Source organism: Tyto alba, unplaced genomic scaffold (assembly GCF_018691265.1).
Source record: "Tyto alba isolate M040663 unplaced genomic scaffold, T.alba_DEE_v4.0 Super-Scaffold_26, whole genome shotgun sequence".
Lineage (NCBI taxonomy): Eukaryota > Metazoa > Chordata > Aves > Strigiformes > Tytonidae > Tyto > Tyto alba.
Genome location: NW_024881300.1, coordinates 6,584,537 through 6,656,625, shown reverse-complemented (window position 1 = coordinate 6,656,625; position 72,089 = coordinate 6,584,537).

Sequence of the window (72,089 nt, the reverse complement as noted above, 5' to 3'; positions counted from 1 at the left end):
CATTCATAATGAAACATACATCCAATTTTTCCTCTGATTTTAAGTTAAACTAGTTTCAACTTCTAGCTGTTTTCTCTTGTTACCCTTTCTTTTTATTAAAGTAGCCCTTCTGAATGTGAAATCTTCTCCCTAGGAAGATAATTATACATCCTGATCAAGTCACTAGTTAACCTTTTCTTCAGAATAAGCAGAATAGACTTTGTTTCTCAGGGAACACTTTTTCTAGATCTTGAATCATTCTTTTGGCTTTTCTCTTAAGCTTCTCCAATTTTACTATATTCTTCACAGAAAATTCTGAAATATCTTTTTGTCAGCTTTGAAGTAGTAAAGTTCAGCCCATTTTCAGCTGCTGCAGTCATTCCTTTCTTGCCTTCAGCTTGTAAAAAATTACAACCACTCCATCCTTAATTTTTGTAAAAAAAGTTTTAAAAGACCTCCTTTACATAAATTCCAATAGCTCTTCATTTGTATTATTTATTTTTTTTTTAATCTTGGAGTTCAGCTATCCCATCACAAAGTTATCAACCTACTTTAGTGCACTTTGATGAATTTCCCAGAATAGACTGTTTCCAAAATTAAACTACATAGTGTAAGTGTCAGGAGTTCCTGCTTTCATGCTGCTGCATTATGGAATAGTCCTCTGGAATTACAGCTGGACAAACTTTGCTCACAAGTTTTAATTCTGTCAATGCTACAGATGACTAAGGCTGTTTACTTTCAGATGTAAAATTGATTGAAAACTTTTTTTTTTTTTTAATTTCTTTTGCCTCACTTTTTGTGACTTATGGAGATACCATCTAATAAAATGGAAATTAATTAATGGTTAACAGCTCTCTAAACTACACTGCATTAGTGTAAGATGCTGTAGGGAATCTGAATTGAATGTAAGAATTATATTCAGAAAAGATTCCATCTGGCAACAGTTGCATCTGCCCATGTTCATTGTAAAGGACTGGGAATAGTAACATTTGTATACCAAATTATTTAATATCTAGTATGATGTTAATTTCCAAGCAAAAAAATGGTTGAAGAACACTGAAACAGAAAGGAAAGGGAAAGATACTTCTGGATTTAAAAAAAAAAAAACAAAACAAAACAAAAAAAACCAACCAAACAAAAAAAAAACAACAACAAAAAAAAACCTCTTGTTTATTTTCTATGGAATAATGAAATTGATTTTGCTTGTAAAGCTACGACTATATGCCAGGCCTTTAGGGCACAGTGTGAGTAAAGGCTTACGTCTTCTGGTTTTGCTCTACTCCAACTTTATTCTGAAATATGCAGTCAAGACCTCCCTCCCATTGTTCTCCATCTATTGTATATAACTTCCACTTCTCAGATTTGCATGAGCAGAAGAATTGTTTAAAACATATATACCACCAGTTCTGGATAGTCCTTTTCAACTGTCGTCTGTTCTTGCCATCACAGTTTAAGGCATGAGAAAAGAGCACTGAAAGGTGCTCTGTATGAACTACATGATCTATTTAGTTAATTGATTTATTCCTGCCCTTACGAACGAACAGCTGTCACAATGGAATATGTTAACATGGTTTACATTGCTCAGATTTAAACAAACCAAGCCAGTACACCACCACTGCTACAGTAATCTCCAGAGCCCCGGGAACAGACACAAACTGAAAGCCTGAAGCTCAAGGCTGAACCACGAAGTAGTCATAGTTGTTTAGATCAGCAGCAAAAGAAGAGGTCTGGTCAAAATTTCAACTTTCAACCAACTACGTACACTGAACTTTGACAAAAGAATTATGATAAAAACTTTGAAAAAGTGTGGCAAAACCCATTCTTTCCCTTCTTTTTTTTTTTTTTTTTCCCTAACTGCTTACAAACAGAGCCAGCTGTCAGCGAGAGGCCAAAGCAAAGCCGCGCTGAATGCGTCAAAGCCCAAGATCTGTCAGATCCCGTCAATGCTGCCCCGAGCTTTGGCTGAGGTAGGCAGCTGCACTCTGCCCTCCGCAGAGCTTTGTGGCAGCATTTACATTTCAGTCCCTCCTAGTACAAGGAGCACCAACAGGTTCCCCACGCTCTAGGTCAAAATTGCACAAATGTGGAATTTTAAAATATATTCTTCAAAGCTAACTTTGGGAGTATTTGAGCTGACATCCTCTTACTGCATTGGTATTAGGGAGGACAGAAAATGGCTCCACATAAACACTCAAGGTAGACTTTGTCACATTGTTAATGTTCTGCCATTAATCCTGATGTTTGGTTCTACAATCAACCTTCTGTTTGGTGATGGCTGTCTTTGAAAGTTGCTCCTAGTCTTTGAAAATGCTAATTGTCAAGCCAACATTTACAGAGGAAGTTGTAAAATGAGAGGTTATTATCTACTGCCCTTGCTCTGATGATAGAAAGAGGCCACAAAGAATAGTTTTCTATTAAAAGCTTCATACCTCTTTGTGGATGGTGGCATGTACAGACAGATTAAAGAGCTAGTCCGAAAAAGAGCATGAGATGGACAAGCGCAACAGAGGCTCCACAGTCTGCACTTCATCTAGCTGGGAAGATATCCAGTCTTGATTTCAAATGATGGAGAATCAGCATTTGAAAAAAACACTTTAAATTGTCTAGTGGTTAATTAATCTTAACGTTAGGCTTGTATATTATTTTTGATTCAAGTTTTTTTAACTTCTTTATGTGCTGTCACTTCACTAAAGGATGTTTTTATCATTTGTTTCCTTTTTCCTCCTGTGATTAAATTGTCCACTTTTAGCACTTTCTCAGGGGATCTAAATACACAGAATTCCTTAAGTCTCACTATAGATTTGTTTTCAAGATCTTGGACTAATTTTTATGTCTTTTTCTGAGTTTTGCTCTTTTGTTCAATAGAAAAACTATAAAAAAAACACATAAAATATATGCTTTATTAATACTTCATATATAGGTAATAATATTTCTTTCTTATACACCAAGAACTGGTCTTGTTTTCATGCTTTTCTGGATGTTCATGTCAATTCTTTTCCAAGTCCCTTTAAATAGCCTAACAAGTACCTATTTTCACTATTCAATTTCTTCAATGAAGAAGGTGTAATTGTGACACTGAATCTTGCAGAGCTGTTGTGCACAGAGAACCACAATTGTCACAACAGCTATAGCCAGGACAGGTCTGATTCTTGTATTTAGCCCAGCATGTAGAGAGTTCCAGTTCACATTTACTGCAAATAATTCCCTTATCGTTTGTTGCCATTAAGACATACAATGTATTTGATACATAACCGGGCTAGCTGCAATCAACTGCAGCAAATGCAGAAACTCTAAACTGAGCAGATGAAGGGGAATCAACCCATGTCAAGACTGAATTAGGTAAGCAGGCCCCAAAGTTTGTGTGACAAAACCAATCAGCGAGCAGAAACAGCACAAACAAAATCTGCAGATATATGGTTAAGAGGACCACTTTTATCTAACATATGCCTCAGTACATGATATTGTGATTGTTGGTGTGGTTATAACAACTATACATAAGAAGTACAACAGCATATATGAACGCAGACCAAAGAAAGAAAGTGTCAACGTTTAGAAGGGTAAAGTGCAAAATAAAAAGCACAAGTGTTGAAGACAGACTTACAGTGGCAGAAGAAAAACCAGGAAGACTTTACTGGGAATTTAGCAGAGGAAGAGGTAGTCAATTTTCTCTAAACTGGCACTCCAGTTAAGGCAATTGATACTAAAGTGTGCATACAGGCACACTCCTGCAAAGTAGCCACTTCTCTGTGAGAAACTGGAGAGCTTTGCTGCTGTCAGGACTGAAAGCACTGAGTTCTTATTTTGTCTTTTCATCTCAAAGGTGGAATCTTAATCACAGTCATAATGATTTATCAGGTATGCAGAAGACAGAGATAGGCCTAAGTCACTAAGTTTTATTTACATAAGGTGCTAATGCAAAAAAGTCACATGGTTTCAGTACATTTTCTCCATACCACAGCTTTCCCCTCTCTGGAATGTTTTTAGTGCTTTAGTCGAGCTGTAATCGCGGTGAAGTTAGGTGTGCTATGTCCACTCCTGGTTTTCCACCATCCCTACAGCACTAGTCCCATTTGTTTAGCTGTGTTTTGATCTCCTAATTCACACCCCAGTGTGCAATGTCTCCGCCACCGAAAAATTCCTACCCTCTTTTCTCTGGCTCCTAAGAGGTGCCAAAGCAAACAGTTAGCGATCACACCACAAACTTCTGTTAATGTTCCAGGAAAAGAGATCCAGCAGTTCCTGCAGGCTACTAGGAAGGTAATGGTGCAAACATGAGGATGCTAAAAGGATTAGCAGGATGTGTATGTACCACCTTTCTGGAGGCAAGGAGCTAACAGAAGTTGCAAAAACAACTACAGAGTGAAAACCAGTGAATTCATGTATTGAAATGGAATTTTATGTTTATACCAATCACATACCAAAAGTATTATGATAACTATCTGTACTTTACTCTTATCAGTAGTTTTAATTTACACTAAGGATATACATTAAGGATTAAGAATCTACCCACATACAAAAGTACAGCAAAGCTCCCATCGAGTTCAGTGGTCTGAGGCTGAGCCCCATAACAAGGTATTTTAGACAACACACATGAAACTACATGAAACCTCCTAAATGTCTGTGTTATACATGCTATATTTTTTTTTTTTTGCATTGCAGGTCCTAATTAGGGCTGTGTGATACTAAATATAGTCAGAAATAACATTCTCAAAGTGAAGAAATGCAGAATCATTTAAACACAGGATTTCTTAACAAATTCCTTGATTTCACCTTTTTGAATTTTACACTGAGTTTTGTCAGTTTAAAAATTTACTCTAGAGCACTCCTAAAAGGAAGGGGAGAAGGGAAGTAAAAAAAATCCCAGACCTTACAGGCATTTTACCACAGAGACACTGAAAAATAAAGACCATTAGCAAAAAAGTATAATTAAATTAAAATGCCAGCTTGCCAAAGAAGCTCAGTAAATGGGAAATATATCAAACTGTGATAATACAAATGGGCTATTTCTCAAGGTGTGAGAAAGTCAATGGAATAAACTCTGATAATTTGCTGACTTTTTATGTACAAGGTAGAGTAATGACTTAAAAGTAAATTGCACAGTAACAAACACAACAATATATTATGTACCACTGTTACTCTTCATATTAACATCAGTATTTTAGGTAGTGTGCTTTGAGCAAATATTAAATATAAAAAAATGGGGGGGGGGGGGTGGCTGAGGCAATCTGGCCTGATGCTTGTAAATAATGCTACAATTTCTTGTAATTATGTCGTTTTATATTTTGATGTCTGCACTTTCCCAGAAGTCATTGCGGCTCATTTATTTCAAACATGTTTTAATTTCTATTTGCCCATTAACGACAGCAAGGGCTTTTTCTGCCTAAACCCTGTCTTTCCATAGGAGTATAGTCTTTTCAGAATATTCAAAATTACTTTTGGCATGCAAGTTCATTTTGCTAATTCCTCTTTTAGTGTGCAAATAACCTTTGAAAACTCGACTCTAGGTGTTTATGTGTCAGGCCAGTGCCAAGCCTTGCCCCTCGCCAAGCGCGGATCCCTGCGGCTCTGCTGCCCTCTGCTGCAAACACAGCCGGGGGTGGCGCGGGGCGGGGGGCACCCAAACCTCTCCCCTGCCAGCTCGTCACTTTGAGAGCATCTCTCCTGTTTTACATGAAAGTCCGCTTTCCTACTGTCTACGTTAAGTCTGAACACCAAAAAGCAGTGTTGGAAGTAAGAGTGATGAGAAGATGCTATTCTATTCATAGGAAAATATTTAAATTAAAACAAATAAAATCCTCCCTTTTCCTTTGCTGTGACTGAAATACAACTATGGGGGTGTCATCTGACACTGGGTGAGCTTGAAAAAACAAATCTTCCAAGAAATAGATTTATTTATTTTAACATATCTCTAATAATTTCATTGAGAAAAGTTGAAATAAGTACCTTCCTGGCTAATTGTACCGTTTCCCAAGGATATAAACTGCTTTCTAGGGCCCCCTGCATGTAGGACAGGGTCAGAGGAAAACAATGCCAGCATTGCCGGGGCAGTTCGAAACACCAAAGCCTGCTGCAGAGCCAAGACGCTTCCTCCTGGGGGTCCCCGTGCCCTTCAGGGCTGTTGGGTCAGGGTCGCTGTGTGCCCTGTCTGAAATTCACTGGTCACCAAGGCAGAGAGGATGGTAGAAATTAATAATTGCAAATTATTTTTAAAAGGAAGTACTGATACCTTAAAAAGATATATTTTTTTTTTCATAAACCTGCTGTGTATTTTAATGAATTTAATTTTCATTACATAGCATGCAATTAAGCAAGCAGAGTCAAATCTTCTCACAGATAAACTTGCATTCAAAATGTTAAAAGAATCTAATGTGACCTTTAAAGGGCTAGATTTTAAGCAGTCAAACGTTTGCTTTCCACAAGCTAGCATGCACTTTATATGTATTATCTACCTGATTTTTATCCTGATAGACCATAACAGCTTCTAAAGAGCCATTATAGATTATTGTGTAAATCCTTCTTTGTTCATGGACTATTGACCCAACAGTGCATTATGTCCCTAAAGAAGTCTTGATAGTCCATCATTTTAATCCAGCTGCAAGGTTAGTGCATGATGTACGGAAAATCTTTACATAATTTTCAATGAAATTAAATAAGAATTTGTCTGCACAGATAAAATTCAATATCAGCAATATTGCAGGGTATACTTGAATATGGAATATTAGATCCTGTTATGGATTACACATCTGTGTGTTTCTTATTAAAATTACATCCAGACTGTGTAATGAGAATAGTTGGAAGTGGATAAAACTATTATCTGAGCTTCAGAGCTAAGGTAACTACAGAGATTTTATTTTTAAACAGCATTTTAATAAAGAACATGTTCATTTCAGATATTAGTAAGCAATTTGAATGGAATTTGGGATATAGAAAACACTTCTGAAAAAAGCAGAAATCATACTCTCAATTACTCACAGCTTATGCCTAAACGCAACACTGCCCTCTAAACAGAAATTGTATGCTGCGATGTAACCCAAAACGCAAAACTTCTTAAAAGTGCTTAGTTCTACGAACTACACGCAATGGACAGAGAAGTGACACTTTCTGTCTCGTCACGCAGGGCAGATGCTGTGTGACAGATGGCTCTCAGGTGGCAAGAGGGTTGCAGCGGTGCGCAGCCCGCCAGCGGCTGTGTCACGGGTTGTCTCGAGCACCACCCAAAATCCCTCCTTTGCATACATAGCCCTGCTAAGGCAGTGTCTCGAGTTTTATGCTACAGTTGCTAAAAAAAATTAAACTCTTTAGAGATTTGTACTTCTCTTATCTATACACATGTTTATCTTTCTCACTGAAACTATTTGGAGCTTTTGTTTAACTTCAGAATTGTCCAGAAATGAAATAAAATCATTATCGTGAGTGAACTGACATCATGCTGCTATATTGTCATTTTAATTCCTTGCCCATTTCCCAGTCAAAATATGTTCTAGTTAGTAATTTTCAAATCTCCTGAAAGAATTTATTTTTTGTGCAATACAGACATCACAGAAATCCTGATTTGCTGAATTCAAAAAGCACTTTGCTGCAGACAGTTACATTTGACGTATAATAAAATATCTGGATCAAAATTTCCACCAGTTTGAGAGAGCGCTCCTCTCAAAACTACTGCTTCTAAAAGAGCAATAACGTTGCCAAATCACTGCATAAAAGACAGTTTCCTGGCAGCGTGTAACTAGATGTCTAATGGTTTTACAGTAATGCTGGACAATAGTTTTATAGAAAGTAACCCCTGGGGTATAATTGCAGTATTAGCTATTGCTCCAGATGAAGACAAGAGTGTGAGAGAAGTTGTTTTCACCCGGTAAGAAAGGGTACAGGAAAATGACGGAGCTCCTGGCCTCAGAAGAAAACCGGGAAGAAAGGCTATGACCCCATCCTTCCTCTCTTCATTCATGGTATTACCATGACAGGACTCTGTTTCCTCAGGGAACACCCTGCCCCATCCATCTCCCCATACTTCAACTATCCCTCCAGTACACTAGCCCCTCCAGGCAGAGCAATCCAAGAGCCGTCAGCAAAGAGCAACCTGAGCAGCCAGGGTGTAATGGGGACGCTGAGCACTGGGGAACAAGGGGTTCCCCATGAATTCATTCCTCTCCTTACAAGCCAGAGCCACTTCTGTACCTCTTCACCACGGGGACGGCTTTATCTTGTGGACCACACGCTACAATAATTGTGGATGAATCTTCAGGCACTGTGTTCCATGCCCCTTGGACCGTTCACTTCACCAGTGTTTAGAGCAGTACCAAACACAATGATCTCTGCTTGCAATACATGAACCCAGCGGGTCAGTAGGAAACATTCCCTTTAAGCCTTACATGGGCAGCATAAGACCTTATGTAAGACACAGGTATATTCTCCTTTACTGCCTACAGAAGCAGACCATTAATATTTTACAGATTTCTCATCCTCCACATTCGTGTAATTTATCAATGCCCAACAGGTCCTCTTCCAGCTATACATTAAAACTATTTTCAAAATATTTCATTGTCAGCCCATGGCACCTTCATTATTTATTAAGATAAGGGACATGATGAACAGGAACAGTAGGTAGCTTGTTTGCTCAAATGTACTTTATGAATTCTTTGAATGCACAGATCTGCTAGGAATATATAGCCTGGAGGTATCCAAGAGTCATAGGTATGATTCATGCAAATAATAAAAATATTGTATGTTTGATGTAGTACCAGCATCACTGAAAGTTCTGCTGTTGATACAAGCAAGACCTTTGAACCCTGTGACTTTACTTCATGTGTACAGGAATATAAACCAGATACCTAATTGTATTTAGTACAGAGTCTATGTTATGGCTTTTTACAGTATGATGAGTGAACACTATGAACAGGTGAAAGGAATCCATAGTTCATTCTCTATTCATTATTATATTTTTTAAAGAAGAATGGTAAAGTTCCCCCTTATGCCCCACAAAAGGATTCCTTTAATTGTCATTGTCTTCTACACAGTTTTTTTTAAATTCCCTTTTTTTAACCAACAACAAAGACACTATCATAAAAAACAACACTGCAAGAATCATTGTTTGTCCTCTGATTACATGATCTGTTGTTAATTCAGAGAATTACAGTACTTTTTTATGTTGACTAAAGAGACTCACAAAGTCCACAAATAAACAAAGAAATCGACACATGAGCAAGGCAAATTCCAGGCGGAATTTTGAAATGTGGTTAGAAAGCATCAGAAATTACTTAGATCACTCTCTCACCCATCTCACTCTCACAGTAATATAGAAACCCCATTCAGCAATTAACTCAGAGAGGGTAATAGGGAAAAGCAGCTTTTAAGAAACAAATCTGGACCTGAGCACCGAAGTTTGTAGAAATATGCCATATCACTCTCTTTTTCAAGTGTACTAGGATATTTGTCAGAATAGAAAGTGCAAATCCAAGCAAAACAGCACCTGCAAGTACAGATAGGTATGACACACATTTCTGCCTCCTCAGCCCCAGCCCTACACAACTCTCATCCAGCCCTGGAGTAACAAACCAACTGTGCAGATCTTGCATTGGGAAATGTCTTTGATTTTACACCAGACAGCAATACACTTAAAATAAACACAAGACACAAAAACAAACACCACAAACCACATTCCCCCTTGATTAATACCTTCTACAAGTCAGATTAGCAGTGTAGGTACAAACAACCAAATGGCCTTATGGCATGTCCTTTACCTGTTAAAGGCAAACTGTTACACGGAATCTCATGTCCGACTATAGCACCTCAATAACTGTTAAGTAGCCCTTGAGCCCACTGGGCTTTATGCCCAGGCCAGAGCAGATGAGATTTGTTCCAACCCTGAAGTACAGAAGCCTTTCCGCAGAATCTGTACAGAGATGAGTACATTCAACTTGGAAGACCCCCAAGTCAAGATGGAAACAACCACTCTATAGGTCCCCAGATAACACGGACAAGCAGTTTGTAACAACCCTTTTGGAAAATCAGAACTGTAATTTCCTACTCAAAATTTTCTTCAACGCTCTTAAATGTATTATTCTCTCATTAAATTGTTTCAGTTATGGTGAAAATTATTTCCTATCTATGGACGACTTGTGAACTGTCAGCAGACAAACACTTTTTGCATATTTGATTCTTAAACTGCATAATCAATCACATAGTATAATTTGTTTCCTGGTTGGACTAACTGATATTATAAATTGTTCTACTTCTCCTCTAGATAAATATTGTTTTGCAGGGAAGCAACTTAACTAGAAATCTATATCTGGTAGAAGGAAGAAAGCTGTATTTACAATCAACTCATAAGCAAAACTATATTGATTTTTTTTTAATCAAAAACTCAATAAAATGGACATTAACACAATAGTGTTTTAAGTCGTATTACAATTTATTAATGATTCCTGTCATTATTCACCACCTCTAAGCATCTGTATGCATAGAAAATCACCTCTTTGATAAGGTAAGGAAAGACTATCACATATACTTAGTTTAATCAAGCCAGCTGGTATTTAATTTTGTATAAATTTCAGTTAAAGGAAATTTAATTTTCTCTCACAAAGATAACTTTTATACTAAAATGTAATCATATGTCCATTACATATGACATTCAATTTTATGTTTAATAGAGTTTGTCAGATTGAAAATTGCAGTTTAAGACATAATCCTTCATAGGGCCTGTCACATACACAAATCTGCCATTTCATTTTTATTAAGTTACCCAATAATTTTTTAACAGACAGTTATCTCTAGAAGAGATCTCACAAAGTTTCAGAAGAAAAGTTGAATTTGCTTTGGTCAGTCTACGTTCAGAAAAGCTCACTTCAGCAGGGGACAAAAATAAATCTACAGCCTGGAACATGATGATTTTGTGGTCATGAATATTAAATTGTAGAAATATTCACCCTTGAAGGTGTAAAAACATTGTTTGGTCTTAAATCACATTCAGTCTCATAACATCAATAATTTTAATGTATTTTTTCATTAACCCCAACAAGTATTATGAACACAATATTATAAGATAATAGCTCACAGATTTCAAAATTATCCACTGTGGAGGTCTTAGCAACTGAAGGCATGATGGAGTACAACAAAACATAGCACATATAAAAGAGATTTTTAAAGGAACAGCTAAGGGAACAACTTATTTAAAAGAAGCTGAGCAGCTACCTCCCACCTATAACTTTCTGATGTTGCTAGAAAATGAGGTGGAAATTAGTTAAGATTTCACTTCAGTTTTCCTGAAGTGCTCAGCTGGATTTACCTGAGAGCAGGACTTGATATTTAGATTTTGAGGTCAATAGATTTTGTCAAATGTTTTTGGAAAATACTCTGCTAAATAAGGATGCAGTAGTGACTGCGTACAGAAGAATTTAATATGTTATGACTATATGCTCTTTTACCAGTGTTTTGATTTTCCTTTTGTTTGCTTCTTTCATGTTGTTTCTATGGGCTTGTTTCTTTAAAATCCAGATATGCACCTTTACATATTGTCACCCATTTGGATGGGTAAATGAAGACCAGGTTTTTGAGCCAGTTTCCCAGCTGGTGTATGTCAGAATGCCACTGAAGTCAACAGAATTAGAAGTACACTTACACAGTGCTGTAATACTCCAATCAATGTTCATTTAACACAGAAACCTCCCAAAGACCCAATGCCAAAGACTATATATTTCCATGAGTTGCACTTAAAGCAAAATCTACCTCGATAAAAACCAAACAAATAAACAACCATAAATTGCTTTTATTAATTTATATCTCGGCCTTTTAGGTCAGCAGAAGTATCTGCAGCACTGGAGTCCAGAGGTAGGGAGAGGAGGAGGAGGTTGTGGCTCTTTTCTCTAGTGATGAATGGAAGTCTGACTACAGCAGTGATGTACACTATCTCAGTTGCTGCAGGGGTTAGATCACATTAAAAGAGGAATGTGCAATTGAACTGACAGAAAGCGAATGATTAGCACTGGACATCAGTCATTTGTTTCAAGACTGTAATATGGTAGGAAACTCTGGGCACTGGTATTCATCTGCAGGATTTCACACTGGTCGATAGATATGTTCTAAGATAATAGAAGTTGTTTTTGTTGATATAAAAATACGTGATTTTTTTTTTTTTTTTTACCAGCAATAATTAGTCAGAAAATTTGAAAATGTCAAAAAACCTGCATCAGTTTTTGGCCCAGCGACTGACTACAAGTACAGGATTATTCCTAAATCTTCTTGTGGATTGCCCACTCTAGCTAACAGTATCCCAAGGGCGAACACTTCAGACACTTTACCACAACTGATGTATAACACTGTCAGAAGCTTCTTGCTGATAATCAACCAAAACTTTACCTTTTTAATATCTTCTTATAACTTCTAACTATACTCACTGAGCAGTTACTCTCCTGCCTTGGTGTTAACACGTTTCATATACATGTAGATGGTTATCATACCCTCACTTTATCACTACTTAGGCAAGCTCTACATTTTCAGCTTTTTTTGTCTTTTATCTTCAAATCCATTCCCCTAGTCTTCAGATTTTATATCACTACTTAGACACTAAAGGGGAAATCCGATGTGCTAAGTTTTGGTATACTTGAAAAGAGTGGAAAGGTATTTGTCTGCTTAATTCTCCACTTCATTCCTAAGCATGCTCTTATTTTGCTTTTATGAAGTCTGGGTAAAATATTCAGACTGTGTTTGTAAGTGACATTTTTTCTTTATGAATTGTGCATAAGCAGATATATATTTTATTGTGCAGTTTGATTTATAATTTGTATTTTTTTCAGTTTATATTAAAACATAGATGAAGTTTATGAGCGGGAGTTGTGTTAAACTGAAAATATTGAATATTTGATACTATGTATATTATTTGTACACTCGGTCCCTTAGACACAGAACATAGAATTATGTTGGTCTTCATTTTCACAAGAACAGGGTGTAAGAGACTTGTATAAAATGTGCATTTCTTCATAATTGTGAACAGTATGTGGATGCAAAAACTGAACTGCTGCACACAAAGCAGTGTTGTTTAGATGCTTCAGTGACAACGTTACAGCCATTAATATTACAATAGCTGCCATGGAGAAAGGTCCTGAACTGTGAATCCTCAACAGGGCTCCAGCCAGACGTTGGGATGCACAGACTGCGTGTGATGCTCTGGAGGTCTCCAAAGTAATTTTTCACCTGTCCACATGGCACCGTTCTTGAATTTATCAGTCTGGACCTCTCTTGAGCAAAAACGTGGTTAAGGATCCTGTTTGGCCTTGCTAACCAGTGCTCTGGAAAAGGCTGCTGGGGTCAGGGCTCTGGCCAGGGTTCAGTAGAGCTCTTTAACAGGTCTCTCCTGTTCCCACATGAGGGGGTTGTAGGACCTGTTTTAACGGGACACTCTCACACAAAAAGCAGAAAAAGCAGCAACAGAGCAGCATATGCTTTTGGTGAGCACTATCCCTGATGAGAGAGAGGCCAGAGAATTACCTTAATCTTGGAAGTAGCTCCTTCATTTTAGTGAGCTACATTGGAGTAAAAAGGAAGTCGACTTTTCATTTTTTTAATAAAGTTCAAATCTATTCCTAAACTTCTCATGCATGTCCATTTGAAATAAGCTTTGTATGAGTAAATCTTCATGGAAGACAACAGACTATGCAGAACTAAATCTGAGAAATTCAGATTGAGTTTTTAATATCTTCAGATCATTGGAAGAATCTATTTATAACCACATGTGTTTCAAATTGCCCTGTTTAAGTATTTAATGGCAAAGCATCTGGACAACCTGATCAAAATGTGTTAAAATTATTTGCATCAAGGTACTTTAAATTACTTCAATAGCCTCGTAGATGCTTGTCTACAAGTACATTCGCTAGAGTTTGTTTTATTTTAAAATTCATTTTATATAACATAAACTATTTTTCTTCACCATTTCTCCTTTATCAATCATTCCCCTGAAGAACAGTTCAAATGCTCTAACTACCAAGCTCAGATAAAATAAAACTCTATCTATTAGTCCCTGAAAAGACAAGGATGCTTTCAAAGAATCCAATGGTTTGGACAGACACACAAGTTAGTTGTATTACAGAAGTCAGCATTACTAATGAAAATTGCTGGTAGTTTAAGATAAAAGCAATACAACCAAGTGAAAAAAAAAAAAAAAACCAAAACAAAAACACCTTTCTTTTTAAGGTATTCAGTGATGCAAATAAAAATAATTTTATAGTATTTCAAAATGTAACTGGCCACTTTTTTTCAGAATAACATTGATCTGTATTGTTTCTTCTCATATGTTGGTATAAAGCAATTTACATTAGTATAAAGGTTTGCTACCGGACTATTACGTATGACTCTTGCTACAAAGAAATTGTGATAATCATACTGCTTAGTAAATCTAGACAACTTTTACTATAAAACCAACAAGATACAACCGACCAAACTTCAAAATCATTGAGGTAAATGCAACTTTCACAACACAGAAGCTTATATACACAAGTAGGTCTCAAAAGCTTGACTACTGTAATCTACATTTAATAGGTATTTTGAGATTTAAAGTAAAATAGCTTGCACTAGAGCAGAGTCAGTTTGGAGAGATCATTATAAAATCCCATTATCACTGCTACAAGTTGGACTATTTGTCATCACAGAAGAGATGACAAGCTCAGAAATACTACATTTGTTATTATCAGATGATAAATGATATTCCATTAAAGCTGCAATACATCATCTGTAAAGCTGCAAAGAAGATATCAAACCTATCAGCACTTGACTTATAATTTAATTTTCAAAAGCTGTCAACTAAAATTCCAAAGGCTAAGCATTTTCATTTTTAAAGTTCATCTTATTTATTTTCCTCATCTGTTAGTCTAATTTTTTTGATATGGCAAAAATAACTGATTATGTGCAAGGTATAATTCTTTTTCTCTTGATTAAGTAATACATCAGATGTCACTTATGTATTAAAAATATATGACAAATAATAAAGCAAAAGAGTAGTGATGAACATACCTTATTTGGCTTTCTTCTTTATTTGTAAATGCAACAGTAAAGGATAGGTCAGTCTAAAAATATTTTGAATATGTTGTTTTCCAACTAATATGGAGTCTGATGGTTTTGAAATTTATAATGTGAATTTTACTATGTAGAAATAGAAAATTAAATATAAACTTATTCAAACGGGTACTTGACAAGTATCTGGTTAACATCTAAACAATTTTGACATTCCAAATTCCAGAAAAATACTAAAAAAGCAATTTGGTCTGGGGATTGACCAGCTGGGGAGCAGCTCTGCTGAAGAGGCACTGGGGTCCCGCAGGACAGCCAGCTGAGCACCAGCCAGCCAGGGCCCTGGCAGCAACGATGGCCAACAGCATCCAAGCCTGTATGAGCAGGAGCCCGACAGTACATCGAGTGAACCGAGGCTCGCCAAGCAGGGGCACAGGTTGCACAGAGAGGTTGTGCAGTCTCCATCCTCAGGGGGTTTCAAACCCCAGCTAGAAAAAGCCCTGAGGAACCAGGTCTAAGTCCACAGCTGACTCAGCTCTGAGCCAGAGGTTGGACTGGAGACTTCCTGAGATCCCTTCCAACCTGAATTATCCCATGATCTTATTCCTGTAGCACAGAAATGCAACAACTAAAAGCAAGAAACAAGTCCTGTGTGATCGTTATAACTACCACTGCTCCAAAAAACAAAATAAAGAGAAAAAAAACAAAACCAACACAACCAGAAACTACTTCTAAAAAAAAAGCCTCTTAAAAAAAAATCAAAACTCCATGCTTGTGTCTTTGAACAATAATATTGTAGAGGAAACCCTGTATACAAGTTACTTTTAATTTCAAAAATATGTACAGTTTGAAATTACAGGACTGATGCAAGTATTGAAAGTGATACCCTGTAATTTGATTATTCATTTTATTTTATTTCAGTGTTACCTAGTTCTTCATATTTTTCAGAATATTTCTAAAGTCAGAGTCTATCACATATTATCTGAATATCTTTAGTGCCAGTTAGGCACTGTGTATAATGAAAATGTTTAAGCTATTGACATGCCAATTTTTGCTGTATGTTACTGCAACGTGTGATTAAACAAGTTTCGGACACCATTGCATCTGGCAATCCATTTTTAAAGTAATTGACTAAAAGCACTTTCTGACTTGATACATTGTGTTAAAGTTTGTGCTTCTTCATTTATTAATTTAACATTAACTTATAATAGCATCAAAGAACTCCAGGTATGGCATTTCCCAGCAATAAATGAAGGGCACCAACTGAATGCTGGGAAGCAATCCAAAGTAACTTGGTAGCTAAAAGATATAAATTTGCTATTTACTCTTTGATGTTTGTGCTCACCACCCGAGACTGCCCTATCCAGAGAAGAACAAATCCATAGCTTTATCAACAATTTCAGTTTGGCTTTAAAAACACTCAGGTCCTCAGGATTTTCCAGAGTTCAGCAATAAGCAGTTTAACAGCCCAAGTTAGGCACAGGGCAGTTTCTTTGCAATTAGAGCTGAGCATAATCTAACAGGTTTATTGTAAATGAGATTTTCTGTGCTATGTATCATAGAATTATATGATTAAGGATATGAAATACTTTCTTTGTCAAAGAGTAGAAGTGATGTTTTTTTTGGAAATACTCTTTCATGTTCACAATTCTGAAGCAAAAATTAAACCACCAACTCTTTTAACCACCGTAACGCAGATAGCTCCTGCAGTACCACTGTGTGCACAGGGCCCACTTGAGGTGATATATTCAACACCAATTTTTTTAAATTAAGAAAATCCACCTTTGACTAAAATTAGCAAGTGCTAATCTCTAGCACAGTTTTGTTCACCCTGTCTGGATCTGGCAGCAGTTAATCTGTTCTTCCTATTCCAACTTTGTGTGAGTTTCAGGCAGGGAATTTTGGTTCCCTGCACCAGATCCAGTTTAACTTCCTTTTCAATACTGCCACCTACAAGGGAAAACAATATCTACCAAGTTGCTTTGAAAATGTTGCCTTCAGCATTGTGTTACTCTGATCACATTCATCTCTGTCCTTTTTTTCAAATTTGATTTTAAATATTTACAACATCATGCATCTTCCCGTCCCGAAATTACTAACGAACTGTTACTGTCTGTGAAACCTGCTGGATGAGTGATGGCCAACTTAAAAGGGAGCATCAATGTTTTATTTGTCAAATATAAGCTGAAAATAGTCTGCAGATACCTTTTTTTTATTGATACTCTACTTTTTTTGGAAAGGTACCTTATGTACTTAACCAAAAAAAGACTCTATTGTGTATTATAAAATATTAAAAACCTTGAAGGAAAGAGATCAACACGTAGTAGTCACTAACTTGAGTTAAATGCAGAAGAACAGTATGAGAGGCAGATTAATGAAGAAACTAGTTTCAGGACAGTTTAATAAAATGAGTTTCAAAAATATTTGTGAACAGTGCTTCCACAGTTGCATATGAATTCTGAAAAAGACTAAGAAAAACCAAAATATCTTTCAACTTCATCACAGAAGAAAACCGCAAAATCAAATTTGAAACCACTTAATTTTTACATTCTTGATATTGCCATTTCTTATGCTTTCTCATTTTTTGCTGTGAGCACCAACAAAAATCTTGCAGTGACCGCTGTCTGCCAGAGGTCTTAATAGTACTGCTACTAATTGTAGCTGGAAGACGTATGGCAGTGATTTAAATCAGTGTACAGAGCCATAGACTGAGCTGTATACCAGTTCAATCTTTGCAAGATGACTGTAATTGTTGCCAGAACATGAGCAGCACAAAATATAGCTTGAATAAGTGACAAACAGAGGGATACAAGTAGTAGAACAGGATTAAATTAAAATGAACAAACGACTTCTCAGAGTACTGCTAGGGTAAAATATAAGGGAAAGGCATATAAATAGTAAGCTGAGAAGTATTTGAATGTGAAATAGGCCTTTCACCTTAAAGAAAGGAACAGAGATAGTAGCAAGGGAGATGTCTCAAACTGGAGTGTATACAGCAGAGGAATCAGTTCAGCTGTTCTGTTACTTCTTTTCAATTCCCAGATTCCAAAATACTAAAAAACCTATTAAATATAGTTGGATAATATTAACATAATTCAGTTATTATCAATATTACAAGAGAATACAGGTCCACTTTTACTCTCGAGTATATCCATACGTAACGTAAATGCTTTGCAATATGTATTATTTGCAATATTGCAGTATACAGTATGCATTCTGCATTTTTGCATATAAAGTATACAAAATATATATATATGTACAAAGCTGTCATATGCATCTTAGTGCCCCATGATCCCTCTGCTTCCCTGCCATATAGTGAGATGCAATGGAACTGACGAGTGACATCTAAAAAAAAAAGGCACTTTTTATTTTATTTTGGCCTGTAAATCATGAGTGCTCAGTATCTGAGCTGTTTAGATTAAGCATACTGTTTTCCCAGTTGGATGAATGTAAATCCTAGAGTCATATTTCTAGCATAAGTAATATTGTAAATTTGAATTCTACCTTTCCATGGGCATGTTTTAGTAGTTGCTTAAGGCTCACTGTTTACCCAAATGTTTCTGACAATAAATTAATTTGGTACAATACTTATAAGAAGCAGATGTTCAGCAAACTAACCCTCTTAAAATACTGAACAAATATTCATTTTCCCAATGCTCAACAATTCTTCTATGTGAACCCTAAACTGATCAGTAGTATCTTGCTTATGTAGGAGATTAAGGACTAAGTCCATGGCTTTTGTTTTCTTAAGCAGAGACGAAGTAAAAGAAATGGGGAAAAAAAATACCCAAAAAACCCAACAAACCAGCCAAAAAGATGGCAAACTCTCTCTTTAGGCAACAACTGTTCCCTTCTTATAGCAGTATTAGCCCAAAGTGTTGAGGAAACAAGATTGTGTAGCAGCCTAAGAGTCTCTGCAAAAGTGTTTTATCAGAGTGAAAAGAGCAAGGAGGCCAAGGTCTGCCTGAAGAAAGCTGTCAGAGTCTAATGGTGAAGAGTCATTTTTTAAATGTTGTGCATATTCTACACACACACACACACACACAGAGCTTTGATACTATTTCCCATTGTGGATTATACAACTACTATAACACTAGATGATAATAATGATTTTTAAAAATTTTTAAACAATTGTAAATAATTCACGCTTTTACAGTGCTTATCCATTCCACATCTGGATTCCAACATGGAGACTTTTTCAATCCCAATATTATTTTTACTGTTTTACAAAAACTTTTCTATTTTCCATAGCATTATTCTATCAGAACCAGAGCTCTATAGGCCTTCCCATCCTTTTCAGTTCCTATCAGTATCCTGTTCCAACTTCCTATATTAATAAAAAATGTGCTAATAATTACTATCTTTCTCGATTTCTGGATTCTTTTTTGTTTAACTTCACTAGCAGTCCTTGTTTGTACAAACATAACATATAGTCCCTCTTGTGTTAACATGTTTTTAAATTCCTTCTTCGACTTTTCTTTAGGGAAGAAAAACAAATAATCTGCTCTGTCATATATACTAGACAAAAGAATCTGGAGAATTTGGGAATTTACTTGTGTGCATTCAAAAATGCTTCTTTTCAGTTACTGAAAGAAGACTGGAAGATGCTTTTCAAAAAGATAATGGAGTCGTCAGTATCTCAGCCCCCTCCCCTTCTGCTACTCCTATGCAGATTACTGACTCATCCTTTAACATAAACTCTGTGTTTGCCTGCAGAGCTCTCATTACCTTTGACAACATTTTTGGTGCCAGAACATCTAATTTTCAACTTTAGAGTACACAGATAAGAAAAAGAGACAGTACTTGTTGCCGTTGAATTATGCAGAAACCAAATCCTATTGTTACTACCTTTTCTTGTCACATTGATGAGAAACAAAGTGGTGCTTTTTATAATGCATCTGTATAACACTGGGAGATTGTGGTCCATTACTTCAAATGGCACTTCATGTTTCTAGTGTAAAAATGGATGTAAAATATTTTTCTTGAGTGTTTAAAATTATGTATCAATGTTTTCAGCTCAGATCCCAGAACATTTTGTTGAAATCAAAGGAAAAGATACTGGTAGATTAAAACCAAAAGCAAATAAACAACAATCCCTTCTCCTTCCACCATACCATTTGCATATGAAGTGATAAAAGCATCCTAGTGCACCAGGGGAATTCAGATGCTTAAAGCTACTGATACCTCAGTGGATTAAATTCAGCATCCTTCTGAGCTGGAATAAAGGAGCTCCCAGCAGTCATTTTTCTGCACGAGCCTCTCTGGTGACTTGGATATTAATCGTGTGCAAATCCCTGAAGGTTTGGATATAGGTGGAAATCCTCCCAGTGGATCTTGGCACCCATATGGAATTTGTGGATGTATTTAGATTACACAGGTAGGGCATTTGGAAAGGAATTCAGAGGATTAATTTCCTTGAGGACTTTTTATAGAAGTATTATAACTTCTACTGAAGTAACAGGATGAGATAGTAATTAGAAAAAAAAGACTTATAATCTGGCTCCAGATATAGATTGGCTGATACAGTCTGGGGAGGAATGCTGCATTTATAAACAGTAGATACACAATGACAATTACACAAACATCCATTCTTACATGATTTTTCTTTTTTTAATTTTTTCCCCCTACACTCACAGACACAAATACAACCAAAGAAACAGCTACAGATTGGATGGCTTTGAGAACTTCATAGCTGTTATTTCAGCTCTTTTATTTGTTTCAGATGGTACAAAAGAAAGTGATAAGGTGTTTCCACCCTCAGCAACTGTGCTGCAAGGAGTCCCTTGGTGTGAATTTACTGTTCTGCAACTCCTGTAATCTGTTTTTGGTATTTTGATGCTAGTGTGTAAATTCTCTTGTACCTGATGCTCATTACATATCTTTTACATAAATCATTTGGTTTGATTTGAGATATGAATTCTTAATCTTTTGTTAAATCTCATTACATGGGTTTTAGCCTCTCCACCAGCCAGCCACAGAAGAGGTAAAAAATTACTCCAAAACTGAATCAAATTAAAGGTGAGACAAAAATTGGTGTGCCAACTTTGCATAGGTTTATTGTGTGTCTTCTACAGAGATAGCGTATTTTTCTGTCCTTTACCACATCTCTAGGATTTATTTTGGTAAAAAAATCCTATAGGGGCTCCCTCCCCACCTTTCCCCACCCCTGCCCCCCCTCCAATTCCTGTAAGATCTGGAACTTGGGCGTTTTTTCCACAAAAATGTGCACTGAAGAACTTCGAAAGGCTTTGTTTCTCAAGGATTAGCATTACTATGAAATACACTTAACATGAACTCTTGTTTGAGACCAGAAATACAATGATACCACCTATTCTCCATGTAAGTATTATCGCTCCCACCTGGATTTGCTCTCAGAAATTTAGTTTGAAATTAATATTATCATCCATTTCTAGGTGAGCTTCCAGTGCAAAAGTAAAAACCACCCAAACTCAAAGCAAATGCTCAGGGTATCAAGGAAAAGAATGAAACAAACTCTATTTACAGCAGCTAAACTAAAAACTTACTATCCTTAGTGATTATTATGAATGTAAGAAAAGAAATAAAGACTTCTGATTCAACATCAAATGAATGTTCAGAAAAATAGGTTAGAGTATATTAGAACTAGCCATACACACAAGTGTCTCATCAGTCCCTTCAGAAGGATGCATTGTTTACTTTTTTGCCAGACTTTTATATTAATTACTGATTTCCAGAAATATAACAATAAACACTTCCTTCTGAGCTTCAAATGTGAGTCATGAAGACCTCCAAATGCTTTCTCATGGAAGCTTTATTTTCTTTGATGCTGTTGCTTCTCTTGTTTTCTAGATTTTTTTTTTATACAGTTCAAATACAGCATGGCAGGGAGTATTTGAATCCACAGGTCTTTGTTATTAGAAAAAAGCTTGTGGCTGGAGATATAAGAAGACTGAACATTCAAATTAAAATCTATTTTTTAAGGGATTGTGATAGACTAATGACCCCCAGGTTTTCTCATTCCCATGAGCTGAATGACCCTATGACACTTTAGACATTTCTCTGCATGCACCACTTCAACAGAGCAAAAAAAATAATTTCTCAAGTACCACTGTTAAAGGTGTGCTCCTCACAGCAGCACACCGGCAGTGCAAGCCCCCAGCATGTTTTCCATCCACTCACTGGCAGATGCTTAATGTCATGACTAAACTCAGTCATACAGGAGTCTCTGTTGCATTGAAGTTTGGCTTATAATTCACTTCCAATTGTAGAAATGCTACCCATACTCAGGACAGGGAAGATGAATGGCTAATAACTTCCTTTAAGTGGGGTGATGTTGAATTGTAGAATAAACTTTTGGAGAAAGCAAGAAATAAACAGCAGCTTTTCAGTTATTCAGCAGTCCATTTTTATCACAGAGCAAATAGATCCCTATTGCACCTCAGTCCAGGCTTGGAGTGACACCCCTTTTCAGAAACAGGCTTGTACCTTCTCTGAGTCACACTAGTCCTGGAAGCTAAGTCACAGAGAAATGGCATCTACTCTTTCTGTTGGGTCCTTATAAATGGCAGGGTTAAAGATTAACAGCTTACCCGTACCTGAGAACCAATTACATATTTTAAAGTACAAAACTGACTACTCTCCTTGCAGTTGTCTGAGCAAGCCTAATCCCACATCATGTCGTCTTCTACTATATTTTCCACTCTGTTTTATTTTCTTTTTTGGGGATGGCAGGAAAAACAAAACCAAAAATCCTCCAAGACCCAGGCATACTTGCAAAGATTTTGGCTTCCCTGAAGAAAATGTTAACATTACTTGCCACACAAAGTAAGTATTGATAACTATTTGTCACTTCTAAAATATATAGCAAATACATAGCAGAGATTATCTAAAATACAAGGGTGAGACAGAAACTGTCACTGCATGTGTCAAACTGGAACTTTAATAAAGAGAATATTATAAAGTCTTAAACATTTCTGCAAAAATGATAAATTGGCACATAGAAAAAAATTGCTTAGCTGATTTTTTTTTTTTAATATCTTTAACTATATTTTAAAGCAAATTCAGAATTTTAATTAATTGGTTGAGAACCTTGCCTTTGGAAATAACTCCTCCCAACCTCCTTACTCCATGTATCCATCACACTCAGTCTGCGGACCTTCAAATCTTGCCACGAGCTTTTTATTCCCTTTATTAGTAGCAGACTCTTTGCAGGCTAAATGTTCAAAATACTAGGAGCTCCCTCCTTTCCAGTGACTAAAAGGTACAGGCCAGTGAGAACACTAAGCTAACATCTTCAAGACCACTTAGGCATTAATCTGCCTCTGTCGGTACCTCTGTACCCTGGCCTCTGCCTGAACATCTGACACAACCCTAAATATTAGCATTTGTTAATCTAACCTTGCCCAGGATTAAATCTGATTTAAACACCAGATGTCAGTGTTGTGCTTATGTTACACATAACTTGGTTTGGAAGATGGCTTGTTCTTCCCCCTGTGAAAATCGTATGACTAAACCAAAAGATTTTAGAATCTTATAACTACACTGTCACATAATACATTACATAATTCTGTCTTTAAAAAAGGACTAGCCCTGCTGTAGCAATTGTCACACCAATTTCAGCAGAAGCATTAGGGCTTTGGTGTGATATGAATCAAACACATATCCCACTTCTTCGAAAATACTAAATAAAGTAAGACTTTTAACTACTTTATGATTATATTCCTCTATTTCCACAAGGACAAGAGGTAAGCAATGAATTATTCTGACACTTGTTAAACTCCTGTGTGATACCACTAATTAACAACTGCTCTCGTCAGAGTGGATTTGCTCCACAGAACCACTCTAGCTCTGCAGAGCTGCTCGCCTTCTTTCAGTAGAGGTCTCTGTTGGGAAAAAAATTCTGCATGGAGCTACAAAAAGATAAGTTAAACAAAACCATGTCAGCCCGCTGAACAGATGATATCTCAAGTCCATGCCTATTGAAGCCACAAAACCCTGACAGAAGGAAAATGGAAATACTATGTCATGAGCCACATAATATACGTTTTAATTTTATAGCTTGAGAGCAATACTTAATGACCTGTCTTTTAAACAAGAGCCCATTCTTCTGTCATTTGAACTTTCACACTATTTTCTCAAATAAGAGAAAAAAAACCCAGCTCCCCCTGTTAGCTTCTATTAAGAGCCCAATTCAATATGGACTTAAATACACACAGAAATCAATGTTCATGTTACACAAATGTAGAAAGAGGTTTTGAATCGAGGTTTCAGAATTAAATAGACATTAACCAACATTGTCTATAGACAATCTATATAGTCTTGGTATTTTGTGGATATTAGGTCACAGTACACAGCATGGCACATGTTGGATTAATATAACTTGTCATTTTTGGCTTCTACCACAAGATGGAGTAATAAGATTTGAGCTGCCAGAAATGCTCGTTGATGTAGTAACTAAATTTATTTCTGTAGTGATTAGATCTGATTCAAAAGTATAAACTGATATAATGGACTTCCTTTGAACCTCATTACATAAGGAGATATTATCCACCAAATTGACAAAGAATGATGAAGATACTGACCACAGACTGTATTTTCCATAGTTGTATTATGAAGTTCAGTCAAAAATAATATTCAATTTTAATATCTGTAAAGGATGGTAGCATATTCAAATTGTTCTAGCCCAAGGGTGACTAACAGGTGACTCAACAAGAAAAAAAGAACTAAGACACTTGTTGCTGGATATTTGGTAAAACAAGAAAAAGAAAGGAAGGAACAACAGATTTCATTATATAACACACTGTAATCATTCCGGGGCATGTGGATGAATACTGTGTGAGCTGTGCATGGAACAAGTGTGTGATAAACACCCCTAGGAGTTATCACGCCACTCGGGAGGGAAAATTAGCTGTCTTCAACATTCACTCTCCTACCATCCAATGCTTTTTCACTGAAAAAGGAAGGGGCAAGAGAAGTCTTAACACAGACAAATATAACAGTTCCCTCAGGCACAGGCAGCATAGAGAGTAAGAGGAGAGTATTAATATCCCCTGTGATGCCAGCAGTTTTCCAAATCACATCCAATTAAAGCTTAGATCAAAAGCAGGTATTGCAGCAAGTGGAATTTACCCCTTGACTCTCTTCTCTTCCCACCCCTTCCATTGCCTTCGCTGTAATGCACAAGTGTTTCTAGCTCAGAGCAAACACAGCTAGATTGCATCAGCCACAGAAAGAATCTTTTCAACCTCTTTTTTTTCAAAACAAACAAAAACAGCCTCCTCCCAGGCAATTTCTGCTGCCTTTCATGTCATTCATACTCACCACGGATTATGTTGTACAGAACTCAAAGCCTAATTATGTTTCTCTCCCGTACACACAAACATCATCCTGGGAGCAAGTAAGTAGACCTATCTTGAGAGTTTTGGTAGAAATAAAAGTAACCATTTATCAACCTTACCTCTTCAAATGCAGAAAAAATCCAATAAAGATTTACATTTCCTTTTATATTTGATAAAACCAAACTGTGAAGGCAGGAAAGATTTTTAGGACTTGCCCTCTATACTAGGTGTCCACATACTTTAAGCTGTCATGACTTCTACCTAGAGGTGAGTAATTTTTCTTAGAGATGAACGTGGTTTGCATACTTAGGCATGGGTTTTTTCTGTTGTGAGTTGTTCTCTAAGTGGGAAGTTGCCTAAGAAATACTTAGATCTAGCTTTCTCAGAAGTCTGACTGTAATAAAAATGAATCGTACACTCACCAGATACCAGCTGACCATATGTTGGTTGCATATTTTGGTGGCCACATTTTGGGCACAAAAAAAGTAGCAGTAAGACCTTTATGTATTAAGTTACAAAAAGTACCATGAAATAGACCACAAACAGAACTGACCTCAATAAAAACAAAATGGCTATTTTTGCAGATGTTATGTGTGAAGAGTATTATGAAAAGGCTTTGAAGAGTTACCAAATCAGTAGATTAAACAGGGGAAAGGTAATTCCAAGGTTTAAGTGGTATTTCTCAGGCATGATACAGTGCTAATCTTCAGGTTATCATTAGAAGAATCCATTGATTACATGAATGAGGCACAGAAACTGTGTCAGTTATCCTATGGAAAATAATTAGAGATGAACACAAGGACTTTTGAAAGAAGGAGTATCTCAGGTGGAGCTTGGAAGGCTGCTAGAAGTCTAAGTGCTCAAATCTCTATAATTGGTCTCCAGAGTTTTAAAAAATTCTTAGGTTACATCACAAATTACACGTTATTCCTTTCCTTTAGTAGCATCTGTGCTAACAGGTGAACAGGTTGGCAAATTTAGACAGCATCTTTTCCTGGTCTCCTGGACTATTTTTATGCTGCCATGAATTTTCCACAAGCTCTGTGTATAAAAGTAATTGGAATTAAGATGGTTTAGCCACTTCCTTGGCATCAGGTAACCTAGAAGAAGAAAACATAACAGTCTTTCTACTTAAACTTCCTTCAGCTCTTCTTCCTCAGAGAATGTGCTAAGGCCTGGAGCATGCAACTGGAGACAAGAACTGCCAAGGTGGGATGGCACTAGCCTGGGGGTTCTTTATGCTGATAACTCACAATTCTGTATTATTCTCAGCTTCCACTACTAAATAAAGTCACTACAAATGTTATTGCACAGTCACAGAAGAATGATCTTCTGCAAGTATCTCTTAAGTTTATGGATGTCCTGTTGATAATAACTGTGTCTAATAATTTAACAATAATCTCTTACTCTGACATCATGAACTTTGCAGGGGGCGCCTTATGTCACTCCTGCTTTTCTGTGATCATGGTGGTGCAAGGGAGCAGAGCTGAGTGGAGGGAGCTGCATGCTCAGGTTGGACCCTGCTGTGGCACCAGGGCTTTGATTGCTCTGGCAGGGCCACCTGCACTCACTGCACCTCTCAAGACAGGTTCTAAAGATTTTCACTAGAATGTCTTCACAACAGCACAGTGAAATGGATGGGGATGGAAGGCAGAAAAAACCTACAGACCAGATCCTCAGAGGTATAGGATGAGGAGCTAGCAATACCAATGCTCTGTAGGATTTAGGCTCCACTGGTGTCCAGGCCCAGGTCTCCAGGGGAGCACAGTGCAAGGTTCTCTGGGGAAAGTGTCATTACCACTTGCCAGCTGTCAGCACTCCTTCACTGCACTTGATTTGAGCTCTGCCTGGGATCTTGGGGTAAGAAAAATCATCATTTGCCGAGAATCTCCTTCCTAAGGCTGGAAATCCTTTCAGTGAAAAATCATCTCCAACTTCTCCTCTAGGAGGAAAGCTGAGTGAGAAATTGTTATATAAACTCTCAAATCACTTCCAATTTTCACTTTACTGAAAATTACCTAGTATTTGGCTCAGCTCTAATTGCTGTCAGGAAAAAATCACACACACACACACACTAAACCAAGAAAGTTTCCTGAGTCTTTCAGAGGTAGATTCAACTAGCTCCAACCAAGCCCCAAACCAGACTGCTGTCTTCATTTCTCTTAGAACTTCCTTCAACTTCAGAAGCAGCAGCCGGTGCAGAGTGCAAGTTCCCACCTGATGACTTCTGCAAAACATTTTCTTCATTTGTTTGCAGGTGCAGTGTAGATTGGGGTGCACAGTACTACAGCCTTATGTTGGAGATGTGCTAGAGTGAGACACTATCCCTGCATATCATCACAGTCATTGGGTCCACCAGAATAACACTAATGGCTGATTTAAATATATCACCTGATGGATTTAAATTCTGAGGCTGAGTGAGAGAGCTTTTGTTAGAGCATTTTTAACTCTGGAAATAACTTCCCAGTGATCTGATAGACTCCCTAGTTCATTGTCTTACAGGACAATGTCCAAGGCTTATATATTTATTGATGCCTTCGCTTGGAGATGTTGGTGATGATTTATATACATTTATTGAGGACATGTTGAAGAAGTTCACTTAGTTGAAGCTAGTCAATATGTTCTTATTTTGTTGTTATCTTTGTATACATGCCAAGAATCCTAGCGATGAGTGCACTTTATAAATTGTAAAATAAATAAATTTATGCTAAACCCTGTAGTTATTTATGGCTCAGAGACTTAACTTATCTGAGACAGCAAACTGATGTTATTGGAACCTAATTCATCCTCAGACTTCCAGAAGCAAGGAACAAGTCAATTATTCCGGTGTGACATGAAAACTTTATTTATGGCTTCATTGATTAAGAATATGTATGTGTTTTTTACTTGGGATATTGGCTCATCTAAAGAAAAAAAAAATCTTTTGTAATCCATTAAACCTTTTTTTTCTCTTTGGAATAATATTTCCCAAGCCAGACATTAAAAATAACTCAATAACTAAAAGGAGCCATTTGGAAGAGACTCTCTGGTTCGCTCAGGTACAGAAAGTAAAAGGTAGTTATTGCCTGTTCTAGTAGCAGAACTGAATATGAACTTGTGCCAGGGCTAAAGCATCTTTCTGTTCCCTGGGATAAGCCCCACACGCTTATGTCTCTTGGTACACCAGGATTTCACATGGAGAAGCAGTCAGTATTACTAAAATTCACTGAGCAGAAATTGCTCACCCACTACTAAAATCCTAAATAGTATACAGAGTAAGAAACAAGAATGAAGAAAACAAGTGGGACTTTTGGGGAAGGGCACCTACCTTATTCCTGCAAAAATGTTCCAAATGCTGGATAGATAACAGCCCAGAAGTACTAGTGCCATGCATAGAAAGCCAAGTAGCACTCTTTCAAGAGCTCCTACTTAATCTCAAGCCTAGAGCACGATGCTCAGTGCAGAATACACTACAGGCCCTAATGCAGCAGCCATGAAATCACACCAAATGATGGTCATTACTTCCAACACTTTGAGAGCATGCTCCAGATGAGTCATGCCATTCAGAGAGGAATTCTTCCCCTACAACCAGCCTGTCAATTATTACAAGCTGGGATTAAAGGGAACCTTGACTGTCACAAGGAGGTTCCCCTTCCTCTCCATTATTCCAAACCTGGTTTAAAACAAATAAAATGTATTTTCCCCAGTCATTAAATAGCATTTTCATGTTATGTACATCTCAATCAGGCCTCTCAGTGCACCAATCACTGTTACACACAAGTGACTTTCAGATGTTCTCCTAATGATTTGTTTAAAATCAAATGTATTCCTCTTTTTCAGTTGTTCCAACTGAGAACACTGAAACAACAAAGTACTCATTATACAAGTTTCAAATTCAGTGAGCCTCTTACCAGATGGTATTTTAGATGTTAGCAATTTAACCTAGTGTACCAATATGAAATTGCAATCCAGATGGAGGTGTTAGAATAAAAAGCAGTGCCCATAGATTTTTCTGGTATGAGATACTATAAAACCATTTCTGCTATCAGGGGCTCCAGCTCCTAATGTTGTCTTTCTGAAGGTTTTAGCTTTTGTGCCTCTTTTCTAACATTTTCAATAATTCCTCAGACATGGCAGTAAAGATTTTTATATAGAATAAGTTTGGTTGTGAACTGGGGTGTGGTAACAATGACAGAACTCTTTCAGTTCCTATGATTCAGGTACAGTACAAGAATGTAAATAGTTGGAAGACTATTAACTATGACTAAAAATGTGTATGTCTTGTTATTAGTCAAGCCTACAGTCATAGTTCTTGTCAAGCTCTTTTTCCGAACCTTACATATTCTTTACAATTATATGTTAAAACTAACAAAATTTATTATATCAGAACAGAAAAACTTAAAGCAGTACATCTGGATGCCTCTATATTCCAGTGAAAGGTGCTTATTTAAATGAGATGCAAAACAGAGAGAAGACGAGGAGAGAAAATACTTTTAGAGGTGTTCTGCATAATCTATGAATAAATCCACTAATTTTTTCCCCACTTAAAAAAAAAAGCATCACAATCCCCTAATCCCAGTTCTAGGTACCTTCTAACAATAATAAAAGTAGATAGACTACAAAAGATAAAGAGTGAATCTACTGGAACTTCTGATAAAGCTGGCTCCTTCCTAGTTTACCAGATTGGCTGTTAAAGAGCCAGACCTTGTAAACCTGAATTTCCCAGCAAAACCATGATGGAAAAATACCCAAATCAGCTCTAATTCTGAAATCAGAGCTCAGCGTGCTCCATCCCAACATCATCACTCCCCTGTCAGTTCCAAATATAAGCTGAAGTGCTCTGATAACACCTGCGGAATTGTACAAAAAGATAAATGTTTTTCACAGGCAGGTGCAGTCCTTTAGAGCTTCACAAAACAAAGTTAGATAATTTTAATAATTAAAAGTCAGTACATGTCCCAGGGCATGAATATCATCTGCTCACAGAGACTCCTACAAGCAGCTCCACTTCCCAAGTGTACTCCCTGCAGAGCATTTCATCATCTGTTTCATAGGGTGCAAAAGCAAATATCAGCTCTCCAATGAGATCAAGCGGCAAAAGTATCATACTGTTATGGGCACTCTATATACAATAGCAGCTTTCAGCCATGACATCGGTTGCAAGCTCCAATGACAATGGACAGACAAGGACATAAGGGGTAAATATTATGCTTTCTCTATCTTCAGTTGATTCCCTCACTCAGCGTCATCTGTTAAACATACATGAGTTTAAACTTCCACATCTGTCAAACACAAAGCAACTCATTCAACAACCACTTCTTAATAGCATCAGCATTCAGACAATACCGCTGCTGTCTTAATCATATTAAAGCCTCTAGACACACTAATGAGAAAGGAATGTTTTCCAATTGTACAAATTGTTCTTCATGTGGTAGAAACACCTCCAGAGCCCTAGCAAGAATGAGGAAGACAACATGCTCAGTCAGCTCTGCTGCCCTCCATCGTGTCCTGCACATGCAGCAGGAATATGTCAGAAGCCACCTGTGTAGAAAATCAAGCCTGGTTGTCTTTCAGCCACCTGATACTCATAAAACTTTTTGGAGCTTTACAAGAATTACTTCTTGCCTCAATATGCTAGTATAACAGTGAGCAAAACCAATCCTGCTCATGCCTTCTTGCTTGCATTTACAGTTATTTACACTGCCACAGAAATATACACAGTATATTAAAGTTGGAGGGAATCCTACGTTTTTCATAAGAAATATCTATTTCATTAACAAGCACTGGTGATTAGACTAAAGTACCTATAGCATTTATTAATGTGGTTAGTGAAGTATGTTAAAATGAACATAATTCTACTTCATGTTCACTCATTTCAACAGAAAGACAGATGCATTTAAAACCAATAAAGAATTTAAAACTTTCTCTTTTGTACTAAAAGAAGATTTTTTATTTTTTTTTTTTTTTTAGAATAATGCTAAACTTTTTGAACTCATTTGGAATAGTTGTAATGCATAAATAACTCTTTGGGTGCAAGAACTTCCAAGTTGTTATTTTAATATTCATTCGTTGGACAGTGCTCTGATATAAATGATGCCACTTTCTCTTGTGGTCTTTCACCTCCCATTTTCTCCTTCCCCTTGCTTGTACAATGACTAAGCTCCAGTCCCTTCTGTGTTCCAGTTGTCCCCCCTCACTATTGGAGATGTAGCTCCATCTTCCATACTCCAACTCACTAGGGGACAGCCACACTGCACTCAAATTATGTCAACAGTTCTTTTCCAATCTCTTCCCAAACAATGTTCCTTCCTTCTTCCCAGACTCTTTGATGCAATTCTCATATCTAACTCTGTTTTTCATAATTCCTAACATTTTACCATTTTATTATTTTGCTCTATTTTCAAAGGTTTATGTATTCATTCAGTTTTATTAAATGTCATTAGTATTGCCTGATGTGTTTTTCTTCTAATGCTGCCAAAAAGGAAATAATATGCTTATTAAATAAAAAAGAAAGTAAGAAGCTTCCTGAAAAATGGGGTTGAGTACTAAGTCTAGAACTTTACTAAAAGGAGAATTTTGTGTAGGTTTAGATCTTCTGCAAAGCATTTATCATTGCTTTAGCTGGCTTCACAATCACTTCTCTCTGGATAATGGATTGTAGCCAGTGTACGTGAAAATCCAGGACAGGAGTTACTTAAATGTTGCACCCTTAATACAGAAATCAAGTGGAATCATTTAAAAGAGAAATATAATTTTGACAAGAAAATAAGCTTGACAGGGTAAAGCAGGTCTGGTTTGTGTCATCTAATATTCCCATGATTGTTGAGGTACCTGCAATACAGTAGAGTCTGATGACTAACAGGAGTGGTGGGTGTTTTTCAACCTTCCACAATTTGTGCTGATGTAGTTACGCTTGTCATTGGAAGCATCCTTCCTGGGCTTATGATTGTGGCTAGACTGCAACTGTTAATAGGTATGAGACACATATGTGGACCGTATTTTTGTGCAACTCAGTACAATAAAAGCTTGATTCACAGGTCTAGCTTTGTGCTACCCTTATTGCGCTGTTTGCTTTTCTGGTGTTACAGTGAAGTAGTGAGGTGGTGACACTGAATATTTAACTAGCAAGTATTGTTAAGCAGTAAGTAAAAAGCATTGTTGAAAATACATCTATCTGGAAATCAAAAGCATCTTGTCCCCAGTGTACCTGTAGAAGATCACACATTTAATCAACTTCGACTCGAAAAGTATTGTGTTACTTCTAACCAACATCAGTCTAGTTTCATTTTTATGATAAACATAGATTTTTTTGCATGATCAAATGTTATATATTAAAAAAAAAAAAAAAAAAACACAAAAAAACCCAAACTAATATGCATCTACTACCTAAAGGTCAACTGAATACCCTAACATATGAAAGTGCATAAAACTCCTAGGGGTACCACAGTAAATCTGGGGGTTATATTTAAAGAGGAAGTAGATTACATCTCTCTTACCAGTTCTCATGTTTGCTGCTATTTTGTTGCAGCTGTGGTAATGCAGCAAATATGGCCACTGCTACTCTGTTGAAAGAGGATCTTTATAAATTCCAGTTGTCAACAAGAAATCAATTCTGCTATGGGCAAAAGAGTGTTTCATCATTCCAATATTTGCACTCAGCTAAACCATATCCACAGGCTGTATGTGTCTTCATTTATTTATTTATTTGGAACTGGGAGTACAACACATTTTCAGCCTAGCACTATGAATCTGTGGCAAAATTGCATAAAGGTTGTGCAGTGAATTTTTCTAAGTAAATGCATCCTTTGATTTCAATGAGAGAACAAAGCCCCTAACTGATGCACTGTGGATTCAGTCTCAGCCATGTTTCCTAGTCAAAGAACAAATGATATATCATTAATTAAAGACGAAAAATTGGAAGATAAATGATGATTACATATCTTGATGTTCCATAATGATTTTGTTCTGTCTCTTACACCTATGGTAAATAAGCCAAGCACTCAGTAGCAAAAGAGAAAAAATAAAAAGCCTTCAGTTTGCAATTTCTTTTTCTCTAGTCTTTCTTCTTCCAGTGAAAGTGTCTATAAAATTTTTAAAGGAAAGTAGGTTGCTAAAATGTACTTAATTTGCCATGATAGATTGAGTCCATGCTTCAGTGACTGTAATTGAATCTGTGACCTATTTCTTTAGTAAAGTAGAAATAGTCTCTTGGGTTTTTGTCACTACCATCTTTTAATGAAATTCAAAAAGACTGTCAAAATGTCTACACTTTTTCCACTAGTTGTTAATGCTACTACTTTACAATTTGTTACTTTTTAATTAATCTTAATAAATGTGTACACAGTCTACCTGGCAGTTGGAAATGGTAGACATCAATTCATCACTGTCACGCTGTAAAGCAAAATTAACAGGACAGAAAGGGCAATAAAAGCAATAGAATATCTAGACACATATTGGTACTACTTAAACATACTTTATATCTCTAATTTACAGTATCTGTCTATTACAGCAGCCCCACTCTCACAGCTCAAGTTAAAGGATCTGTCAGCATTTTAATCATAATCCCAGACTATATCCAAGACTTTGCAACTCAGCCTTAGGACCGAATTTGGTAGAGAGATTCCCAGGCCAGGATTACCCCACTCCACCACCCATTTCATCAGAAGATATTAACTACATTTCAGCCATTTAGAATATCATATCCCAGATCCCCACGGTGTGACTCAAGGCTTAGGTGATGTCCTGACTCCACACTTGGATGAGATAAACCTTTCATTTCCCACTCAATATTTCTAATGGAAATATAACAGGCAAGTGGAGCAGAAAGGGGGAGTTTTTCTAGTGCCCCAGTCCAGACAGATGGGAAAGCAGAACAAACCAGTGCAGACAATGATCTTAGGGTCTAAGTAAGTGATTTTTAGCTTGATTATTTCTGATATGTTGGTGTCTAGGAGAAGTCACTATTGTCAGTTCCTCCCTCATCAAGGATTAGGATGCCACGTGCTTGGTGTTTATATGGAGCTGGCAACAAGGTTACAAACTATCAGGTGCAATGTTCTTCTCATATGTTTAAGCCTGTAACTACATAAACATTGATTTAGGTTCAATATTACAGCTCCATGTGGACAGCCTACAACTGGCATTCACAACAGAGGGGTCTTCAACAGAGCAGCATAAAGCAGCTCCTGTGGCTGGGGACAGTTTTCTCATTGTATAATGGTAGAGAATATATTATTCATGTAAGACTGAGACCTGTAAGAAGCTGAAAATGCAGTCCAGATTGCTCCTATCACTGGGGCATGCAAGCCGTGGTTTCTTGTGAGTACAGGGCTTTTGGCCACTTCCACACTCCTATCTCCTGTTGTGGACCTGCAGCAGAGGCTTTCTCTGCTGGTGTATACACTAGATCAGACTCACAGGAAGGGAATGCAATATGAACTAGCTATTTATAATTCAAGTATGATTTTCTCTTCCACTCAGCCTCAGTACAAAGTAACATGAGTCACACTTACATGAAACTTATTGACATTATTTTTTTAAAAATGAAACTCTTGAAAGTAAAAAACAAAGAACAAACAAAATAATCCCAGACCTTGATTTTTGTTTTAAAAACTCAACACTCAGTGACATTGCTGGTCCTTTAGTCTCTCTCTCTTTTTGCCTGACTTCATCCTACAGATCTTTGCATCAGTAGTCAAAATCAAGAGTAAAGAAGCCATAGGGTAAAGGACTTAGCTCAGGTAGACAATCACTGTGCTTTCTTTAAGGCACAATAAACTAAGGGAGCTATAAATGCACCAGATCACACTTTTCTGTTTTCAAGTCACATAGGTACCGTCTAGTTAACAGTTGGCTACTGGTATTGTTTAAAGCACAATACGGGGCACAGCATACTTCATCTGCCCTCCGATGGCCTGGACGCACAGATCTAACTGCAAAATGGTACCATACAGCTGACAGGACACCATGGGAATGCTTACTTCACCATTGCCTATGATCTAGTTGACTTATTTCTCAAATAAGTGAAAGGCTTTGTTTCTACTAAGCTGGAATTTTTAGCGAAAATTAAAACAATGAATAATGCAGGTTCAAAGGTCTATAAAGAGATGACTGCTATTTTGAAAGTGAAGTGATTTTTGGATTTAGAAGTAAAATATATATACACACACACTACCACGTAACTATGGTACATTTTCTCAGAGGAAATATCATTGATAAGGATATCCAGCATATGGAGTCACTAATGTGATGGACTATAATGGCTTGAAAGCTGTCATTATGTTCTATTAGGATATACAAACAAAACAGATTCCCTCAGCAGACCTTGGTATGCTTCAAAGCTATTACACTCCAGAAGAACTAAATCTGCATTTTAATTACTGTAAAGTTGCTAGAGTTTTACCCAATGTACTGGATATTGTCCTCTCGAACATAATAAGGATTTCAGCAAAGAAAGGTCAATAAAAAATGAAAACCAAAATCAACTCCAATTGCCAATTTTTAGGTTAAAGTATTAACTAACGATATCAGGAGCTATACAGAGAAAAATTTTCACAGGGTTACAGCCTAACCTCTATTTTTGTGAGCAGTTTTCTGCCCACAAATAACAATGGGTAGAAAGGCAAAGCAGGCGTTGGTGCCTCATTACCTGCTGGTTAGGTGCACTCAAAGATTTAGAAAATTTTCTTCTTATTTGCACTTGCCATGAGGCCTACAATTTTCTAAGTGCATCAAACTTCCATTTTCTTTAGAAAATGAGGGAAAAAGTGACTGACGTGTTGGTACCAAGTACTGCTGTAGTGGATGAGACAACTGAGACCTAACATTCACTTGATGTTTCAAGCCAATTAGAACTGCCTGCTTGCTGCTAATTTAAGGCAGGTTCATAAGCTTCCACATTTGCCATTACCAAGGACCTGCAGACGTCTTACATAAACATATCGTATACCCTCTAATTCAAACACAATTGAAGCATTAATGACTAAATTCATAGGAAGTTTTTCTGCTAAGTCCAGAAATGGTTACAAAATGTGTAATGTTGGGGCTGACCAGAGAGAGTCCAATGGGGTTCCCAAGATATTTCTGGTAGCTTAGAAAAGCCTATTTCAGACTTTCTGGTTCTTCCCTCACATGCAGTCCTTGAGTTCTGTGAGGTCACAGACCCATGCCCTGAGTCAGAAAAGCACTTAAGCTAGTGAAATTCATCTCTTGGATGATGGAAAAACCTGAGATATATTTAATATATTTGACTTGGAGAAATAGTGCTCAAAAGGTCTAGTACAAAAATGCCTTTTAGTGGCTGCTTAGGCTTTAAATACTTCAGGTAGGTTTCCATACGATTTCTGAAAGGCTAATGGCTCATTATGTGTTGAGAAGAGGCTATTAAGATGTAGAAAGTACGGTTACATGAAAGTTACTCATTTCAAAGAAACGAGACTATGTACATTTGTTATGATACTTTTTTTAAGGTACCATAGCAGGAATATTAGAATAATTACCCAATTAGTGTCCTTTTCCAAATTGTAGGTTGTTAATTGTATGTTCAAAAGATGGGATTGGACATTTTGGAACTCAAAGCATGCCAGCCCCTACAGGACACAAGGAGGCCAAGGTTATCTGCTTCAGAGCCTGCACTGAAAGATGGAGCTCATGGCTAGTTTGTGTCCAAAAAAACAACAATAAAATACTGTTTTACATGAGCTTTTAGTATGCAAAGCCTTTTTCAAAGTAAACAAAACACAAGACACTTTGGCCAAAAATAAAAAGAAAACTTAAAATTTTGTCAAGACAGTTTGTATATATTCACTATGTAGCTTCAAAGAACAGTATTTTAGCTATCAATCAATACATTAAACAGATGAAATTAGATTTTCACAACCTTCAGATTTTTGGTTTATGTTATGATCTTCCTGGCATACTGAAAGGTTTCAGCTCATTGTTACTAATCTAACAGAAATGGATCAACTGTATCAAAAATAAACTTAGAAGGGGAGGATAAAATCAGACTAAAATGATGGCAACAGAAGTCCTGAGCTTACAAGGAAGATTGACAACATTATTAAATTTCAGCTTTATCTTAGCAATTTTATCTAGATTCCAGTCTCAGAAGGCTTTGAACATAGGTAAATTAAGTCTCCTGAAGGGAAACTGATACACACATATATATATAAACACATATAACTTAGAAAACACACAAAATAGTAGCAAGAATCAAAAATGCCAAATCTCTTCATCACTCTTAGAATCATTCTGTAACTGTCTAGAAGAAATGCTATGGAAGAAGGACAGAAAGGCCCCCACCAGTGAAGGGTGGGGGCGGGGTTGGGTGTGCATTTCTTGAATTATGAAAATCCAAATGCATGTAATTACAGATCTGAACAGCTTTTGTCAGCCTTTGAAAAGATAGCAAGGTAATTCAAGAAATGGAAATGAATAAAAGTAATGGAATTGTCTATAGAACACAAATGCCATAGCTACAATTTCAAGACAGAGGGGACAAAAGGGAGAAATGAGTTCTTAAAAATAATGCTGGTGAATAACCACCCTGTATAGACATTAGCATTTTTATATAAGATGAATTAGTGATTAGCTCTGGATATCATCCTGCACCATAGAGTTCTAAAGAACATGTGTAGCTCTTTTAGAAGAGCCCCATGTGTATCTCAATATTGTACCACTGACCTCAGTGAGAGTGAAAACATGTCAGGACCTCAAAGGGTCCTGCTTAGTGGTTCTAGTGAAGAGTGGAGATTTGGGGCTTTTGTTTGTTTTAAACAGATAAGAATGATTTATTTCATATATATTTAGAGTATATGAAACACGTGCCTTGGGCTGGAAACGGTAGCTTATATAATTTTGGAAGAACAGAGATAGTCATGATTGCATGGGTAAACCCCAAATTAAACCCTCCTGGGTACAATCTTCTGAAATGCAAACAAGTAAAGAATTAATTTGATACAGGAATCATACTGCATTACATACTGATTTTCAAACTTCACATGTAAATAAAGTAAAAGTCAGAGAATGCATTTAGATTCTAGTAAACCTTCCAGTTAAACTTTTTTTCCTCCTTTTAAAGATTTTAAAAGTCAAACTAGGTTCCATACTGTAAGAATTTCAATGAAAGGGTGAAATATTTTCATGTCTCATAATGGATAAAAAACCCATTTGTCAGATGGTCAAAAGTTTAGGAAAAGCTGCACAAAGCACAAGATGAATAGAGAAGATGCCTTGGAAGCACTGAAATGGAACAATAGGAGTTCGGAAGGGTCACCTACAACAGTGAAACTACTGAACGTTTTAATCGCAGCCTAGTTCTCTGTTGCTCTAAGCATTAGTTCACTTAGCCATTTTCACCAGTGCAAATGGGTGCAAATCATTGTTCAAATACTATCTCATACCCACTTTTACTACTATTAACTACCACCACTGCAAGGTGTCAGGCAGTAGCTGAACTGGTTTAAGTTTTGCAGCAGTGGGAATGCAACTTCGCAAAAACATTTTCAATTAAACTGTACTTTACACAGAAGTTGACATTTGCAAAGAAATAGAAAAAAAGGATCTTTCATGCATTATAAATATTATTTCCAAAGCTGTACAAATATTTTTACTCTAAAAGCCCCCCAAATGCCACCACTAACACCCTAGAATAGAAAAGCAGAGACAAAATACAACTTTCTAATCAAATCCATATTTGAAACAGTGATTTAGGGATGGTATCAAAGCCACAGGGAGTGAAATTCAGGAAGAAGCGATTGACTGATTTATCTAGATATTGCAAAAGGTTCTAATTCTTAGAAGTGTAATTAAGAGCTTTTATTGTGGTGATCTGAAGAACACCACAGTGGATTTCAGTGGGAAAAAAACTCAGAGAAAATCAGTGGGGAGATTTTGTATGGATAAACACTGCATCCATTGCAGAAAATCTTTTTAGGTCTGAGAGAGGCATGTAACTGAACAGGTTTGGATTTAATCTGAAATAAATATGTTCATGGTATTCAAAGTGCAGGTTGAATAATAGTTCAATAAGTAAATTCAATACAAGATGAAAGCATGACTTCAAAAACTAAGTACTACTACTCGGAAAATGCAACAACAAAATGTTACTGTATTCATTTAGAATCCAGAATAACAGCTAAAACTATCCTATTAATTTTAAGGCCACTTAAACTCTGTCTGCTTTTATTTCCATTTATGACTACAACAAAGCCAAAGTGGCTAAATTTAGTTTAAGTCTAGCTCACAACTTCCCCCAAACCCCCAGTCCAGACTAACAGAAATAAAGAGATAGTATAGCTGCATTGTACTCTACATATGTCACTCAACCATCCTTTAAATTTCTCAGATAACAACTTCAGAAAAAAAGCAAAGTTAACCTCATGGAAGGGACATCCACTTTGATCATGAAAGGGACAAATGGATACTTGCTTTCTTTCCTGGATCACTATAGATACCATGAGGATTATTCACAGCACAAACATAATTTTAATGTACTTGTACTACCTTCTCTTTCTATCAACAAGAATGGTATACTTATAATGTCAGATACCACATTATCTGTAAGAAGTACATTTCCCCTAAGGGCTGGGAAATGTTCCGCTTTATTTCCTCCTTTTACATCCACTAAATAAGTGATAGTCCCAAAAGTTGACTCAACACCTGATTCTGCCTCTTGTTTCTTTTCTTACTTGACAATGTGACTTTGTTGCATATTAAAAAGATATTTCCATCTCTATGGTATGGATTTTACAAGGTTTGGTTTCTTCAACATTTCCAGAAAGTCTAACAATACTAATAAATTAAGCCTAGCAAATAATTCCAATTTGAGAGAGAACTTTTCGAAGTTTTCTGAGACCCCTGAATTGGACAGACCTGCATGAGAAAGAAAAAGTGCAATGGAGTGCAGAAATATTCTTTAAGTGTTTTTGTTGAATATCTCACCTTAGTATGTGCAGAAAACACTCTTCTAATGCAAATAAATTGAAAGGAATGATAATGGAGACAAAGCAATCCTAACTCTACATATGTGATGTTGAGTACTGCCTGAAATGACCATTAATGCTCAGAGACATTACCTTGCCAATATACCAGGCAGATCAGCAGAAATTTCATTCTAATGTTCAAATAGCAGTTTAAAAGAAAATACATTATTTATAATTAGGAAAGGAATAGGGAACTACAGAGAAAACAGCATTGTGACATTTTGCAATTCCATTTTGTCCCCACAGCTTAAATTCTGTGCAAGTCAGAAAAAAAAAAAAAAAAAATTACAAGAGGTACAGAGAAGGACAGCATGGATAACTGAAAGTTTTTGTAGAAGTGTGGTAGCAGACAAAGTCTATACTTTACCATGAAAAGATGAATAGAAAACAACTGTTTCTTCTCTCTCTTCCTATCCAGCGACCAGAAAGCATCAAAAGAAATTAGCAGAGGATATATTCAAAACAAGCAAGATTATTTCCTCAAGTTATCTACAATTCAGTTGTAGAAGTCTCTCTCACAGGATGCTGTAGAAGCTAAAATTCTACAGAGACTGAAGGCACAGTTGGAAAGAAATACCCATTGAGAGCTGATGCATACAGTAGGAGAGAGATCACCTCTTTTTCAGGATGTCCTTGATCCCAGATCACTTGAAGCTGGGGAAGGACTTTAGAGGAGTACCATTATGGGCTTCTCCAATTCTTACTCCCTTTCCTTGGCACTCTTAACATCAGGGTCACCGGGCTACAGTGATGCTAGTCTGGTATCACACAGCTTTTAAGTTATCCAATGCCAAGCAGTGTTGAATTGGCATGCATTTTGCAAATGAAAATATTAGAGACATTAATTGTAATAACTGTTACTTGCAATGAACTCATTGGGCAACAGGTAAGAGACAGATACGGTGTAAAACACATCAGTTATATTTTCAGCACAGGCTGCTCCTCTTCTAGCCACTGAGAATACACATTAACCAGTGGTATACTCAGTTTTGAGAAGCAGCCCATCACTTTTATTTTTACAAATCTTTGATGTTGGTTATGTTATCTGACAACATACTTCATCATCAACTCCATATTCTTTAAATTGTGAGTTCTGAAGTTGCTGTTCAGTTCTATACATAAACATGACTTGTAAGAAAAAAATTGAATTTGTCACAAAGTCACTTCAATAGCTGCAGCAAAGAAGTCATCTACGAAAGGATTTTATATATAACATTTTTCTTCATATATTTTCTTGTATACTGGACAATCATAATATATTTACACTAGTATGATTCTGATGATGCTTGATAACTAATTTCAGAGTGATAGTCACAAAGAAAAAAATTTTAACTGTATCCTTCTTTATTCTTCCTATATAGTCAGACCTTCCTTTAAGCCTAGCACTCTCAGCAATGTTTTTAAAAAAACCTGAAATTATACTCAAGGCCTCATTTTCCAGGTTTAGTTTCTCTCAGCCTCCAGTAGAATTATGAATGTCAGCACTATGGGACCTGATTCCTGTCATTAAACTGTGTGAAGCAACAGCCTCATCTCTGAACAAAGCAGCACTATTCACCTGCACCCCATGAGTAAGGACAGACAAAAACATATAAACAGCCTGGGAACACTCAATGCCTTGAGTGCTTTCTCAAAAACTTCAGTCTTTCCTTTCCTTTCCAATCTGGTTTTCTGTTTTTCAGGACAGGGCAGGTACCAGGCTGACTCACACTGCTATGTTGAGAGGAAATTTCCATAGCAAATGAGTAACTTAAGCTGAGGCACTCTTTAATATTACTGCATGTTTAATGGTGCTTGTCTGCTCTTTTGCTGGGTTATACATTGCCACAAGCAAGAAGTTTTGTTTTGAATAGTGGCAGAGATTTGCTGCTAACTGTAACTGTATATTCAGAACTTTCTCCATGTTTTGTAAACGCTTCTCTGAATTCCTACAAGTGTTTGTATATCATCCAAACAGCAGGCAATACCATCTACTTCCTGTTGTACCTCTCCTGTTTTTGTCTGAAATACAGCAGGTAAACTGGTCTCCCCATAAGAAAACCTTTCATACCTAAACAGCCCCTCATCCAAGTTCGCTGCTGGAGGATTTTTTCCGCTGTGGCTCCAGGGACCCTGTTGACAGGGAGGGAACAGCTGAGGTAGAGAAACCCAGCTCCCCCTAACCAGTCTCAAATTCATAAGCTAATTCTCTGAATTCCTTAGTAAAATTGTATCTAAGTTTTACTGTACTTAGTTTTAAGTAATATCTTTTTACCAAGCCCTCATCTGTACTAAATACACCATAACAATTATTCAGCTTCAAATTTTCATCTGAACCACTAGTACATTGTGGTCTCAGTTAGTTAAAATTCAGATGCCAGCTTTCTGTCCAACAATGTGGAGGGACACAAATGCATAAATTCACAAATATCGTATACTTCTCTATCTATTCTTATTTTCAATACCATGACACTTAAGCAAATGCAAATCAGTGGATATGCTACACTTTTTCCTTTTCTACAATGTGATTTTGTGAAGTGGCACAATATCCTAACCGTGCTTCCAAGAAGAGCCTAGTTTCTAAGCCTATAGTTCCTTCATTGTCATGGAATAAATTTTATAGATCTCAACAGCTTTGTTTTGTCTTGGTAAAGGGTTTACTATAGTAGCAGCAAAAAACCCTTTCCTGTCAACATATGTTAGCATGCAAACAGGCTCAGGCAGTATGTCTGCTCTAACTACTGAGCAGTAGAAAATTGGCTCCACAAATTTTCCTTGGTCCTGTATTCCATTTCACTCATTCTTGTAAAAGCTCTTTTTCCCTAGTTTGTTTTGAAATATTCACTACATTTTTTTCTTTTTTAGGTTCAACAAGCATTGCCTCTGTGGTGCATTGTAGTGGGAGTTCCTGCAGGCAAACATTTTTCTTCCTATTTCTAGTGGTTTCACTACCAGAACAAACTGATTTTAAAAGTTGGCCCAAAATAACAAAACAGTATATATGATCTGATTCTTTTTAGAATTGACAAAAATAGAGTTGATTTTTTGGGATGAAGTTTGTATTTATCCTTTTAATTATTTGTGGTAGACATATAACAGTCTTAAATATACTTATATTGCTTTAATATTTAATCTTATCAAATTCTTATACATAAACACAAGATATTAGCCAATAAAAAATACTTTTTCCAGCAAATATAAAGGAAAACAGCCCTTTGTATGGTCACACTTTCTATATCATTTCACAAAATAAATTTCAAGTTTCTGAGTATATGTTGCAATATTTACTTTTCACCCACTGCACACAAACTTGTTCATGATTCTACACATGAATATTTTACTTTTGCTTCATCTTCTCTTTTAAAATATTATTATAAGTATAAGCATTCTCAGTTATGCTCTATGTAGACAGCTTAAAAGAAATGCAAACCCTACTTCTCCAAACAACGTCAAAGCCATTAACCACTTGCTCACTAAAAAGGAAAACAAAAAAACAAAACCCAAACTGATAACATTTTATTACATTGAATCTAAAACAATAAACACTCAAAACACTATTAAAAACAAGCCCACCTCATCAGCTCCTTGTGCAAAGTTTATATTGTAACCAAAGATGAAATTAAAACTCTCTTTCCTGTAGCAAAAAGAAGAAATTTGGCAGTTTTTACTATTAAAATGACACTACAGTTTTCTCTAGTCATGATAGTCTATAAGTGCATTATGCTCAGGGGCTTAGCTTAGCAATCAGGTCACGAGCATCTGTGAACATGCATTAAGTTTGTGCAAACAACAGTGTTTGGAGGTCAAGCTAATTCATGTGTGCATACACATGAATAATGAGCTATTTGGCATTGTCCATCCATGAATTCCCTGCTCATACATGGAAAAAAATTTCACAAAATATAGGCATGCACCTACCTATATGTCTGATGGTAAGGTTTGCTTTCCCCTACCAATTCACAAAACAACATTTTGTGGTCATTAGTTTGTGTCTTCAGTAACATTACTCTGGATTTATATTGAGAATGGAATTTGTTTCTTGTCATAAAAGTGTATATAAGCCTTTGTCCTGGGTTGAGTGAGTGGTGGGGTTTTTTTGGTAGCAGGGGAGGGGGCTATAGGGGTGGCCCCCTGTGGGAAACTTCTTGAAGCTCCCCCAGCTCCAAGTCAGCTCCACTTCTTTTTGGAAAACTGAGCCAATCAGCTGCGCCTCTGCGATAACGTATTTAAGAAGGGACGTGGTGACGGGCAGTGGGACTTGTGAGGAGGAGTTGCTGCAGCTGCGTGAACACCAAGGTCAGTGGAAGAACGGAGGAAGAAAGGAGGGGGGAGGTGTGCCAGAGCAGAGACCCCCTGTATCCTGTGGTGAGATGGCAGGGCGGCCCCCCCGACACCCATGAAGATGTACGGTGGAGCAGACATTGATTTATGGCCTGTGGCTTCTGCCTGGGTCATCAAGATGCTGTGCCCAAAGAAGGCCGGGGTCTTGTGGGAAAAGGTAGCCCCACTGCTGTAATTTAGCACTGGGAGGATTGCAGCATGCGGGGGAGTCCCACGCCGGAGCAGCTCGGGAAGGGCTGCAGCCGTGGGAGGGAATCCAGTTGGAGAAAGTTAGTGACCCACAATGGAGCAGTGTGGGGAATGCTGCAGCCTATGGGAGGAACTCATGTTGGTGAAAGTTTGTGGAGGACTGTCTCCTGTGAGAGGGGGACCACGATGGAGCAGGGGGAATAAGTTCCAGAAACTCCCCCACTGAAGATAAAGGAAGTAGCAGCACTGACTGCACCCCCCATTCCCTGCCCCTGCGCCACTGGGGGAGGAGGTAGAGATATCGGGAGCAGAGCTGAGCCCGGGAAGAAGGGAGGGGTGGGGGGAAGGTGTTCTCAAGATGTGGCAATGCTTCTCGCTGTCCTACTCTGTTACGTGTTGTTAGTGTCTGAAATAAATATATGCTCTTTTTTTTTTTTCCCCTATCGAGTCTGCCTTTTGCTAGTGATCATAAAGTGGGATTTTTCCCCATCCCAGTCCTATCTGAACCCCAAGCTTGGCTCTCTGTCCCTTCTTATTTCTGGAAGAGAAGGGAGAGAGAGCTGCTGCGTGGTGGTTGGCTGCTGACCAGGCCCAAACCACAACAACCTTGAGAATGAAGCTTAGTTGCATTTACTTTAGAAAAATAGTCACTTCCAACTAGCTGTGTCTCAGGATGAACAGGAAAGAGCTAAGTATTTTCTCTACAGAAAGCTGTATCTTTAAACTAAATAGAAAGGTTAATCCATCAAGTGGTCTTTAGTTCAAAGATATTTTTTGGCAACAGTGTACAAATTATCATTTAAGTCATCAAATTATATCAAGTGTCTGCATTAAATAATAGACCTGACTCATACGACTGTGGACATTCAACAACTCAAGCCATCATTTTGAGAAGACAACTGGATTATATTGAACTGAATTCTTCCCTTGAAACTAGACAAAGTACTTTATAAGAAACAGACCCTACATTTAACTTTGTGACATACAATAGTTAGGTTTGCAATTGTCATGGAAATATTGAAGGAAGCTGTGCAAATTAATTAGTAAAATAAGCTCTTAGTGTGAAAAGGCCAATAGCCTAAATAAATCACATTTTCCTACACACTGATGAGTTGGAATAGTTTTTGTAATCAGTAGTATAATACATATAGATATATCAAATGTACTGTAGAATGCAAGATACAGGTGACAAAATAGAGATAAAGGAGCAGAAATACTTACTTCAATTGTCCCAACAGGCTGGCAGCATGTTATCACCAGCAAAACCAGAAGGCTACAGGTTGTTTCCTTTCTCCCAGAAAACAGAAAATACATGCAATCCTGATTAAAAAATGCTTTATGTAAAAACTTTCTATCCAGGACTGAACCTATTGATTCACATAAATGTTTGCATTAATCCTGGCATTGCTTTGGGTACTTCTTTTTTGATCAGAAAATGATTATATATATGTTCACATCTGATACATGTGTTGGGACCTTGCTACTGTCAAGAAAATGAGTGTCGTTCCACTTACACAATTACATTCTTCCTTTGTTGCAGCATAAAATATTTTATTTACACTTCTTGTGGTGCTTTCACACATTTTTGAATACTACGCCATTTGTCCCCACTGAAATAAAGATTAATAGTAAATTCATTTTCATCCAACACTATTGTATAAAACAAAAATAGCTAATGGCTGTAGTATAAATAACAGTAAAGAGTAGATAATAGTAGGTTCTCAGCAAACTTGATTTTTTTTTCCAGAGATGAGCAGTTTCACATTTTTGCAGTTATTTGTCATTATTTGAATAATGACTCTAGCTACAGCTTTTATTCTAGTCAGTGCTGTATGTCAGGATTGCATTAGAGAGCAAACAAGTAAAAAAGATCTCTCTTGATACACAGAGAGCATAGCTGAACCTGGTGAGTCTCAGAGGATGAGCAAAATCCCTACATTTCTAATGTGATTCTGGATTAGACTTGTGCAAATAGATTTTCAGTTGCTCTTCTGAATTCTTGTTCAGAGTAGAAGAAAGTCTCTTGAACTCAGCATAAGGGAAACACATGCAAATGAATCTGCAGAAACTCCACTGTTGTTCAGCTCAAAGCTCCTACATACAGAGCCTGGAATTTACTTGCTTTTCAAACCTAAATGTAAAACTAAAACTGTTTTATTGGTTTATTCCTCTTATTTCAGCAATTCACCAAGAACTAGTAGTGGTGCAAGAGAAGCTATGCACTGCCTTTGTCCTCACCATGGTTTCTTTCATAACTCTGTGTAGAAGAGCATCTTCAGTGTTCATTTGGACAGAAAATATATCTTTTCTATTGTGCACTACACAGTTTCTATCTAGATAAGACAATGAGGTATTTTTTTATGACAGGATAACAATATGCCAAAGGAAAAAGAATGCCAAAACAAAACTGGGAATGTATTTTTAAAGCAATAGACTATTACTTGATCAAATCATATAGTCCAGTTTACATAAATATCAACCAACTTGTTTCCGTTACAAAAGAGGGGGATGGGGAAAGGAAAGAAAAATAAGTATCCACAAGTTCTTGGACTAACATTAAGATGTGAAGACTCATAGCTGATTCCCTTCAATGGATAACAAATTTAAACTGTTCTTTAAAGTTGAGCATACTGAAGGAGAGGTAAACCAAAAAATAAGGTAGTTACTGAACAATAGTCAGTGACAGAATGAAATGACAGTTGTTCATTCAAGACTTATTGATACACTGTAATTTGAACTGTTTAGGATATTGGCATATGCTATACCTTTGCAAGTTATTTAACCTGAAATTTGTGGCGTTCATAAACACGTACTGTTGTGGGATTTTTATTCGCTAATCATCACAGCTGTATACAAAATGAGAACACAGTATCAAAACCTGGAGTTTAATTTGTCATTATAAAACTTCCTTTTCCTGAGATGTACACTGAGTGCTGAATGTTGAACTCCATTACTCTTATATTCCTGCCATTCATTTGGGTTGCTTGAAACCAGAGCAGAATATAGTCCACAGTCTAAGGAATACAGTCTGGTATTTTCAATGACTCCTTCATTCCCACCAAAATATCGTAATTCAAAAACTTTAAAATTTCTCATTGACACTACTAGCAAACAGGTGTAAGCAGAAGTAGAATATGAGTCTAACAATTATAAAGTAGTTACAAAGTAGAAGGGTAAAAAATACATTAACACATTCTACCAGCTCTGAGAATGAGCTAGATATAATAGCTAACTAATAATATTCTATAGATAGTACTAGCAAAATTTGAAGAAAAAAATTAAAATTCAGTGTAAGCTGAACACTGACTTTATTAGTTCTGTGGAAACTCATTACTGGTCTGCTACATCTACTGTTAAAGAAATAAATAGTGGAAAGAGTGAGGCATGGTCTCTTTTACACTACCATAGTCACTGAAACAAGTACTGACTTTCCTGCACATCTAACTGCAGCAAGAGATTTCATGCTTTGAGAATATGAAGAAACTGTTAGGCTGACCATTTTTACAGGTTGCTTGGAGATTAAGTTTCAATCTACAGGAAAAGCATACAGTGATAGTGAATGTGAACTGCAAAATAATGTGTTGCAACAGCTCTGTGATTTATCACATGGTGTCATAATTTATAATAAGGTTGTCAGTACCAGATATGTACCTCAAAAATGCACAACAGACACATCTTACAAGTTTTATACAGTTATGAATAGGACACCAGTCTATTTCTAAATAAACATGTTCAAAATGCTACAAAATCAACCACTGTAATTTATCACATTAGACCAAAGATGCTATGCAGCTGGGACAGAATTAAAACAAACTCCTCAGATTTTGCAGTAATTAAACTGTATGATGAAAGAATAAAAATGGCTTGAAAAATCCTTTTTTATTAGTAGACCTACCATGATTGTGATATTTAAAATTTCTATATCACTTTAAATCTTCAAAAACTATGTGAACATTAATTATAAATTAACATTAATAATAAACCTCTGAATAAAGCATTTAAGTATTTATTAACTCTATTTCACAGGCATGAAAACTAAGACAAAGAGAATACCAAGTTTCAAACTTCAAATGCTTATATTGAAATATAAAAATCTGTATTACCTTTACATTATTTTCAAAAGCCCTGAGAACCAAAAACATAACTTGAATTGTAGAGGTTCTGGAGGTCTCCCCACCCCTGAAGATCAGGCTATTTATTTAGGTAGCCCAGATAGCACCCAGGTTTAGAACAGCAGCCCAGGACCACACAAGTGCTGATTTGTGATTCATGTTGCTTAATTTCAACCCTGTAGTCATTTTAGGTCTCCAGTTTAATTATCCAGAATATATCTCTAGTCAACAGGAAGTGAAAGATGTCTTCAGAGTTTTGGTCATTCTATCCTAAAAGCTACGTTTAAGTGGGATGGAGTAAACAGATGAACAGTTTACAGTGGTCATCTATAAGCCATGTAAGGCAAATGCAACCCAGATGTGCAAGCTTTCCACAACTCCTTGCACATAGAATCAGTTAAAAGCCAGCAAGGGTTAGTATGTTCTGAAAGACCTGTGAGATCAGACTGCCATCACAACAAAACAATTCAAAGACTGTGAAACGGTTAGGACTCTCTCTCCAAATTGCTTGTTTATTCCAGCTGCAAAGAGCTAAAATAGTTCATCTGAAAGACACTATTTTAATAGCTTACCATTACAATAAAAATAATTATTATGCAAAGGATGCCTCATAATTAAACTTTTAAAAGCTGCACAACACAATGCTGTGCAGAAGAGTTCCTTATATATACAATCTAGTGTCCATGTAGAAATAGATTAAATGCTTGGACATGGATTTATCCACACAAAATGTTCTTCCAATCGGGCAAATAAGTTTTATAATCTATATGTATATTATTAAAACTACTATGAAAGTGGTTGATTTTTTATGCATAATCAGTTCCCATTGAATTTAAATTACTTTCAGTAAAGCACTGATGCAGATAAAATACTCTAAATGTACAGAATATTAAGCAAATATTTATATTAAAAAACTGCTTTCAGGTGAAAACGTGTTCAGTGAAGCACAACCCCCATAGTGCTTTGCAGAATATTAATGCTCCGTAGATCATAAAATGACAACAAGTATTCCTATGTAAAAGCCTGAGGTGGGATAAAAGGTAGCGTTCAAATGACAAGCCTCAACAAAAGAAATGTGCAAACACATGGGGTGTGATACTATTGAGATGTAAATGAGGTTAGAAATATATGGAATCAAACCTGCTTAGAGTCAGAAGTGTCTTGTAAAACAGGGACAACAGCATGTTTAGCATGAGCAGCTTCAGCTGACTGGTATGCCCACTAGAGTTTGCTCTAAAGAAAACCTAACTGTGAGAAGCAACATGTGAACAGAAGTAATATTTCAGGGGTATTATAATGTAATTCCTACTAGAGAAGGATGCAAATGATACTACCTGCACCAATCACTTTTGGAGGCTATGGGATCTGGGATCAGAATTAAAATGTCGGGTTCATACCCGGATCTGGTCAATGTGGAGAAAACCAAAACCACAAAACGGATGGGCTGGAGACTACAAATTTCATCAAGTGAACCTGTAAGGGACACTAACACTTGGTTGTGTTTCTTCCAGAAACAGAGGAAGAAAGGAGTAATTCTTACTCTGAAATTGAAAACACAAGTTAATACCCTCTTTAGAAGCATGAGTTCCAAACACACTTAATAGTTATGCTCCTAAATGCAAATTTTTCCTCATCTTTACTTGGCTGGACAGAGGAAATAAAGTCATCAAGGACCGTGAACAGTTAATGTCTATGTGATCCTATCATGATCAGCACAGAGCAGGAGGAAGACAACTGGAGGAATTGCAGCTCTTCCAAACTCAATTGCCTAGGCAGTTGGGTGGTAATAACAACCTGTTGATCCTAAAAAGATGACCTAAGGTAGTTCAATCTAAGGACTGATATTCTAGGTGACTCATCTTGATTAGTTGTCCAGATTCTATTCTCTTAGTAACCTGTACAGACAGATTAAAAAAAAAAAAAAAAAAAAAAAAAAAAAAAAGAGAGAGAAAAACAATTTATCCTATCCTAAACAAGCATAATCTGATAATCTGTTACTGCATATCTCTTCCACTTCCTCCTCATGCTGGCATATGTTTGCTTTAGCAATGTGCCCCCCACAATTGATTATGGAAGGACCTAGACTAGAAACTTCAATTTAAACGGCTGAAGGTATTTCCTTCCCACATCCCCTTCCAGACAAAAGAGAAGCCAAATTAAGGGTCAATAACTTTCTGAGGCATGTATCCCTTGGGTTCTATAGGTATTCTTCAGGGTTGAGCTCTATTGGATCAGAACAGGTCTAAATTATAGATTTTTATTGTCTTACCTGTGCTCCTTTGCTACCCATGGGTTTGAAGACTAACATCTCTGTTTGAAAACAGTCAAAGGAATAGATTTTTTAATATATATATATTGGCAAAACTACATATCTATTAGTATAGACTGTTTTTGACAGCTTTAGCAGTAGAGCCCTGTCTACCTGGTAAATGCATTCTAACAGTAACCATAAGTGTTCGTATCCAATTCAGATTTTACCCAACTATAAAACTCCTATATACCTTGTTGACCTTGGCATGTGCCCCTCCAGTTTCACCATTTATTAGAGAGCCTGTACTATTTCTTTCAGACCAAAAATTAGAACTGCTGTATTATGTAAATGTTATTGCTCCAAACAAAAGATTGGTGTTGTCCTAGTAATTAACTGTCTGGTTAATTAGACCTCTTTCCCTTTGCTCAGCAACCTGCGCTCATGTGCATACACAGGCTGTTACAAAAATAAACTAATAAGCTTTAACACTGTCTGTGCAGAATTGCTAAGAGATTGGCAATAACAAAAAATTCAAGTCTTACTCTGGAAGCTGAAAATCTATTAAAAATGGAAATGTAGATTTCTCCAAGAAGCAGAAATCCAATAAAAATGTGAATTTTGTCATGTGGAGTGATGGATTTGGAGCACTCAAGAAGGACAAATGAATCACGCTGAGCTGTTAATATCCCTGCCAGTTCTAAGGCATTCCATGAGCATGTGAAACTGTCTTTGTTTGCTTTCCTAACAACCATCTCTTAAAAGATTCTCTGGGAATGTAGGAAGCTTCTGTAGTGGGATAATTGTTTCAACAGCTTGGACATTGTTTTTTTGTTTTGTTTTGTTTTTTTATGAGTAATAGAGGACTCAGATGATTACTATGGAGTATAACACTTGACGTCAATGGGACTGTAATACACAAAGATGATTAAAAAATAATACTCCTCTAAGAGCAGAAAGTGGTGTTTATTGGTTAATTTATATGCTGGTTTTGATTCTGTTGTGAATTTCTAGCTTATTATTTTTTAGTAATAGTAATAATACTTGTATTTATTAGACAAAAGTAGCAAAGACTGTGAATTATTAAACCTTAACAGAGATGGAATCACTTCAAAGATGCATTACAGTATTTGGATTATGTGCCCACTAATGTCTTAAAAAGACACATTTAAGACTTATTTTACAAAGGTCTACCATGTACCTTTGAATCTATCTGTATTTTACAGCAGGATACTGGACAAACATTTATAAAATCTTTATAAACTATGATATTATTGTCTAGTTTAATAAAATTAATCTTTGAAGAACTGAAAGTTTAGGAAAATATTCATGTATATGATTTGAGGCATAGATTTTTCAATTGACACAAGCAGATATACAGTTCTGAAAAGTAAATAAAAAATATTTCTTCTAATCTGTCTCATGGGGAACTGTCTTCTCTGCAATAAAACAAACTAATCTTCCACCACATGACTAAGACACTAAATAATTCAGGATAAGGGCACAAAACATGAAGAGTACAAAGACATTGTTCAGAACCTCAAACAAGAGTTTCAAAGATCTTTTCTATTTATCCATCTAGCTATCTCTATATATTAAAAAAACAAACCACCTTATGCAAGGTACTGAATAATGCCTTGTACAAGACATTGCAAAGTATGTATGTGCGTGTATAGATATATGCAAAGTTGAAATTTTGAGGAAATACTGTTAGGAATTCCAAATGGAATCGTCATATGTACACGGGTACTTTTCTAAAGAGGAAAAGTAAACTATTGAAATAGTAAACATATTTCACAGTAAAAACATGTTGATCACACACAAACAAGTAATCTGAATAGAAAACAGGAAAATCTATTCTAATTTAAAAACTATATTCCTCTCTAATACAATAGGGAGGTTTGTTTGTTCTGTTGGGGATTGGGGGGTTTTTGTTTTGGTTTTTGTTTTTTAGAAACTCCAACACAGCAGCTTGAAGTACTATCATATAGATTAGAATATATCAGAAAAAAATATAGAACAGTTACAGTCTGAGGAGGCAAAAAAAAAAAAAGTATCAAATATATGGCCAAGAATATGACTTTTGGAGTTAATTACTTAGAAACAGCTCAAGCTGCTGTGTAGTTCCTATTAATAGTCTGTAGAAATAATACCACTCTAAAGAATGTAGCAGATGGTGGTAAGACACCGAAAGTAAAAGCATTTTTGTTCCGTGTGCTTCTAACGTTATCTGATCATCCAAGTCCTTAGGCATTCTGGTTTACTGAAGGTATCGGTTAAAAAATTAAAAAAGATCTGATATCATGTTGGGACATGAATCTTAACACCAAAATGGCACATATTTATTTCCTGTTAATGGCAGATGTATTATATGTGCTCCAGCTAAGGAACAGCATACTCAGGAAATTACATGATGGTCTATCATAAAGTTTGGGTGCTGATAACAGAAAGAATATATTTCAGAAATGTGCAGATGCCTTATTTTATAAGCCTAACATTTTTTATTATTAATGTGTGTTCAGCACCATAGATAGCCACTAATGGCTATGAAAGGATAAATTTGTTTTCTTGTTCTTTGTTGAGCATTCTGCCCTAGCAAATTTACCATTGTACTCGGAGCTTGTGCCAGGATCTCTAAAGGTGCTCTCTGTAGGTATTTTAAATTCCTAGGGAAGGGGTTGAATGGCAAGATAGTGTTCTTGTGGTGGAGGAAAATGTCCTCAGTCCACACAGACAATTCCCTCCCTATTGCATCTGAGGTAGAAATGGTGCAGGGGGATGTTCTGCATTCACATGAGGTCAGGATAATACCCATGCTGTTTTTCACATGTAATAGTTTATGACTTCTGTTTGGGAAGTTATGCTCCCACTCCCCCAGACTGCCACCTCCCTTTATACCTGGTGGCTTGCCAAACATCTACTGATTTTAACAGTGCAAGGGCCACATTTTAAAGAAGATATGCAAGGTGCTTCACAAGAAATGAGCATGCCTAAACTGGATATCTTGCTGCCAGTACTGACAGAAGCCTAGGCATGGCAGTACGGTCTCAGTGCAGGCACGCCTGTCCTGACGAGAGCATGATGTGACATAGTATCAACTGTGTGTAGACATAGTCCTAGGAGGTGCCCCTCAGCGATGTGCTGACATCAAGCCATCAGCCTGAGACTGCAGAGCTAAATTTATATGTGACACATTACAACACACATTCCTCCTCAACCATGATGAGAGGCTGAAATCAAAGGATAACTAATATTTAAATCTCCTTTCACTACTTTCCCATCACTGTTTTCCATTACCAAGGACTGGATACTTCCTAACTGATGCTTTCAGTTCATAGTAATTAGTTGTAGCTAGACTCCTTTTCATCTCTTGAAATACACAATATCACAATGGGCTCAAACAGAAGAGTGTAAAAGCAATCTATATTACTGCCAAATAATCATATTCACTGGTTTTTATCTTAGCTTTACATGCCTTTCATCTGCTTTACAGACATTAAAACTCATTTAATACGCTTTTTAAAAATGAATAATGTAATATAAAAGGAGCATATTAATGGCTGTACATATAGGTTTTTTATAATTTTAGTCAGGTTTATTATTTGGTGTACTGTAAATCAAATTAAGTACAAATATTAGTACTGACAATGTGTGTATAATTAGTTTTTAATCTTTATTTCCTGAACATGTATTCATTGTAAAGGAGTAGGCACAGACTTCTTAGCAATATCTAGGCATATAAATGGTACGTTTAGATGTACACTACTGTAATTTATACATATATTGCACGTGATGACTTAGTTGTGGATTTTAGTAGCTAAGCATACAAAATGCTTGAAAGAATTTCAGAATTATTTTAAAGAAAATGACTAACTGGAAACTTAGAAGTTTGCATTTTCTAGTTTCTTACAGTTTCCTCATATGAAAATACATTAATAAATTCAAATTATTTTAAATAATACGTTGCAAGTAACATAAGGTTGGGGATTATGTTTTTCTCCGTTTACCTACACCTTGAGAAATTCCTACCCAGACCAACATTTCACTGTACACTCTAATAATATCTCTTTTGTAAACTAGGAAAGGACAAAGGTCACCCAGACAACCATGCCAGAATGAGGATAAAATCGTTATATCCTTTGTAAATAAAACCATTATATTGTTAAGTGTCATAGTTAAAGAGCTTTCAAGTACTATAAAAAATATATTCTATATACAATGGAAAATATCACTCAAATTCTAAAATGTTGTCTTTGCATTTTTTGACATACTGAAACATGACTAAATAATCAGATTAATTACCAAAAAATAATTATATTTTTATTTTACTATTCCGTTTCTCTTAGACACTCTACCAAAGCATGTGCTGACATAAATGATGATTAATTATTGTACTGCATGAACACTTTAATCTCCTCAATAAAAGTAAAGAAAATATATCCTTTTATCCTCTAAGTTAAAAAAAAAAAATCTAGGTAAATGCTTAGCAGACTGAAACTATTTAAGTAGAGTAGGACTTATGACATTTAATATCAGCAATCTGCCTATAAAAATGTGGAAGGATATAACAAATATCAGAACTATGCACCATACTAAAGAAGGACAAGTATAAAGATGTAATGTAAACTAAAATGATACATTTTATTAACTAAAGGTAGCTATTAAATCAGAGCTGTTGGCCAAACCAGTAGTGATATGGAAGAAGAAAAAGGGGAGCTTAAATTTTTGACACAGATATATTTCAGCTAATCCTCTTGCACCTATGAAGTAATGTACATTAGGAAAGACTAAGCCTGAAGGTTAGGGGAAACTAGAAGCTGTTCTTGATCTCAAAAAAGAAGGAAATCTTATGAAGATTTAACAGATCTTTTAAATCCATATCACACTATAGGAAAAACATGCAACCTCTTGCAGACCTATCACACCTGTAAGCAGATTAAAACCTGTTCTTGTACGCTATATCTTTGAGATAGGGAAGAACATTATAGAAAACTGTAAGAATATGCTATAAAACGACACAGAAAACCTGAGCTTTTCTCCGGTGAAGGCAGGTATTTTATCAAGAAGAAACAGGTGGGAACAGTGCTCAAAAAACATAGTTAAAATGCAATGAAATTATAAAGGTATATTGTGAAAACATCACAGTGTTGGAATATAACATCAGTACAAGTCTCCTAACATCATCATACAAAAAAGTGGAATAGATAAATGAACAAAAGGCCACTGAAGGATGTGGAACACAGCTGTCCCATATCTTTAAGACCAAAGAAGTTCAGTGCATAGTTCTGTTAGCAATTCAATAGGCTTTACTGCCTTATTTCAGTGGGAGGTAGATGCTAGTTCTCTTGGGTGCCTTTGAAAAATCTCTACCAAAATTCTTTAGATTTATAGTTTGGCAAGTATTTTTAACAGAGAAAGAGTTAAATTAAATTACCTCTTCCCTATGGACTAAAGAAATTAAATTCTAACTTTTTTTCCCTTCATTAGAAAATCAGATTGGAGTGCTCCGATTCCTCATGCATCTTTCAAGATTTATTCATGAGTCACAGCTGAATGCACTATGTGTTGTATTTATATGAAAAAACACACATACATATATATATATAAAAAGAATAATTTCCATTATCTAGACAGATGTATGTTTGTCAGCATCTGAAAGAATATCAGTCCTGCAAGTTATAAGTATTCAGTTATTCTTTTTAAAACATCATTCAGGCACTGTAAGACATATAACTACAGTATAAGCAATGACCTTTAAGTATATCTTCTTTCCTATTATCTCAACACTGTGAAATAGTGATACTGAAATCTTTGTAATATCTGCACAGAAGCTATTTATTTTAAAATCATTTCACCCAGTAAACCAACCATAATTTTATTAACAATAGCAAGAAGTTGATATGGTATTCAAAGGACTACTAACATGCTATTCACCTTAGCTTCTTTTACAAAGAATCTTTTAGTTCGTTTGTATTTCAGCAAAAGGGCACATGATAATTTTAATTCTTTATTAAACTTTTTCAATTAAATTTGTAAAACCTTATCAGGTGTAGAGCATCTTCAGGGAACAAAACTTTCATAATAACAATACCGTGGAAGCTTGTAATCTTTAAAATGACTCATTCACTATGATTAATTTACCCTTTATTTGTATCTGTATATCTAAAGGGCAAATGTCATTTTTAGAGTTATTTCAGACAGAAAAATTTATACAGAATTTTACTTTAGATGTAGGTCACATCATTTATGAGTAACCATCATGACTGACTCATTGCATCTTCTGTCAACGTTGAGTTTCTTCCCACTTCAGAAATATCTCCTGAAGAAGAAACATTGCTTACAGGCTGTGAAAGACATCGCACAGCTAAGCCAAGTAATACTTCTCCAATTAACAGAGGCTAAGTACTGTCATACTATAAGTATACCAAAAGTAACACTGAACACCTTATGTCTGCTTCAAAGTCATTACAGGATTTTGCACTGATTGCATGAGCAGCTTTTAAGAGCACTTTAGGCAGAAATTATTTTCTGTAGGCTGTGGTATAAGAAATTCTAATAAAGAAATTACAAACAACGTTGAAACAGCCACTATGGCCATGTTTGTTTCAAAACAGAGCATATAGCTTTCAACAACAATCCCACATACACATACTGACACAAAAAATCAAGACATACTTTAAAATTGTCTCCTTTAGGAACAAGATGAAGTACAAAAATAGAAAAAGAGGGTATACAGCAACACCTGGAAGTTTGCACCTTGTGAGAACACAAAGTCCTGTGGATTGCAAGGCACAAAGGAAAAGCAAGAGTTCCTACACCTCCATCTCTGTTGGCAGAGGTGAGGGGAGTGAGTAAGAGTGAGCATGTGAAAGCATTTAAAAAAAATAAAATCAGACTGTATTTCAGGAAATTGCTACTGCCAGTAATCCATCTATAGTTAAATGAATTCTTTATTTACCTGGACCAGCATTAAAATGCCTTATATGATTGAAATTATGTTTGGCAACAGCCCTTTCAGTGACTACATTCAAGAAAAAAAGGTTATTTCCTCAAAGTCACACAGCCAGCCACCTACACATAGTCACAACCTGGTCACTTTAAGACTCCTTTCCAGTTCTTTTAATCCATCCTGCCAGAACACACAGCCTTTCTAAACAGCACAATACACAATCTGGCAACAAATACAACAGGGAAAAATGTCATTTCTAATCTGATACTTGATTAGATTATGACCCACCTCCTGGAGCAGGAGATCACTTCTGATGTTCTAAGTGTATAAGAGTTGGAATATGTCCTGAAGAAAAGAGATTCAAGAACAAAGCTACTTTTTTTTCTTTTTTTTTTTTTTTTACCCCCTGATCATCCACAAATGGTTTCTCAGATGCAGTTAATCCACAAGCAAAATTGACCAAGTCAGTAGTGACTACTCTAAAAGAAGATTTATTTTGCTTATACTACTTGCTTTATCAGGTGCATTTCTTTGCCAGTCTCTTTTCTTCTTACTGTCTTGACCATCTGCCTCTCTTTCCATTTATTACCAGTAGTGGTATCATTCTATTTCATTGCCACGGTGTGTGTGGCCTTGACTAGTTATCAGTTCATTTCACAGCTTTGTTGTTTGAACCACTGCCAAAATCACTGGTTCATGTTTTTGTTACAAGCTTTGGAAAAGTTGATAACTTGGACAGAGACATTTTTTTTTCTACGCAGTCTCTCTTCCAGATGGTTGACATTACTTTGAGCAGTCCTCTCTTTTCAGTTTTGAAATTATTTGGTCTGGCAGCGACTTTTATTTCATATTTTTAGTCTACAAGCTGGATTTATATCCCATCTAGATTTGTCTTTTGATGTTAATGAAGCTACAGCAACTTGCATAGCGTGATGATCTTGCTTCATCGGTGGCTCAATTAAAACTCCAAACAAAGCTGAAAACACTTTTTAAATAGTTTGAAATTGCACCATTAACTCAACTTTATTTTTTTTCCTTTTCCCCCAAATCATGCATTTATTACTAGATTATCAGCTAATATTATTAGTCATAGCTGGAAGTAGGATTTCCCTGCTGTGGACAACTGATTTGAAGTCCTCCAGCCAGTTTTATGTTCCTTATCCCATGATTAGTCATATTGTGTATATAAGAAAGGTAACATTTAAGACGTAGTACAGGACACAAAACTGCATTAAATAGGATATTCATAAGAATATATGTTAGGTTATTACTCTTTCTAGGAGATATCTCATGCTTAAAGTCAATGATGAAACTCAAATTTGCTTAACAGATCTGACAAGAAATATTTTAACTGGGCTTATTTCAATAGGGTTTAGATATTCAAAGCAAAAAAAAAAAAAAGTAATTAAAAAAATGTTACTTCCAAGAATCTATATGTATCTAAAAAGAATGTCATAGTAGGCATAATGGGTGACTTAGCAGTTTCTTAGCCTCTCTAAATACAGCTGGTAGAATATAAGTAGAAACTCCTGAGTAATTCATTGAAAAATCTACCCTTTCTTCTGATTTTAGCTTAAGTATCAAGAATGTATTTATGATTCTGACCCAACTGACTGGGAAAGCAGCTCTTGGGAAGATGAAGCCCAAACATTCTCATTCCAACTTTACTCCCAGTCAGCAAACAGAAGAACTGTCATTTGCTGAATCAGTCAGCACACAGAAGAACTGTCGTTTGCTTCAGCATGATTTTTCCGAAGGCAATGAAACCAGTGGATAGAATTTAGGTTTCATTGTCATTTGCGAGAGCTTTTGCATTGACTTTAACTGAGCCAGTATTTCATCCAGGGCTGTGCAATTAGTGTTGCACTATATTATTTCCTTTGGACTACATGGCTGTGATGCAGTTTTGTTTAAAAAAAGAAACACTGGCAAAACAAAAAATCCTTCTCCACAAAAACACAATAATTCCTCTGATCTCCAGTATAAATATTTGAATCTTCAAGTGTTTTCTTTTAAAAAACAGCTACTAAAAGCTCTTTCAAAACAAAACTGAAATTATGCCAGAAAGTCTACAAGGTGTATTTAAGGATTTAAAAATTCTTTATTCTGAGAAAAAACTTTGAGACTTGAATCATTCAGTCTTGAAAAATGGAAGGATGAGAAAAGACTTCATTATATATAGTTAGTAAAGAGCTATTTACACTACACGAGAATAATGATAATGAAGTGATCTGAATCTAGTAGATACATTTAGAAGTTGTACTAGATAAATATAGGGAAGAAGTACAGGCTTTTTCTATTTTTGGCTCTGACATAGACTGTAAATCGTTTAATGTCCTTTTGTCTCAGTTTCTTCATATGTAAATACAGTTGCCTTTGCCTGATTTGCCAATTAGCTCTGTAAGTGCTGTGGAGTTGTAGATGGTCTCCCTGCCTGTCCCCAGACACCTCAGTGTTGGATAGGTGGTGGCTTCTAGGGACCAGAAAAGTACAAATAATGACGACTTTGAAAAAGTAACCTCCATATAGTTGGGAAGTTTTCCTCAAGACTGCTTCAAAGCAAGATCAGAATACACAGTTGAAAGTCCAATCTAGCATATACTTACAATAATATTTTAAAAAACCCATGTCTAAACGAGTTATTTCCAGCATTAGCTTTAGGATCTGTAAGGAAAAGACACATTTCTTAAATTTTAATAGATTAACAATTTACAAATCAGATATTCAAATGAAATGGCTTTTGCACTTCATTCAGTTGTAATGATATCACCTGCCAATACGGATCACATTTTGGAAAAAAAAAAAAAAAAAAAAGGTACAGTTTCCCCTGGAATGAGAAAGATCCTTTAATTACACTAACATCTTTCCCAGCTGGCTTCTTGAGTAGGTACTTGAAATAATTTGATATATTGGTAAAAAGCAAATGAAATGTATTAACTACACAAATACTCAGATTCTCTGCAGGTAGATTAATGTCTTCTAATTCATGAACTCCTGAATCTATGGCTTGTTGTTAATCCTAATATTTTTTCTTGTTTATTACCAGGACTTATGCATAACAAGTGATTTATGCATCTTGTTAGTTTTTGGACTTATGTTCTATCATGGAAAAACACGTTTTGCAGCGCTTTGTAGCCACCAGTGAGTTTCACCGGTATGAGGTATTTCTAAGGCCTTTACACTTTATACCAGCATTGGCACCCAATATACTGAGCACTGTAATCAGTGTACAGTGATTATGCAGCTGTGCAAGATTCCCCAAAATGAGCTTAGGAATGACTACAGCTCAAAACAGGAACTCATTTACCATCATGTTTTAGAATCCAAAGTGCAATAACTATCCTTCAGAAGTTTGTATTTATCACAAAACCATTTCCAATTACAACAGACGATAACATCTGAGGTTTTCTCCTGTGTATGACATCCTGATGAAGGCTCACAGGCAACTTACTGATTGACTCTGCAGCTGTAAGGTGACCCAGGATGCCACTCACTTCTTAATACTTAGACTCTCCTTATTCATGACATCATGTCATGTATCAAATTAAAAAAGGACCTTTTATTTCCTGTTCATTTGAGCAGCAAGTATTCACCCTGCATTTCTGCAAACTACAGAAGGTGAGCAGTATGCCAAAGCATGTACTGTAGAGAGCAGAAGAATGGAATTCTTTCTAGTTATTAGAAATGGAATTTAATAAAAAAAGTATTAAACTCATTGTACCTGGTCCAATGAAAACAGAAAAGTCATATGAATATGAAAAGAGATCATACAGTATGGAATATGGAAAATGTTTGAACAATAATTACTTTGGTTTGACATTATTCTTTACAACAGCTTTGAGAGCACATCTTTTGTTACAGGACACTGACATTAAATGAAAAGGCTCAAGAAAAAAAAACCAACACTGGATTCCAGGTTTGATAATGTTTTAAGGTAGAACTGTCATTTCAACTGCTATTGGATTCTGGGCAGATGGTAGGGTCAAACACAGTACACCTCTGAAAGTACTGAGTGCCTTGATTTCAAATTCAGGTGTAAAATTGGTTATGCTAACTCCATGGCAAAGATTGTTACTCTATACTTACAAACAATAATTTGTACTAGGAAAAAAAACAAACCATACCACACTACTAAAAACCATCATCTGACTTTCAAGGGAAACAAATACAGACTCCAGGTAAAATAATGCAAGCGTCACGTTCCCTGAATAGACATACATCAGTCATGCAGTGCCCACATGGATATCCTGACTTCACTTTTTGAAATACTGAAATTTAAGGGGGAAGGGGAAAAACGAGGCATATACCTACAATCTAGGAAACGCTGGAATTACTGCATAAAATATTAGGTAGAGCAGATGAATCAAGTGGTCTTTTGCACCCTTTTTGTTTATGATTTGTGACTATAGATCTGTGTGTCTCCAAAAATCCCCAAACCAACCAAAAAAATCCCGCAAAAAACACCCCACCACTGAAAGCTAAACAAGATTCTTGGAGTTGTCACCAAACTATTGACAGACACATACAAATATATGAGTGGGAACAGATTTTGGTGTCAAATCCCAGTCCCCATATTGTGGTATCACTGCCCAGAAGTACAAGACAATGAGGATGATGTAGGTGGTGTTCCACAGCTGGGCAGGGTGAGCATAGATAGGATTATCTGTTGATAAACAAAAGTAACTCTGCCATTTCCACACCACAGTTGTGAGCAGAGTGGGCACAGCTGTCAATCAGGAATACCTCAATGGGTCCAAAACATGACAGGTCCAAATATCAGGTGTTGAAGCTACAAAGAAAGGACAAGGTTTGACAGATACCAGCACAAAAAGGGCCCCCCTTCATTCTTTCCACTGTGGTCAACATCAGCTTCATTGCCCGCAAGTCCCAGCATGGCTCTGAAGTGTCACCTGAACAACTATCCCCAAATATACTTCTGGTGCTTCTGTAGGACAGCTTACAGCAATGTAGGTTAAACAGCATTTATAGATATATACATGGGTGCAATCTGATCCATGCAAGCAAATACGTCCATCCAACAAACTACATCTCCCCTCTCTTTCCCAGTCTAGGGAGCACCTTTTCCCAATTACACATACACATTTACAATCTCATTCAGTTTCTATCACTCTCTGTTAAAACCAGCACTCAACTACCATGAGTTTTGCAGACCTCTAGCCATGGAGATATTTGACAGTACATGGGAAGAATGGACTTCAGGAGTCGGTTTCTAACTTATATATAGAATGTAGGCATCTGATCAGACTATGTAAAACTATAAGGAAATATGTGCATTATAGTTTTGAAATCAAATTCTAAGTATATATTTAGCCTATACAAATTTTAAATAGTATTAAATATATTTTGAGATAGCTTAGACAGAAGTAGTAATTTCAACATGAATGCCATACAAGTTGAAGAATAAAATTAAGATATAGATTATTAAGAATCTAAAAATGGATAGTAAACCTGCCCCAACATAATCTCTGTAGCAAAGCAAGGAGAAAGCCACAAAAAAAAAATCACTTCAATTTCTCATTCATTTTAGGAAACTGTGAATTAGCAGAGACCCTAACAGCAGGTGCAAATTGCAATATGGCTTTCATTCCACACATAGATCTCATATTATCATCACTGGGAACTCAGCAAACGGATTCAACAAATTGTGCAGCCATAATTCTTTAACTGTTACACACACACTTGTTAAAATTATCTGGAACACAGCAAGTGCTTGATAAGAGAATCAGACTATAGCACAAATACAATGTGTTCTTTATGCCGAATCTCTCATTATGAATAAAGTTGGGAAAATGCAAAGATTTTTGCTTCACAATGGAAAAGCTGCATGCAAAATCTAAAATGCTATTTCTGATGTGACATTTTGTAATGAAGTGATACTGTAAGATTATCAGCACAGCAAAAGGTTTGCGTGTCCTAGTTACTAAGTGTAGATAGCATTCACTTCCATAACTGCCAAAATCCTTTCATTGTATTTTAATTTGCAAAAGAAGATGACTTCACTATGGAAATCTTATGATAAAGCCTAAAAAGAATTTATCTGATCAAAGAAGAATGTATTACCACCATGTGAAGATTTGCTTCAAATCTTGCATAACAGCAAAAATAAATACAACCCACTTTTGTACAAAAACAGATAATAGGAACATAAGGGGAAAAAAACCCAACCAAACAAAACAAAGTTAAAATTTTCTTTAATAAGATTATATTTCAGAAATGAAGGAAAGAATATTTACTCATAAATAAGGTTTATAAAAAGACCACCTAAGATGCTAATGTCTCCCTAGTAACATCTGCTTGTCAAAGTACTATGCAATCAAGTCAGCAGCTGAAGACTGACAATCACCTACAGTAATATATTTTAGATTATGGATTCAGAATCATTTAAAGATGTTGATTCCTAGTGTTTATGTATAAATTACAATATGTACCAAGTTACCTAAAGAATAATTTAATTCCAAAATTTAAATAGTGTCTCAGTGATAAATGAAAACACCATCTGCAGCTTCATAATAATTTGTTAATTGAGTATAGAGTACATAGAACTAAAATAGCTGCTGTCATCCCATAAGTTTTAAGGTAAGCCACTTAATGCTGTCATTCAATGAAGGTTCACAAACACCAATGCATTATATAGTCAGGCTATGAAAAACTGTGCTTATCAGCTCTATGGCTATACCAGTCATTCTGCAATAAATAAAACTTGGAAATACTTTTTTCACCAGACCCCCAAAACCTGCTGATTTTGGAGGGTTTATATTTAAGCCACTTAATAGTCTTTCATGATACATTAGAAATGTAATATATGAAACCCAGAGTAAATATGAAACATAAGTCTGCATTAATCAAAGGAATCAGAAATATATGATGAAAATATGGGACATGACTCTCATTGTCAATGTAATGATAAATAGAGAACAATTTCATTTTCCTTGGTGAAGTGCAACACCAATATAGACTCAGCCTGAAATCTTACTCTAATTTTTCTGATTTTCCCCACTGTGTGAACACATACATGCAAGAAAAAGAAAAAAGTATAAAAGTATGAGTTAGCTTTGTCACTAAAAGGTGGGTAGTTCAACTACCAGTCAACTAAGTATCCTTCAGGATTAGACTGCTTTCATTTAATCTTCATACTTTGCAGTGTGAGGAATATTGCCACCACCCCTGGCAAGGGCTATAATCCTGATCAAGTCCACAGCATCCAGGAAGCCCAACTCAACTTACTCTCAGGGTCGAGATGAGAAGGCAGGAAAAAACAACTGTAGAAAGATGACCAAGTCCTATTACAAATAATAAAGATGGACAGAAGAAATAAAATTTCAGGATATATTTTACCAAGGTTATATACTGCTATTCAGTAGTGCTTTAATCATGGAGTTTGTAGAGGTCTTAGGCACTATCCAGTAGCTCCATTAACTGTATTGAATTCAGTTCAGGTAGTCTTAGTTCCTGACTCTCACCTGCAACAGCAGCTCTAATCAATGCCATTTCCAACATCTCCAGCTTTGATGCTTGCTTTATCATTAAAAAAAGACTAAAAACTAAGAAAACAAAATAAAACCCATCTATCTAGGAAACAATTCCCTTGAATGTGCAAGTTTTTGTTGCAGCGACACTTACTGGATACCTAGACTGCTGGGATTTTCACATTTTATCACCGAAATGTGTATTTCTGTGATTTCCAAAAAGTCTGGCATATATCCTTTGGGAATTAAGAATTCTGATACTATTTCTCATCAATACCTTCTATCATTTGATCTGTAACTAACTGCTACACTGTTATAAAACAAATTCAGGCACAGTTCAGATTTGAAAGAAATAAAATTAAATGGCTTAACACACAAAAATGTTTTTACCCTATCAAGGGATTTATTCTCAGTGAGTAACTTCAGTGTCTACATAGTATAAATTTGTCATTCACTTCCAAAACTTCTCTACTGTCTTCCAGAGTCTCAAAAGTAGCCACTTTCAATAAATTCTTCTGTATGTGACTTCATAATGAGAAGCATCTTTTCATTTTAGTGCTTGGAAAAAATATAAATTCCCCACTATTAATTTGCAACAGACACTAAGTTTTATAGAGTACTTCAGATGAGCTGAATAATCACACATCTGCATGAAATTTCCCACTATTATAGCCTGAAGGAATCTACATGTCAGACAAGAATCTTGATTTAGGCAAGAAATGACAAAAAGTCTAATATCATCCTACAAATTAGCATGAAAGAACATCACATTAAGCGGGTGAAAAAAAAACAACACAAAACAAATACCAACAGGTAACTTCCATGACTTAACCAGTTTGTATCTCCTTTTACTGGAGCTCCCTTGGTTGTCTGACCTGTGTGACACATTAGCATATGTAAATCAAGCCTAATTATAAATTTATGTGTTAAGGAAAGTGAAGGCTCAGGCTCATATATCAAGATGTTTGAGGCATGTAAATCAGTATTTGTACTAGTTGTGGAATAAAAAATAGAAACAGAATTGACTTGATCTGGATAGTGAGTGGCAGAGGCAAAAAATATGAAACATTCCTTGTTTTTTTTTAAAAAAAAAAAAGGAAAAAATAAAAAGAGTATTGTGTTGTCTCTGAGAGTTTAATTCTTCAAACTACAACAGTATACTTGAGTCTTTACCCCTATCCAAAGTGCAGCTGTTTGCAGAAAGCTTATTGAGCTCTATAGGAGCAGAATAAAGACATGCTCCTACACTTCATTTGATTACTAAACACCAGTACCACAGCTACTGAATGTAACAACTGCTAAACAAAAGGGATTTCATCCCTTGTTATTATTTCTACTTGAGAAGGATACTATGATCTACCATGAAAGAACCTCTGAGCAAAGGACAATTGCAAATACTATAAGATACTGGCTCTAATAGAGTACTGTCTCTAGCGATCTGATAATAACTAGATGAATCATTGTAGACTCAGAGTAGCAGACAGACACTGGAACATGAATTTTCTTTCAATTCTTCACAAGAAGCAATAGTTTTCAAAATCACTGTATATTAGTTGTTTCAAAGTCTTCTGCATAGGTGTGTGTGATAAATAGCATAGCTTTTAATGGATAAAAATATTTTATATGAGCTTTTAACAACAAATCGTGCCTAAAGAAAGGGGAATTTGCCTCCAAACCCTTTTCCCCATAGAGCTATTAACAAAGAAGAGCTCCAAGAATATATTGATATTAAACTCAGCAGATTCCCAAAACTTGAACGCTTCTGATCCTTTTATCCCCATTTGAAAAATGTCTCTGACAACTGATACTTTCCCCAATATTATCAGTTTTTCTCTTTGTGCTATGACAAACTTTTTAGTAATAATTTTGAGATAGATACCTTTCTAGTCTCTTACTAGAGATCAGTAAGCCTAGTCAAGTATGTTTGTTTTAAATGCACAGCAAATTTCTGCCTCCAGATAACATGTTCTGGTATTGATCACTGAGACAGTACATCTGAAACTGTGAACAATCTATATATCGTGCTGCCTCTCACCTCCATAAACCTGCAGAATTACAACGAACCTTCCTTTTACCCCTCTTATGTGTGAGCAGAAGAACGTTAGCAAGCAATGAGACCATTTTTCCTCAATTGATGTTACCACCAGCAAATTTGAGTAGTAAAATAAAATAGAAGAGCAACAGATCAAATGTATTTATCAGTGACATAAGACATTACCAAATACACAGTGTACTAGCAGGAAAATTTCTAGTAAAGGAAAGATACATACCGTATAGATCTGATGGGATATTAAGCTACTTGAATATCCTTTAGAGTGACTAAAACATTTACACATCATTTCAAATGCAATACATATAATAATTTTCTGTATTATTTGGCCACGACTTGCCTCACCTGGGGCTGTGTCTGACCCTACTGACCCTCACCAGGCTTGATCCTGACCCCTCATTCATGAGCTGATATCCTGGCCTGGCTTCATCCCATCACCATGGAAGTGCCCGACATCTGGGTTGGGATGGGTGCCCCCCTCAACCTGCCCCGCTCCTTTGCTGGGACTGGACAGGTCATGATGACCCAAGGGTCCCCCACATTTCCTGGTCCCCAGGGAGAAGCCAGCCCCCACTGCACCCTCAGAGTCTCAAAAACATTTATTTTCTTTTTTTCCCCAAGTAAAATATCACAATGTGATTTGAAAACTTCACCAGTTCTTTCCCTAAATGATTTTTCATTATAAGATGAATAAAGTGACCCCTTTTCAACTAGTTTCACTATATTAGCTCCAGAGCATCTGTAACTGCCATGTTGCAAGTATTACCTATGAGCATAACCTCTCACATGACCTGCAAAAGAATATCCTTTTAGATCAAAGGAATGTCCTTTATTAAATACTACTTTTTTTTTATAGGAAGTCTGAAAAAAATTATTTCTCTCCCATATGCCCATGTGATACCACATGATCTCAGGAGATAATTGAGACAGATGTGCTTTATACTAATTGCTTTGGAGGTTCTCTGACACTGAAGGTCTGTAGCTATCTGCCAATTCTCCAAACCCCCTAGATAAGTGCTCAACACATGGACTTTGCTCTATAAAAACCCAATGTGGAATTACTAGGAAGAATTATCACTCAATCCCCTATCCATCTTCACATCTATGTGGTGTTTTAAAGGTCACTGCCCTTCAGTCAACACTTCCATTTGTTCTAATACCCAGGCAAGGCTTTGGTCTGTTTTGAAGATGAGGTCACATCCACTCAACTGTATCCCTTTTTCAGCTGGCCACATCTCAGGGACCCTACCAGAGCTCAGGTGCTGCACTGATGAAGAGACCAGTAGAGTACACACATAGCAGCACCACTCAATGATGGAAACTGACCTGGGGCTAAGAATAGAAAATGTGGTAGGGGGAGCTACCAAAAGATTTTGTCTTTGTTGGAACTTATTATCATATATGTTTTGGTGCAGTTTCTTTTTCTCTGACAGAGAAGGTACTTTGAGAATAAGAGAACTAAATAAAAGACATAGGGAGAGACAATACCTTTGATTTAATATAGATGAAAAAAGTGGGCAAGCATTTAAGTGCACAGTCCCTTAACCATATTAGACCCCCAAAGTAGTACAAATGCTAAGGTAAAACTAGTATTGGAATCGATAACTCTTAGTTCAGCCTAGAATCAAATACAGATTTTAATAAAGAAAATTATCTATCAAAACCTTAAAATGATATCTACGCTTGCCACATGTTAAAACAAAAATTCACATACCATATCTGTTTCAAGGAAATTATCACACTGTATTTTTAAGTTGTCAGAGTATGTCTCAAGAACAACAGACTTAATATTACTCTCAGATTTTACTAGATATGATATTGTCTGTTATACATCTCCACAATTAGATATCTTAATTTTCACCTTCATGCTCTTCCATTTTATATCCTTAGGTACTGGCTTCTTACGATTAGGCTGGTCGGTGAAAAAGCCACATGCCTCTGTCAATAGCTAAATATTTTTAGATGCAAGAAACAATGTACCTCTCTCTCTCTTTTCACATATATGTATATGGGCACACACAACAATTTCTGTTTCTTTCTCTGTGCTAATAAGCAGATATATAGTGCTCTGTATATACAGATATATATTCCTATGGCAGAAATCAGTTTTTCTCCATAATAGCCAGTAAGGTAATTATCTTACTATGTTCTGTAGACAGCAACTAAATGCATCATCTTGCCAGAAGAAAGACTATGACATATACCATAATCTGAAAAATATTACCTTCAGTGGTTTAATCAATGTTAATGTTAACAGCGTTCATCTCTGGCAAAGCATGAAACTATTGACCCTCTAAAGACCTATGTTAAGATATGACAGTGTTTTAACCTGGAATTTAATTTCTGTTTGCGACTAATTAAAATACGCATGACATGTCTCTAACATTAACCCCAGTTGTAATCAAGCTGTAGATTGTGCTTTTCTCTTGCAAAATTTCAAGATGAAACCTAGGGACAAGGGTAGTACAGGGACAAATCAGCTACAAATCCCATGTAATTCATTAAGGAAGCAAATCAGTATCACAAGGATGTAGAGAGACACGAGTTGGTTCTGCGATGCCTCTCAAAGCTTTTCTAAAATTCCTTTCAAAGAAAAATATCAGGTAAGTGCAAAGAAGCAAATTATTCCCACTGGACTTTACAGGACTATGTCTGAGTTTAAGTTCAGAGAGTATTATGAAGTGAAATTGTATTTTCCTCTTCTCTCCCAGGGACGACCTTCTACTCTCTGTGACCTTCACACTCGTAAATCTCCTACATTTCAAAATACTTTTTATTTTTAAATCATATTTTCTGGGGAATGTCTCATTATTGTTACTGCTGTATCACCTCCAGTGAGGTTCACACTGGGATTATCCTATATTATCCTATAGTGTGTACTAGGATTTCAGCCAACCCAGCAAAGTCTGAGTGAAAGAGGTACATGTTGGGACACTCTCCCATCTGCCCAGAAAACAGCTCAGGTCCTGTCCCAATACACTTTATGCTCTACCCTTCACAAATAAATCATTCATGTAACAGAAAACTCTTAACACTGAAACAAACCCATCTCCTCCAAAAGGGGAGGCAAGTCCTATCTTTTCCCATCCTGCCATCTTTTCTCTTGCTTTTCTTAGCCAAAGAATATAAAAAGGGACTATATCATCCACTTAAAATCATTAGCAGATGACAAAGAGGCAGCCCTTAACCCTTTCCAGGCGTTTTACTGTAAGATCCAGGGGTTACAGATCAATTGTTATAGACAGCTGGATCTTCTTTTCTCTCCAGTTCCTGAAATTCAGCTGAAAGATGGTATTCTTATTTTACAGAAGAGATTAGAGTATGGAAATGGTCTTAAAGAAGCAAAAACTTGAATTTCATTGTGAATATATAAATTGAGAGGCTGAAAAATTAGAAGCCATTTGTGAAGGTCTTAGATAGAGCTTTATTATGGAAAGATGAGGCAATTCTGGGTCTGGAGTGATAGAAAAAGAAAATGCTTAAAAGCATTCTCAGAGCTGTTTTTTTGTTTTGAAATTTTTTTCTAGGAAAGAAGGACAATGGTGAAACTGAACAGCAAAATATTTTGGGATGGTTGGTTTTGTTGTTGGGTTTTGGTTTTGTTTTTGTTTTTTTCTCCCACTCCTCCCCTACTACTGAGTATAATAGAGCAATAAAATGCTCATCCAAAACCACATGGACTGAAAGAGCCTACTGTGATTCTTTCATGTTTTCAGCTTGGACACAGTTTCTACAGAACAGAATTAATGTGAAGCTCTACATTGATGGGGACCTGGCTCCTTTGGAGTGACTAGCAATAGTTTCTGCATCCCCTGTACCTCCAGAAAGCCTCATACTGAAAAACTATGAGACCTTACAGTCAAGCTTCAGTAACTTTTCAGTTACAATATTTTTTACCAAGTTATTTACATTTTCTTCTTCCATTTATCTTCACTCTGATGAAGTAATTTAAGAGAAAAATACATTTTAAGAGAATAACAACACAATCAAAATGAAAAGCAGTTACAATTTTAAGGTGAGCTTTAGGTGTTATCAGTTGTACTGTGATGATAATGTTAGTGTTTCATGATGCCACCTGCAGCTCGTGTGATAGATGTGATTGTGTATTTTGTTTTGATACACTTGAGAGGCACCCTAGAAATGTTGTGTGTTTCCTGGCCATAAAACATGACTGTCAATCCTTCCAACATCCCTAGAATTAAATCAAAATGAGAGACAGTGACCTTTCTATGAGGTAGAAAGAGAGTATGAATAGGAAGAAATACAGAGTAATATGTAGTTACTCTCATGAAATACAAAATTATTTCTTCCAACAGTAGTTACCAACTCCCACTGAGAAAAATTCTGGTACCTTCTTTTACACTATCATACTTAACTTCCAAGTGTTCTTTATTGAAATCAGTGGGGTTACTCAAGGAGTAAGAAAAAAGGAATTTTGAAAATGGATTGCAGAACTCAGTCCATTATTGCTAAATCATTTGA